The sequence below is a fragment of the Lolium rigidum genome, chromosome 4 (assembly GCF_022539505.1).
Source record: "Lolium rigidum isolate FL_2022 chromosome 4, APGP_CSIRO_Lrig_0.1, whole genome shotgun sequence".
NCBI classification, from domain to species: Eukaryota; Viridiplantae; Streptophyta; class Magnoliopsida; order Poales; family Poaceae; genus Lolium; species Lolium rigidum.
In genome coordinates this window covers 248,889,609-248,961,697 of record NC_061511.1, presented here as the reverse complement: position 1 = coordinate 248,961,697, position 72,089 = coordinate 248,889,609, and the positions used below count along the sequence as shown (strand labels likewise).

Here is a 72,089-nt window from a genome sequence, read left to right as displayed (position 1 = left end):
GCTTTCAACTTTTAACATGCATATCTCATGGATAATTGTCAACACAAAGTAATATGATGAATGCAAATAAGCAAGTATGTAAGAATCAATGCACAGTTGACACAAGTGTTTGCTTCTAAGATGGAAGGAAATAGGTAAACTGACTCAACATAAAGGTAAAAGAATGGCCCTTCGCAGAGGGAAGCAGGGATTGCTATATTTGTGCTAGAGCTTTGGTTTTGAAAACATAAAGAGAGCATAAAAGTAAAGTTTTGAGAGGTGTTTGTTGTTGTCAACGAATGGTAGTGGGCACTCTAACCCCCTTGCCGACAAACCTTCAAAGAGCGGCTCCCATTTTATTTTATTTTTGGGTGGCACTCCTTCCAACCTTTCTTTCACAAACCATGGCTAACCGAATCCTCGGGTGCCTGCCAACAATCTCATACCATGAAAGAGTGCCTTTTTATTTTAGTTTTATTATGATGACACTCCTCCCCACCTTTGCTTTCTCAAGCCATGGCTAACCGAATCATTCGGGTGCCGTCCAACAATCACATACCATGGAGGAGTGTCTATTTTTGTTAATTAATTTGGGACTGGGAATCCCATTGCCAACTCTTTTTGCAAAATTATTGGATAAGCGGATGAAGCCACTAGTCCATTGGTGAAAGTTGCCCAACAAGATTGAAAGATAAACACCACATACTTCCTCGTGAGCTATAAAACATTGACACAAATCAGAGGTGATAAATTTTGAATTGTTTAAAGGTAGCACTCAAGCAATTTACTTTGGAATGGCAGGAAATACCACATAGTAGGTAGATATGGTGGACACAAATGGCATAGTGGTTGGCTCAAGGATTTTGGATGCATGAGAAGTATTCCCTCTCGATACAAGGCTTGGGCTAGCAAGGTTATTTGAAGAAAACACAAGTATGGACCGGTGCAGCAAAACTTACATAAGAACATATTGCAAGCATTATAATACTCTACACTGTCTTCCTTGTTGCTCAAACACTTTTACCAGAAAATATCTAGACCTTAAGAGAGACCAATCATGCAAACCAATTTTAACAAGCTCTACAGTAGTTCTCCACTAATAGGTTTAAACTACATGAAAAAACTTAATCATGATCTACTTGAGAGCTCAAAACAATTGCCAAGTGTCAAATTATCCAAGACAATATGCAGCATTTTCTGTTTCCAACCAAATAACAATAAGTGCAACAGTTTTCAACTCCGCCATGAACATTAAAATAAAGCTAAGAACACCATTGTTCATATGAAAAAGCGGAGCGTGTCTCTCTCCCACACAAGGATTGCTAGGATTCGAATTTATTCAAACACAAACAAAAATAAAGACGCTCCAAGTAAAGCACATATGATGTGACCGAATAAAAATATAGTTTCAATAGAAGAAACCTGATAAGTTGATGAAGAAGGGGATGCCTTGGGCATCCCCAAGCTTAGACGCTTGAGTCTTCTTGAAATATGCAGGGATGAACCACGGGGGCATCCCCAAGCTTAAGCCTTTCACTCTTCTTGATCATATATCATCCTCCTCTCTTGACCTTTGAAAACTTCCTTCACACCAAACTTCTCATAAATTTCATTAGAGGGGTTAGTACTCAAAAAAAACTTTAATCCACCTTGGTCCTGTAGTGACACATTGCAAGAACTCAATAAAACATTAGCTACAGCTCTCCACGTCTAGAAAACTTCACTTAAAGTCCACAAGAGACAATGCAAAAAACAGAGACAGAATCTGCCAAAACAGAATAGCCAGTAAACACGAATTTTAAAATGGTACTTCCGTTTCTCAAATAAGAAAACTCAAAACTAATGAAAGTTGCGTACATATCTGAGGATCACGCACGTAAATTGGCAGATTTTTCTGAGTTTCCTACAGAGAAATATGCCCAGATTCGTGACAGATAGAAATCTGTTTCTGCGCTGAAATCCAAATCTAGTATCAACCTTCTATTAGAGACTTCACTTGGCACAACATTGCAATAAAATAAAGATAAGGAGAGGTTGCTACAGTAGTAACAATTTCCAAGACACAACAAAACAGTAGCAAAATAAACACATGGGTTATCTCCCAAGAAGTGCTTTCTTTATAGCCATTAAGATGGGCTCAACAATTTTAATGATGCTCACATGAGGGTGAGAGTTGAAGCAAAATAGAGAATCAAAAAGAAAGTTCAAAACACATTTAAGTTTGACCCACTTCCTATGCATAGGAATCTTGTACACAAATAAATTCATGAAGAACAAAGTGACAAGCATAAGAAGATAAAACAAGAGTAACTTCAAAAGTTTCAGCATATAGAGAGGTGTTTTTGTACCATGCAAATTTCTACAACCATATTTTTCTCTCTCATAATAATTTTCAGTAGCTTCATGGATAAACTCAACAATATAACTATCACATAAAGCATGCTTTTCATGATTCACAAACACATAATTTTTATCAAGCTCAGAAATAATAGGATTAAAACTTTCAAACCCACTTTTATCAATAATATAACAAGATGATTAATCAATCTCAAAAGATATGGGACTCATAGATAAAGTCAAGAACTCTCCAATCCCATTTTCATTAGTAGTACAATTAATATTATCAAGTAACATAGGACCATCATCTAGTGCTTTATCATAAACATTTGCTAAGCAGAACTCTTTAGTACCATGCATTTCGGTATCAGACACAAACAAAGCATTATCATAACATTTTTCGAAATAGCATGGATTATCATAGATAACAGTAGCATAATTATTCTCACAAGTTTTAATCATATGGAATATTTCAAGAGAATCCACAGGAACATAACATTCATCCTCTTTCGGTAAGCATGGAGGACAATCAAATAGTGTAAGAGATAAAGAGTTACTCTCATTAGAAGGTTGGCATGGGTAGCTAATCCATTCTTCCTCCTTTTGTTCATCACTCTCCTCTTCTTTTTCATCCAATGAGCTTTCAGAGTTCATCAATTTCTTCTTCCACAGGTTCCCGCAAATTGTGAGTGCATTCTTGTGCATTAATGAGTCTCTCTTTATAATCAATGATATAAGGATTATCACCGTAGCTTTCTATGCAAAATTTAAGGATAGAAGAGACATAATCTTTAAGGTCCTTACAAACAAGCACAAGTTTCATAATTTTTAGACATGAATGATTCTATCTCAGAGGCTCCCATAAATATGACAAATTGTTCTACCTCTTCGAACCCAAAATGAATATAGCTATTCCAGTTGTAGTTCATAATTAAAACTTCTTTACTAAAGCAACATTGAAATTTAAGATGTTTAGTATCCTGTTCAGAGCAACAGTTTATATCATGGCGTTTAAGCAAGATTTTAGCAATTGTATTTAATTTTTCTATCACAAAGACTCATAACTTTTCCCTTTCTCGATTCTCTATAATTATTATATATTTCAATAAGCTCCAAATAGGTTGTAGGTTCTCCCATAATAGCAATTTTTAATTTTTAGGTTTTTCAAATTTTTATGGATTTTCGGGTATATAGGGAAAATAAAACAAGACAAAAATAAACTAGACAAAAGTCAACTAAGCAAAATAAAACTAGACAGAAATAAACTAGCAAGACAAAATAAAATAAAAGCAGAGAGAGAGGTAGAGTGTACTCCCCAGGTGAACTTATGAGTAGAGCTATGTCTCCCGGCAACGGCGCCGTAAAATAGTCTTGATAACCCACAAGTATAGGGGATCGCAACGGTCTTCGAGGGAAGTAAAACCCAAATTTATTGATTCGACACAAGGGGAGGTAAAGAATACTTATAAGCCTTAACAACCGAGTTGTCAATTCAGTTGCACCTGGAAAAGCACTAGTAACAGGGGTGATGTGAAAGTAGCGATAATATGAGAGCAAGTACTAAAAGTAACACAGCAGCAGTAGCAGTAATATGAGAGCAATGGCACCAGAAAATAGTTGATACTACTTCCAATGACATAAGGAACAAGTATATGATGATGAGAGATGGACCGGGGTTCCCAGCTATCTACACTAGTGGTAACTCTCCAATAACAAGTGTTGGGTGAACAAATTACAGTTGGGAAATTGATAGGATTGAAATAGCATTAAGAAATAACATCAAGATTATTAATCATGTAGGCATGTTTTCCATATATAGTCATACGTGCTCGCAATGAGAAACTTGTACAACATCTTTTGTCCTACCAGCACGGTGGCAGCCGGGCCTCTAGGGAATCTCATCGGAAATTAAGGTACTCCTTTTAATAGAGTACCGGAACAAAGCATTAACACTCCGTGAAAACATGTGATCCTCATATCTAAGCCTTTCCCTCCGCTTGTCCCAATTTCGTCACTTTGGGGCCTTTGGTTCCGGACATAGACATGTGCATACAACTTGTAGATACAATCTAAGCAATAAGTATAGAGCTTAAATCTAAGATCATGCCACTCGGGCCCTAGTGACAAGCATTAAGCATAACAAGATTGCAAGCAACAATAACTTCACAAACTTTATAGATAGACTAATCATAATGTAACAATCCATCGGATCCCAACAAACACAACACCGATTACATCGGATGAATCTCAATCATGTAAGGCAGCTCATGAGATCATTGTATTGAAGTACATGGGGGAGAGAATACCAACTAGCTACGGCTAGAACCCGTAGTCCATGGGGGAACTACTCACGGAGCATGATGGAGGCGGTGGCGTCGATGGAGATGGCTTCCGGGGCACTTCCCCGTCCCGGCAGGGTGCCGAACAGAGAGTTCTGTCCCCCGAATTGGAGTTTCGCGATGGCGGCGGCGCCCCTGGAGTCTTTCTGGAGTTTCGTCAATTGGTATCGCGTTTTTAGGTCGAAAGGGCTTTTATAGGCGAAGAGACGGAGTCGGAGGGGGTACGGAGCCGCCACACAACAGGGCGGCACGCCCCCCCTTGGGCCGCGCCAGCCACATGTGTGGGCCCCCTGTGGCCCTCCTCTGGTCCCCCTTTGACTTTCTGGAAGGTTCCGGGAAAAATAGGATGCTAGGTCTTCGTTTCGTCGAATTCCGAGAATATTGCCCGAACAGCTTTTCTGGAACCAAAAACAACAGAAAACAGGAACTGGCACTGTGGCATCTTGTTAATAGGTTAGTTCCGGAAAACGCATAAAAACATTATAAAGTGTGAGCAAAACATGTAGGTATTGTCATAAAACAAGCATGGAACATCAGAAATTATGGATACGTTGGAGACGTATCAATCATCCTCATCATCGTCCATTTGGAGAAACGTCCCCCTCACCGGTGGCGCTTCTTGTTCTCTCAACTTCCATTTATCTACGATCTAGCAACTTGTAGAAATGGTTAAACAAGAATGGCTTGCCTTTGGAAGGCGACATTTGCTTGTACCTTTCCATTGCAACCCTTTCTTACATATCGAAAACAATGCACGAGTTTGGAAGATGCAACAAACATGACAAAATAGAAATTCAACAATGCAAAGAACAGAGCTCACATATGCATCAATGGTGGTGCCACTAAGAGGGGCATTCCTCACTTTCTCAATGAAGCGGACGGATCGGCTACATGAATTTTTGATGGCGTCCCAACTGTTAATGTTCATGCACTAGCCACTTGAACCAAAAATCCGAACTGATGGAAAGGGCTAGGCAATCTACTTATACACTTCAACACCCCCTCTCACGTGTGACGGGAAGACGAGAAGACAAGTCAACACGTGTAGAGAGGCAAAGAGGCAGCGGGAAGCCGGGCGCGGCAGGAGGCTGCGGGGAATTCAAAATAAATTGTGAAAGCCAGGACTCAAACTTGAGACCCTGAGCTGTGATACCATGTTAAGGTTCATACACTAGCCACTTGAACCAAAAGTCCGAACTGATGGAAAGGGCTAGGCAATCTACTTATACACTTCAACACCAACAACCTTGGAGTGATCTATATGTCCGTATCAGCGTGGAAGCAAGGGGAGGCATGAAGTGGAAGAACTTGTCCTCGATCTGTTCCCAATAGCGCTTCCCAGTTTGATTGATGATGATCACGACATCAAGCGACAAACACTCCATGCCTTGATCAACGTCACGTCTACAACCTTGGTGTAGTTTGATGTCCTAAACAACTTCCCCTTTGGCGGCACCACCCCATCGAACATCCCCTCCTCTATCTCCTCCACCTCGTCTTTGCCGCCCTCCCCCTTGTTATCCATGCCATTTTCGACGTTCTCGTAGTCTCCGAGCGGTGCTTCGTCAAGTTCCACGGACGCTTCATTGAGCATGGTCATGAGCGATGCCGGTTCATCGCTCGCATCTACATTGCAGTGTGCGACAATTTAATTCACTGCCCACTGAATATCATCGTAATTGGCCAAAAAAGGGAGAAATTCTATACCTCTCGGGACTATCAACGAACACTTGTTGGTCGGATCCGTTGTCTGAGGACAGAGCGCCCATCACGCCTGCAGTAAGTCTGCAGTAAGTGTCGCCAAGGACACCTTCTTCGTCGGCTTCTTTGTTGCCTTCTTGCCCGGCTTTCCCCTTCGGGCATGCATTGGGCACCGGCGCATCGGCACGGAAGTGACAACGCTAACGGGAATGACGTGCGTACTCTGCCGCTTGCGCGGACGCCCCCACTGCCTAAGTCGGCCACGAGGACGGCCACGAGCTAGGCGGCAGCGGTCGCGGATCGAGATGCTAGAGCTGCGTGCGGGGTCGATTTGATGGTACGACCTGGCCAGCGATTGCTGGCGGGTATGGAGCGTCCATGGCAGTGTTAGGGCGGCGCGACGAGGCCAGAGGGAGCGGGGTTGGGGAGATGTGCGGTAGTGAGGAAGTAGGGACTAACGGGGCTGAAATGTCCAGCGCCTACACGTGGGAGGGGAATATGGTCATATGGATCGTGTTTGGTTTGGCCCGAGAATTTGTGTTTCTCCGGGTTGCTATGCCGAGACGCAAGAACAAAAATTTCCAGGTCACGGGTATTTGCGATGTCTAATCTAGCCCTGTTTTTCGACTAAAACTGCATATAAGCGCTTATTTTGCGGATTTGGCAAAAATAAGGGTCTGCTAAAGTTGCTTTTAATAGAAAGAAGGAAAAAGTCTATTTTAAACCTTGAATTTATAGACGTTCGGCGAAATGCACCCTGACCTCGAAATCCCTGTCGTTTCAACCCTAAACTATACAATCCCGGTCTGAATTGAACCCTAGTCCTGTTTGGCGCAATGGGAAAAGAAATAATCCCGGCCGGGAATATCTGTTGTCTCACTGACTATATGGGCCCGCATGTCAGATTTCTGTTTCATCTCTCCCCTTAGTTAAAAAATGCTGGACAGGGACAGGGGGTCCGATATGCTCTGGTCAGAGGATGAGCTCGCACGCCGCCGCCCGCCTAGCTTCGCGCCCGTGCGGGAGGAGCAGCAACGATGGCGTCTGCCGGCGGGGGATGAGCAACGGTGGCGCTCAGCCTCGCGCCCATGTGGGAGGAGCAGCAGCGGTGGCTTCCGCCCGACGGTGGATGAGCAGCGGCGGCGCTCGGCCTTGAGCCCGCGCGGGAGCAACGACGGCGGTTGCGTCCGCCCGGTAGGGGATGAGCAGCGGCGGCGCTCGGCCTCGCGCCCATGCGGGAGGAGCAGCGGCAGTAGATTCCGCCCGTCGGGGGATGAGCAACGGCGGCCCTCGGCCTCGTGCCCGTGCGGGAGGAGCAGCGACGCCGTGAGCCCTCGCAGTCATGCGTGTTTATGCGATGGCAAAAAAAATTAGAACTGATGTAGAAGAGAGTTATGACAAGTGGGCCAATACTGTAAGTGAGAGTACTGATTCGGGATTTTTTTTTTGGACATGAATAACTGGTCCAGGGTTCTATTCAGACCGGGATTGTGTAGTTCAGGGTTCAAATGACAGGGATTTCGAGGTCGAGGTTCATTTCGCCGAACATCTATAAATTCAAGGTTTGAAATAGACTTTTTCCAAGAAAGAAAGTGAGGGAGAGAGTGAGCGGGCTGCGGACGTGCCGGGTCGGCCAGACTAAGTTGTGACTACTTATTTCGAGTATCACCAGGTTGCAACCTTGGATTAGTTCGTTCGGGATTGTACTTCATAAGAGATCACGCCGAGCATGCTCCTGCAACGATTGAAATGCTGGTTTATTGTCTGCTCAGTTTCTTGTACGGTTTTGTACTATACACCAACAGCTTCCTATACGGCCACGTGAGCCGCGAGAAAGCATATCGTAAAGAATGGATTCTTTTCACGAAAAGAGCGAATAAAATCATCACTGCCGAGCAAGGCTTCAAGAGACCTGTGAAGGTTCAGTCAGCTCAGCCACGCCCAATGACCTAACATCATGTCAGTTCCCCCACTGCGCTCCTCGTCTCAGCTCGAATTAATAAACACCTGCAAGATTCTCCTTCCGCGGTGACAACTCGACAGCAATAGTTTACTGATTAATTTATCTTTACGAAAAGTAGTTAGTACTAAGGCTGGTCATGCATATGATACTTGTGTATGATACTATCCCTGTAGTGGGTAGTATTATGAAGTAGTATCATAGTTTTGTTATATTTATTGCTATTTAGAATCTCAATGCAAATTGATGTACAAGGTTTGTTTGGCATTAACTTTTCTCGTGATATGCTTGTTATGATACAGATGTCACTCTATGATACTCTAAACTCATCTCTCCTCCTTAATTAGTTGCTACATCAGCATTTTTGTGGGACCAATGTGTATGATACTAGCTATGATACTAGCACTATGGCTAGCCTAATCGGGATCTAATCCGTCTGTAGGAATAAACACTTGTGCTTGGTCCGCCCCTGGTCGTGATCGTACCTCCCTGTGCATTCTGCAGTGGTGGTGAGCTGTAGGCTGTACCTCTGAACTCTAAAACCAAGGTCGTCGTACCTTGTGGTCATAATGATTTCAGGTCAGATTTTATGCAGGGCAAGGACCATGTAGCGATGCAGTACTGCTAATTGTAGTTCGATACTGAAGATATGTCACAATATCTTTGTTTGTATACAACTCCACAAAAGATGTGGCAAGTTTGTCTCGATTTAGCATCTGAATACATCCTAATCTGAACAAATTTCTTACATCCTCTTATGGATGGAGAGAGTGTATTTTTTAAATCAATGCATCAGTTCGACCATGTCTACCGTATTACCATGTTGGTTTCAGACAAAACCCAAGGAATTTACCATGGCTTTGAATCGCAGGAAATCACAAGGGACAGTATAAATTAAACGCTTGGGTGGAGTAATTACTACTCCCTCCGTCGCAATGTATAAAAAACAGATTTCACAAATAATATTGTTACTTATTAAAAGATTACACCACTATTTTTTATTTTAATAGAAATTCGATGGTATAAGTTTGTTGACATGTAATTTATGTTCTGTTCGTTAAAATGATGGTCACTTCAACATCCAAAAACCTGTGCACTCATTATATAGAAAGAGAGAGAGAGAGAGAGTATTTCATTCCCAAATCATGGTGTAGTACAGGTAAAATGTTCAAGCCAACAGACTACTTAACCAGTCACCAGATTGTGACCCACTAGCTTAGATGATATGTGTTGTCAGGGACAAATTACAGTCCTTTACTTCAAATTCACTTTGAAGGGAGCGGTGTTTTGGAACATGGGTCATATGCTCTCTATATTTTGAAATGCATCTTACATACATTTTAAATTTTAGAAAAAATTGAAACTAAAAGTTCGCACGTACATCACGTGTTACATGCTCACAAAGTCGTTTCATAAAAAATCGACTTATCATGTGACGTGTGTAAAAAAGACAAAATTCAGTGCTAAAAATAATGCTTTTCACAAGATAAACTTCCTCTTTTTTATATAGATCACACAAAATATTGGTTTTTCGTGAAACTTGACGAACACACGTATATTATGAAGATGTACATGTAGAATTTTTTATCCAAATTTTTCGACGTTTTGAAATATATATTTTTAGTAGAGGGAACATACGCACCCGGGAGCATACGCACCCGGGAGCCGAATTGAATATTACGCAAATGTCTCTTTGATGCAACTTCTTCTGGACAACAGAGTGTGCCCAACTAGTCAAAATGATAGTACCATCATTTTCGTGCTTCCCACGAACTTAATTGTTCAAGTCGATGATGTCTCTATCTTTAGAAATGTAAGACATCAGAAAGTTGCGGGCAAAAAGTGAGTGAAATGTACCACACGTGAATGAAAAATAATTAAGTACCAAAAATAAGAATGAATATAAAAGAGGCATGATTGGGGTTCAAAGCACGTGTCACCCGCTAGCAAATTTGATCAATAAACTGCATGGCAAAAAAGTAATTGTGGGAAGGGGGTTTGATCAAGGAGAAATTGCTTAATGAAAATTTATACACGTTTAATCTTATATTTTGGTACACCAAACTCGATAAATATATTACTCTATAACCTACTATCATTTTTCTAAAGCACATATAATTAACACTATAACAGAATAATACCTCTAGATAATATCGTACTCTAGATGATATTATACTCTAGAACCTACTATCATTTTTCTATAAACATACCAAATATTCTCTATGTTTCTTGATAATGTTGATATTCAAGGATACTACGGATAGGTACACATTAAATAACACCATAACACATTAAGGTTCATAAATTAATTTGTGTTTTACTATAATATGTTTGATTTGACTTGACTTAGGGTGAATCTCATTGTATGAACATTCAAATCGTATAAAAAGTATGTATCTTACTATATTGAAGCAGTTCTACATCATTCATTCTGCAACTTATACCAATGGTTAATAAATGGCGATAATTGACATATAGTATATCAAAGAATGCACATTAATAAAAAAAGGACATAAAATAAGCAGAGAAATCAATTATGGCAAAGTAAAACAATTTAGTATAAAATATTGCTTTTGTTCCAAAGCTCCTAAGGAACAAGAATCAGGATGGAGGCCATCGCGTTCTTCGGATATCTTGGGGAGGTAGTGAGAGATGACCAATAACCTCTTACATTATCAAATTTGTTCCACCCGATCGGTTGAAGGTGTAGGATCGTCTACCAATTGGCTACCATTCTCCAAAATATTTTCGAGGAGCGACATTGAAGAGAAGATGGGCTGCCGTGTCCTACGCCGAAGAGCAAAGAGGACATGTCCCACGGTTGGGCAGCCACAATGCACAAGGTAAGAACTCCAAATCTGATTATGGATGACAAGGCATGCAAAAAAAGTTTGTATTTTGGTGGTGCCTATGCATTTCCACACCGTGGGCTGAAACAGTACTAGTCAGGACATAGTTCATAATTTCATATACATTGCAGCTGAAACGGTAGTAGTCATTACAAGGGCGAAGCCTATTTACAACCGATTTCTCAGTTATGCAATGTCAACATCATCCATGCATTTTCTCTATCCGCACTTCCTTTACAAATCAATATTTGTACTCTACTAAGCTAGTCTCTATTTATGATTTTTTTTTCCTAAAATGAGTGCATCACCTCAACCTCTGCATTGAAACGATGCACACAGCCGTGTTTTTATTGCAAAGTATCAAATATATAGAATTTTGCATCTCAGGGATCACATAAGCACTACAAAAAAAATTACCCTTACCCGGCAGATTTTTTTGGACGGCACAAGAAAAATGTCCCACCAAAAGTTCTTTTCATGGCCAAAGGGTTTACCCGGCGGCTAGCAAAGCAGGCACATATTTAAGCGCCTTGGTAGAATCCATACCGACTCATAGTTATGTCTGTGTAGTCAAGAGCGGGGTGTTATACCACCGTGGTAAATCAAACAAGGAACAAGAATCTGTGTTGCTAGTTATACGCGACGTGTTATCATGGCAAGAAGAGATATCAAGCATATCATCATAAGATTTAGATAAGAAATTTTAATATATGCAAGGACTACAAGCATGTAAGTCATTTTTAGTGCTATAAGTATTCAAGTCCAAAGATAAAGCATTGCAATGGGATACAGATGAATGATCATCAATAGTAAGCTCACTATCAACATTACAATGTTAATCATCACTCACCATACCATTACCTTGTGCCTTGCCACCCGTTGGTGAAGTGGATGAGAGTTCATCACGGGCGGAAGTGGAAGGAACACAATCATCCTCAAATGTCTTAGACACATCATATAAATCTTAAAGATTTGTCCAAAATTCATGAGCGCTCCGAAAAAGAATGATTGAAAAAGTAACTACATGGCTCATAACATAGCAAGGCACTTCAGTAGGTTGATCATCAAGATAAGAGTTTTTCTTCTCCTCTAAAGATAGATTTTGTGGATCCTTAGAAGGAAAAAATGCACATCAAGAATTAGCTCCATATTTGGGTGCATGCCCCGAAAATAGTCTAGCATGTGAATTTTCCAAACATCATAATTTGTGCCATCAAATATAAAATGTGTCAGTGCGCACTAATCCCTTAGCCGACATATTTACTATCAAGGCGGTGAAGCCCTAAAATGAGAGACCAAGCTGTGATAACAATTAAAAGGCCAATGACGCCGCCTAGAGGGGGGACGGGGGGTTGAATAGGCGGTTTAAAAAACTTCTACGTTGGGGCTTGAGAAAGTGCTGAATAAAATAATGTTTTACTTGTCAAACATAAAGCCTATAAACTAGGGTTTGCCTATATACACCAACAACTTATGCCAAGAAAGACAAGCAACAAGGTGATAACAAGATATAGAACATAAAGCACAGATGCTAACACAAAGTAAAGTGCATAATTAATGGAGCTCAGGTTGAGGATTAACCGAGGCACGCAGAGACGACGATGTATCCTAAAATTCACACCCTTGCGGTGCTACTCTCCATTGGAGCGGTGTGGATGCACAAGGTACTCTAAATGCCACAATTGCCCAGCGTATTCTCCTCGAGCATTCCCACAAAAAGGAAAATTCTTGATCCACTAAGGAACCCTTCAGAGTGGTCACTGAAGCCGTACAAGCTAAGTCTGGGGTGAGCTCTACAACTTAATTGGAGGCTCCTAGTGAACTCCACGAAGGTCACAAGTGTGAGGCAAACTCCACAACAATTGGATGATCCCAAGTAATCTCCACCAAACCCAGAATGCCACACAAGGCCACACCGCCACAAACCACAACGGCCACAACACCACAAAGCCCACAACACCACAAACGTCAACAAGCCATCCAGGGTTCCAAGAACCCAAGAGGTACAAGCTTCGGGTATAAGTACCCATGAGAAATCACCCACGAACTCTCGCTTTACCCAATCTCTCCATACAATATTAAAAAGCATTGGAAACAAAGGGCTCCCTTGCACAAATACAGCAATCGATGCTTTCCTCATTGAAGGACCATTCTTTTACTTTTATGTTGAGTCAGTTTACCTATCTCCTTCCACCTTAAGAAGCAAACACTTGTGTGAACTGTGCATTGATTCCTACATACTTGCATATTGCACTTGTTATATTACTTTATGTTGACAATATCCATGAGATATACATGTTATAAGTTGAAAGCAACCGCTGAAACTTAATCTTCCTATGTGTTGCTTCAATACCTTTACTTCGATTTATTGCTTTATGAGTTAACTCTTATGCAAGACTTATTGATGCTTGTCTTGAAGTACTATTCATGAAAAGTCTTTGCTATATGATTCACTTGTTTACTCATGTCATTACTTTTTTTTGATCGCTGCATTCATTACATATGTTTACAAATAGTATGATCAAGATTATGATGGCATGTCACTTCAGAAATTATCTTTGTTATCATTTTACCTCGCTCGGGACGAGCAGAACTAAGCTTGGGGATGCCGATACGTCTCCAACGTATCGATAATTTCTTATGTTCCATGCTACTTTATTGATGATACCTACATGTTTATGCACATTATATGTCATATTTATGCATTTTCCGGAACTAACCTATTAACAAGATGCCGAAGAGCCAGTTCTTGTTTTCTGCTGTTTTTGGTTTCGAAATCCTAGTAAGGAAATATTCTCGAATTGGACGAAACTTTCGCCCAGGGTCTTATTTTTGCACGAAGCTTCCAGAAGACCGAAGAGATAACGAAGTGGGGCCACGAGGCAGCCAGGGGCTAGGGCGGCGCGGCCCAGGCCCTGGCCGCGCCGGCCTACCCCCTGGGCACCTCGTGTGGCCCCCCGCGTTGCCCTTCCGCCTACTTAAAGTCTCCGTCGCGAAAACCCCAGTACCGAGAGCCACGATACGGAAAACCTTCCGGAGACGCCGCCGCCGCGAATCCCATCTCGGGGGATTCAGGAGATCGCCTCCGGCACCCTCGCCGGAGAGGGGATTCATCTCCCGGAGGACTCTACACCGCCATGGTCGCCTCCGGAGTGATGAGTGAGTAGTTCACCCCTCGGACCATGGGTCCATAGCAGTAGCTAGATGGTCGTCTTCTCCTTGTTGTGCTTCATTGTTGGATCTTGTGAGCTGCCTAACATGATCAAGATCATCTATATGTAATTCTATATGTTGTGTTTGTCGGGATCCGATGGATAGAGAGTACTATGATTATGGTGATTATCAATCTATTGTTTATGTGTTGTTTATGATCTTGCATGCTCTCCGTTATTAGTAGAGGCTCGGCCAAGTTTGTACTCTTAACTCCAAGAGGGAGTATTTATGCTCGATAGTGGGTTCATGCCTCCATTGAATCCGGGACGAGTGACGAAAGTTCTAAGGTTGTGGATGTGCTGTTGCCACTAGGGATAAAACATTGATTCTATGTCTAAGGATGTAGTTGTCGATTACATTACGCACCATACTTAATGCAATTGTCTCGTTGCTTAGCAACTTAATACTGAATGGGGTTCGGATGATAACCTGAAGGTGGACTTTTTAGGCATATATGCAGTTGGATGGCGGTCTATGTACTTTGTCGTAATGCCCAATTAAATCTCACTATATTTATCATATCATGTATATGCATTGTTATGCCTTTCTCTATTTGTCAATTGCCCGACTGTAATTTGTTCACCCAACATGCTTTTATCTTATGGGAGAGACACCTCTAGTGAACTGTGGACCCCGGTCCTATTCTTTACATAGCATACAATCTATCGCAATTGTGTTTACTCGTTTTCTTTGCAAACATCTTCCACTCGATACGTTTAATCCTTTGTTACAGCAAGCCGGTGAGATTGACAACCTCACTCGTTTCGTTGGGGCAAAGTACTTTGGTTTTGTTGTGCAGATTCCACGTTGGCGCCGGAATCCTTGTTGTTGCGCCGCATCACATTTCGCCACCATCAACCTTCAACGTGCTTCTTGGCTCCTCCTGGTTCGATCAACCTTGGTTTCTTTTTGAGGGAAAACTTGCCACTGTGCGCATCATACCTTCCTCTTGGGGTTCCCAACGGACGTGTACATTTACGCGCATCAAGCTCGTTTTCCGGCGCCGTTGCCGGGAGATCAAGACACGCTGCAAGGGGAGTCTCCACTTCTCAATCTCTTTACTTTGTTTTTGTCTTGCTTTATTTTATTTACTACTTTGTTTGCTGCACCTAAACAAAACACAAAAAAATTAGTTGCTAGCTTTACTTTATTTACTGTCTTGCTCTCTATATCAAAAACACAAAAAAAAATTATTTACTTGTTTTTACTTTGTTTGCCTAGTTTACTTTTTGCTTATTGCATCATGTTTCCTTTTAATTTCATCACAAAAGATATACCGGTAGGACGTGGGTCCATAGCTGGGAGAAATAATATAGAAGAATTTTTCAATCATTTTAGTATTACTGAAAATTTTGAAGATAAACACTTGGTAGAACTTGCACCTACCTATGAAATTGCTGCTGCTGCTTTAGTTCGCATGTTGGAAACTAAATTTGTTAATCTCAATCCTATAATCCAACACATGTTTCTCACACTTGGTGATATGGAAGAAGGGGAAAAGAAAGATTTTGTTCTAGAAACTCTTCTTAGAGAATTTGGGGGATTAGCAAGAGAGGCTAGAAAGGTTTTTGCTAAATTTAATATGCTAGGTTCTCATACCAATTTTATTGGTCTCCTTGAAAAAATGGACATGGATAGAATAAGGTACACTAATAACATTAATGATGGTGGAGAAATCAAAGCACCAATACCATGTAAACTCCTAGCTATGAATGATGCACTAGAAAATAACTATGCTTGGCTTGTTCCTGAAAATTTGTTCGATGAGAGTAGCAAGCCCAATACTAATGAAAAGGGAGACGCTAAAACTTATGTATTCAATATACTATGCTTGGTTGAGAAAACTCCCAATACCCCTGGTTATGATGGTGATGCTCCATCTCTTGATAATACTTGATTTGCACTTTCTGCGCCTAGCTGAAAGGCGTTAAAGAAAAGCGCTTATGGGAGACAACCCATGTTTTTACCTACAGCAATTTTTTGTTTTGTTGAGTCTTGGAAGTTGTTTACTACTGTAGCAACCTCTCCTTATCATGTTTTTGTGCCAAGTAAAGTTTCTATGTCAAAGTTGATGTTATATTTGGGATCGCTGCGCAGAAACAGCATTGCTGTCTGTCACGAATCTGGGCACAGTTTTCTGTAGAAAATTCGAAAAAATCTGCCAATTTACGAGCGTGATCCTCAAATATGTACGCAACTTTCATTAGTTTTGAGTTTTTCCATTTGAGAAAGTCTGGTGCCAGATTTAAATTCGTCTTTACGGACTGTTCTGTTTTTGACAGATTCTGCCTTTTATTTCGCATTGCCTCTTTTGCTATGTTGGATTCATTTCTTTGATCCACTAATGTCCAGTAGCTTTATGCAATGTCCAGAAGTGTAAAGAATGATTGTGCCACCTCTGAACATGTGAATTATTAATTGTGCACTAACCCTCTAATGAGTTTGCTTGAAGTTTGGTGTGAAGGAAGTTTTCAAGGGTCAAGAGAGGAGTATGATATACTATGATCAAGAGGAGTGAAAGCTCTAAGCTTGGGGATGCCCCTGTGGTTCACCCCTGCATATTTTAAGAAGACTCAAGCGTCTAAGCTTGGGGATGCCCAAGGCATCCCCTTCTTCATCGACAAAATCATCGAGTTCCTCCCCGAAACTATATTTTTATTCGATCACATCTTGTGTTCTTTACTTGGAGCGTCGGTTTGTTTTTGTTTTTGTTTTTGTTTGAATAAAATGGATCCTAGCATTCACTTTGTGGGAGAGAGACACGCTCCGCTGTTGCATATGGACAAATATGTCCTTAGGCTTTACTCATAATGTTCAAGGCGAAGTTTCTCCTTCGTTAAATTGTTATATGGTTAGAATTGGAAAATGCTACATGTAGTATTCTAAAATGACTTGGATAATGTGATACTTGGCAATTGTTGTGCTCATGTTTAAGCTCTTGCATCATATGCTTTGCACCCATTAATGAAGAAATACATAGAGCTTGCTAAAATTTGATTTGCATATTTGGTCTCTCTAAGGTCTAGATAATATCTAGTATTGAGTTTTGAACAACAAGGAAGACGGTGTAGAGTCTTATAATGTTTACAATATGTCTTTTATGTGAGTTTTGCTGCACTTGTTCATCCTTGAGTTTGCTTCAAATAACCTTGCTAGCCTAAACCTTGTATCGAGAGGGAATACTTCTCATGCATCCAAAATCCTTGAGCCAACTACTATGCCATTTGTGTCCACCATACCTACCTACTGCATGGTATTTCTCCGCCATTCCAAAGTAAATTGCTTGAGTGCTACCTTTAAAATTCCATCATTCACCTTTGCAATATATAGCTCATGGGACAAAATAGCCTTAAAAACTATCGTAGTATTGAATATGTACTTATGCACTTTATATTTTATTAAGTTGCTTATTGTGCGATAACCATGCTTACGGGGAACGCCATCAACTATTGTTGAATATCATGTGAGTTGCTATGCATGTCCGTCTTGTCTGAAGGATCTATCATTTTAGTGGTTGGAGCATGCAAAATTGTTAGAGAAGAACATTGGGCCGCTAACTAAAGCCATGAATCATGGTTGAAGTTTCAGTTTTGGACATATATCCTCAATCTCATATGAGAATAATAATCATTGCTACATGCTTATGCATTAAAGAGGAGTCCATTATCTGTTGTCCATGTTGTCCCGGTATGGATGTCTAAGTTGAGAATAATCAAAAGCGAGAAATCCAAAATGCGAGCTTTCTCCTTAGACCTTTGTACAGGCGGCATGGAGGTACCCTTTGTGACACTTGGTTGAAACATGGCATGCAAAGACCCGGTAGTCCAAGCTAAGTAGGACGAGGTGCGGGCACTATTAGTATACTATGCACGAGGCTTGCAACTTGTAAGATATAATTTACATAACTCATATGCTTTATTACTACCGTTGACAAAATTGTTTCATGTTTTCAAAATAAAAGCTCTAGCACAAATACAGCAATCGATGCTTTCCTCATTGAAGGACCATTCTTTTACTTTTATGTTGAGTCAGTTTACCTATCTCCTTCCACCTTAAGAAGCAAACACTTGTGTGAACTGTGCATTGATTCCTACATACTTGCATATTGCACTTGTTATATTACTTTATGTTGACAATATCCATGAGATATACATGTTATAAGTTGAAAGCAACCGCTGAAACTTAATCTTCCTATGTGTTGCTTCAATACCTTTACTTCGATTTATTACTTTATGAGTTAACTCTTATGCAAGACTTATTGATGCTTGTCTTGAAGTACTATTCATGAAAAGTCTTTGCTATATGATTCACTTGTTTACTCATGTCATTACTTTTGTTTTGATCGCTGCATTCATTACATATGTTTACAAATAGTATGATCAAGATTATGATGGCATGTCACTTCGAAATTATCTTTGTTATCGTTTTACTCGCTCGGGACGAGCGTAACTAAGCTTAGGGATGCTGATACGTCTCCAACGTATCGATAATTTCTTATGTTCCATGCTACTTTATTGATGATACCTACATGTTTTATGCACATTATATGTCATATTTATGCATTTTCCGGAACTAACCTATTAACAAGATGCCGAAGAGCCGATTCTTGTTTTCTGCTGTTTTTGGTTTCGTAAATCCTAGTAAGGAAATATTCTCGGAATTGGACGAAACTTTCGCCCGGGGTCTTATTTTTGCACGAAGCTTCCGTAAGACCGAAGAGATAACGAAGTGGGGCCACGAGGCAGCCGGGGGCTAGGGCGGCGCGGCCCGGGCCCCGGCCGCGCCGGCCTACCCCCGGGCACCTCGTGTGGCCCCCGCGTTGCCCTTCCGCCTACTTAAAGTCTCCGTCGCGAAAACCCCGCACCGAGAGCCACGATACGGAAAACCTTCCGCAGACGCCGCCGCCGCGAATCCCATCTCGGGGGATTCAGGAGATCGCCTCCGGCACCCGCCGAGAGGGGATTCATCTCCCGGAGGACTCTACACCGCCATGGTCGCCTCCGGAGTGATGAGTGAGTAGTTCACCCCTGGACCATGGGTCCATAGCAGTTGCTAGATGGTCGTCTTCTCCTTGTTGTGCTTCATTGTTGGATCTTGTGAGCTGCCTAACATGATCAAGATCATCTATATGTAATTCTATATGTTGTGTTTGTCGGGATCCGATGGATAGAGAGTACTATGATTATGGTGATTATCAATCTATTGTTTATGTGTTGTTTATGATCTTGCATGCTCTCCGTTATTAGTAGAGGCTCCGGCCAAGTTTGTACTCTTAACTCCAAGAGGGAGTATTTATGCTCGATAGTGGGTTCATGCCTCCATTGAATCCGGGACGATGGACGTAAAGTTCTAAGGTTGTGGATGTCTTGTTGCCACTAGGGATAAAACATTGATTCTATGTCTAAGGATGTAGTTGTTTATTACATTACGCACCATACTTAATGCAATTGTCTGTTGCTTAGCAACTTAATACTGAAGGGGGTTCGGATGATAACCTGAAGGTGGACTTTTTAGGCATAGATGCAGTTGGATGGCGGTCTATGTACTTTGTCGTAATGCCCAATTAAATCTCACTATATTTATCATATCATGTATATGCATTGTTATGTCTTTCTCTATTTGTCAATTGCCCGACTGTAATTTGTTCATCCAACATGCTTTTATCTTATGGGAGAGACACCTCTAGTGAACTGTGGACCCCGGTCCTATTCTTTACATAGCATACAATCTACGCAATTGTGTTTACTCGTTTTCTTTGCAAACATCTTCCACTCGATACGTTTAATCCTTTGTTACAGACAAGCCGGTGAGATTGACAACCTCACTTGTTTCGTTGGGGCAAAGTACTTTGGTTTTGTTGTGCGGATTCCACGTTGGCGCCGGAATCCCCGTTGTTGCGCCGCATCACATTTCGCCACCATCAACCTTCAACGTGCTTCTTGGCTCCTCCTGGTTCGATCAACCTTGGTTTCTTTCTGAGGGAAAACTTGCCACTGTGCGCATCATACCTTCCTCTTGGGGTTCCCAACGGACGTGTACATTTACACGCATCAAGAAGCCGACCCAGGGTGGGGCGGAGCCGTCGCTGGAGGAATTTCTGAAGAGCCTCGACATCAAAGGCGAAGACATTGAAGGACTGTTTGTGGCAAAGAGCAAAGTGGAAGCGTTAAAGGAGGGGGCGAAGTGGATGGCAGTCATGCGAGTCCTTACGTCCAAACCTTTCAGTTCAACGTCGCTGAAGAAGACGATGAAATTTGCCTGGGCTCCGGCGCAGGAAGTGTTTTTCCGGGATTTGGAGGATGGGAGGTTTATTGTACAGGAAAACTGCCTGGGGGATTGGAAGAGGATTACTGAGCAAGGGCCATGGATCTCCCGGGATCATGGCATTCTGATTGAGAAATTTGATGGCAGCTGCCGTGCTTCGGCAGTGGCTTTGCACCGGATTCATGCGTGGGCTCAAATCCATGATGTTCCTGAACTCTATCGTAAGAAGGCTCTGATTACTGGTCTAGCTGCGAGTATAGGTGAAGTTATCATGGTTGATATGAACAGTATGGGCTCGGAAGGAGGTGATTATGTGAGAGCCCGTATTTGGCTGGATACAAGGAAGTGTCTGACGAGGTTTGTCTCGTTCAAACCGGAAGGAGGAGAGCCGGTGATCATGCGAGTCAAATTTGAGAAAATCCCACGGTTTTGTGCTGTATGTGGCCTCCTCGGCCATGAGCAGGAAGAATGTGGGACAAGGGAACATGCACCGTCTGCGGTGCGTTTTGGTAAATGGCTCTTGGCTGACACTCCATGGAATAGAAGTCAGCTGTACGGACCGACGGCTGCTCGCCCAGCGGAGAAGAATAGGTCAGAGCAGAATCCACTATCTGGTGGCTGGGGTGGAGGGCGTGGAGGACGATCTGGTGCAGGTCGGGGCACCGGTGATGGAGGGCGTGGCCGTGGCACAGTATCGGCTACTGTCGAGAACAGAAAGCGCACGTCAACGGATGCCAGTCTGACAGAGGTGAGCCCTGGGAAGGAGGGTGCTAAGGACGCGGTCTCGGGTCCTCTGCTGCTTGAGTGGAAAGCACCGGGTGTCATGTACGTGGTGCCTGATCTGGGTGCACAGAGGAAGCTGGATTTTGATTCGGAGGGTGCTGAGAAAAACTATGCACAACCCTCGGGTACTCCTCCGCCTCCACCTTCAGCAAGAGAGCAAAAAAGGCCAAAGAAACATACCACACCGAAAAAAGACAAGAGCGTGACTGCTAAGGTGGCCTCCACGTCGGAGGGCCACCAGTCGAAATGAGTGTTTTAAGTGCAAACTGCCGTGGTCTTGGCGGAGCTGCGGCAGTTAGAGATCTTCGCATTCTTGCGGAGCGTCATTCCCCATCGGTGCTTTGTGTGGTGGAGACCCAGTTGCAACAATCTCGGGTGGAGGGTTTATCTAGTTCTTTAGGTTTTAATAAAAGTTTTGCTGTTAGTAGCTCCGGCCGCAGTGGCGGCATTGGTTTGTTTGGAATAATGATTCAATAAAGATGGAATTGTTACCTTACTCCCAATACCATCTTGATGCTATTGTTACAGAGCAAGGGAAAGAGCCTTGGCGCCTCACTGTAGTTTACGGAGAGGCTCAGGTTCAGGAGCGCCACAAAACGTGGGATATGCTCAAGTTTATACGTTCGTCTTGCGACCCTCCGTGGCTGTGTATTGGAGACTTCAACGAGGTCCTCCTAAGCGAAGAACACGAGGGCGTGAACGAACGGAGTTGGAATCAGATGGCAGGGTTTCGAGAAGCCATTGATGTGTGTGGTCTGTGCGATTTGGGTTTTCGTGGAATGCCATGGACCTTTGAAAAGAAGGTGACGGGAGGGTCTTACTGTCGGGTGAGACTGGATCAGGCCCTTGCTTCGGCCTCATGGTGTGCTCGTTTCCCAGAAGCGGAGGTACATCACCTACCGAGGTATGCGACATCAGACCACTTACCAATTCTGCTAGAATGTTCCCCTCGTCGGGCCTCCTGACGCGGTGAGCGGCTATTCCGGTATGAAGTAATGTGGGAGACTCATGAGGGTTTCTCTGACATATTGTCTGACTCTTGGAATGCCGTGGAGAAGTGCCAAACAGCAGAAGCGTTACAGCAGAAGCTAACATCTGTCTCATCCAACCTCTCTTCTTGGGGCAAGGAGACTTTTGGGAGTGTGAGAAACCAGATTCAAGTTCTACAACAGGAGCTGGGTACTTTGCGAAGCCAGCATGACAGGGATGGGCCGTCGTATACTGAAATTAAGCTAGTAGAGCGACTAGCCGAAGTCCTCCACAGAGAGGAAGTGATGTGGAGGCAGAGATCGAGAATTCAGTGGCTTGCAGAGGGTCACAAGAATACAAGGTTGTTTCATTTGAGAGCAAGTCAACGGAAGAAGAAAAATCGGATTGTGGAGTTGGTTAAATCAGATGGTACCACCACAACAAATGAAGATGAAATGGGTAGAAGTGCAAAGGAGTTCTACCAGAATCTTTACTCGTCCGAGGGAGTCACTGGGATGGAGGAGGTTTTGAACTGTGTACCATTGAGGGTTGATAGAGAAATGAACAGCAAACTTGATGCTCCATTTTCGGCTAAGGAGATTAAGGAGATTAAGGCTAAGTGAACCACTTGTTGTTCGCGGATGATAGCCTGCTGTTCTTCAAAGCAAGTACTGATGGAGCTAGAGAGATTAAAGATGTCCTCGAGAAGTACTGTAAGGCCTCAGGACAAAGGATAAACATGGATAAGTCCTCAATCTTTTTTAATAAAGGTTGTCCAGGTGTGGTTAAGGAGGGAATCAAGGCTGTGCTGGATGTGCAGCGTGAAACCCTTAGCGAGAAGTATCTTGGGATGCCGTCTGATGTGGGACGATCCGAGAGTGGGGCTTTCAAATATTTGAAAGACAAAGTATGGAAAAAGGTGCTAGGCTGGATGGAGCAGCTACTGTCAGTAGGAGGGAAGGAAATCCTGATCAAATCAGTTGCACAGGCGGTTCCCACCTTCTCCATGTCATGCTTCAAACTACCAAGGGGTTTATGTGATCATATTAACGCTATGTTGCGGAGTTTCTGGTGGGGTAGCAAAGGGGGCAAGAGAAGTACCTGTTGGGTCTCTTGGGAGAAGATGACACAGCCGAAGTACGCAGGAGGCTTGGGCTTTCGGGATATTGAGATTTTTAATCTCGCCCTGTTGGCTCGACAGGCCTGGCGTCTGGTACAGGAACCGGCATCACTAAGTGCTAGAGTCCTCAAATCGGTATATTACCCGGAATCAGACATCCTCAATGCTGAGCTGGGGTCGCATGCATCACAGATCTGGAGGGCGATTTTGGAGGGAAGAGATGCTCTGAAGTTGGGCCTCATTCGAAGGATACGTGATGGCAAATCTACACTTTCTTGGCAGCACAATTGGCTTCCAAGAGATGAGAGACTCTCACCAGTAGCACCAAAGAAACAAGGAGCGCCACGACTAGTGAATGATTATATTGACAACACCTCGGCGACATGGGACAACAGTAAGGTTGATGAGTTTTTCCTGCCCATGGACGCAGACGTTATCAAGGGTATTCCGCTCTGTACCAGAGTCCAAGAGGATTTCTGGGCATGGCATTTCGAGAAGAACGGTGTATTCACCGTGCGCTCAGCTTATCGGACTCTTGTACATGTCAAAAAAACAAGAGAGGACTGGCTTGATGGGAGGCCTGCCTCCTCGAGCTCAGTGGAAGAAGGAAAGGCTTGGACTAAGCTCTGGAAGTGCGAGGTACCCTCTAAGATTCACATTTTCTTATGGAGGTTGGCTCAATGCTCTCTTCCAACGGGAGATGTCCGACACCACAGGAATATGTTGCCCTCTAGCGCATGTTCTATATGTGGCCAGGAGGATTCTTGGCGGCATTCACTGGTGGAGTGTACTATGTCTCGATGTGTTTGGGCCCTCTCGAACCCTACTATCGTCGAGCACATGTGTATCACGACAGAGCCTTCCGCCCGGCAATGGCTGTTTTCGATGATGCAGGCCATGGATCATGAAGACTTTACACGCCTGGCAGTTACAATGTGGGCAATATGGTACGCGAGGCGGAAGGTCATTCATGAGGAGATCTTTCAGAGCCCCATGACGACACATCTGTTCGTGGAAAATTTCTTACGTGACCTTGGTACAAACACAACCCGAAAGGTAAGACCCATGACAGCTCGGCAAGCTGCACCGGCAACCAGGTGGATCCCGCCACCGGCGGGTTCTTGCAAGGTAAACGTTGATGGCGCAGTAGCGAAATCGGTGAGGCGAGGAGCTGTAGGTGCGGTCTGCAGATCGCATGCAGGGGTGTACCTGGGAGCATCAGTTGTTTCCATTGATGGGGTGACTGACCCAGGGTGTCTCGAAGCAATGGCCTGCCGAGAAGCTTTGGCACTTGTTGCTGATCTAAATGTGGGTTCAGTAACAGTCGCTTCGGATTGCCTGGAGGTAGTGAAAGGTTTACATGGCAGGCATATGGGAACCTCAAGCCACATCCTACGCGAAGTACAGGACGCGGCAAGGATCAAAGGAGGTGTTATTTTCTGTCATGAAGGACGGTTTGGGACCTCATTACCTGTAGGGCGTCATGTTTGGCTTGGTAACAGGCCAGATGGCCTGGCTTTCCCTGTAAAAATCAGAGTTATTGATTAATACAGTGGTTTTGGTTGTGCTCAAAAAAAAAAAAAAAAATTCTAGCGACGGATGACTCCACCGAGAGCTAACTAAGTTCTGGATTATCCGAGAGCTAGCAAACACCTTACAGTAAAGTTAATTCAACATGTAGGAGCCGGAGGGAGTGTGCCGCATGCGTGCATATGCAATTGTTACCCCGGACGATGATGATGCACACCGATTAATTTGTCATCAATTGTGCCGAGGGAAATCGAAGGCGTACAGTATCTCAAGGCTGGGAGCAGTGCGTGTGTTAACAAGCTCGATAATGTTCTCCCCTGCATCCCCGAGCATCTTGTGCGCCATCTGCAGCCAGACAAAGGTGAGGAGCTCTCCTCCTCTGGCCAGCTGCGCCGCGTGCATCTCTGGCCGGGACTTCCCGGCGGTGTACATGATGAGCCTCACCCACATCTCTCTTATTTCCTCTAGCGCTTCCCTGTGCGTCCACGTCAACATGTGCTGAACCGCCTCGCCCAGGAAGGCCTCCTTAAAACTTCGCAGAACGGCTGCCTTGTCGCTGCAGTTTGCTCTTTCCTTAACAACCTTCCGCATTGCTTCTAGTGCCAGCTCCGGATTGCCGGCGGTGGCCTGCACCATGGAAGCCGGGTGTGCAACCACCAGGTAGAACATGTAGTTGGATAGTTTCCGGCAGACACTGGCCAAAGCAATCATATCCGTATCCATGGTGCCAACATGGCTCATGTATACCTCCGTGAAGATATGCAACCAGACTACAAAACCGCTGAAATCGGCGACGCCCTCCCTCATACGATTCTTCAGGAGCTGGCCAAGATGCGGCCACTGCTGCTGGCTTGTACTTATTGATCTATCCATGCCACCATATGATGCCGTCCACTTGGTAATACATTCTGTGATCTCCTTATCGACCGCCTCACACTTCGTATCTAACAGCTTGCTGATCCAAAGCACCTTGTCTTCGCCACCAGCTCCAAATGCTCGCGCCACCTTCCTGATAAGCCTCATCACACATCCTGACAGGCTACTCGGCTTCTCCCCGCATCCCATGTAGCTCAGGAAGCTGTATTGGCCCATGCTGTTCGACCACAACGGCCTTTCCTCTGGCCATCCAATAATGTTGCTGGATACAAGAGTCCACGACATGTTGGCGAGCCAACGGCATTTCCGTTGGTCCTTCAACCAGGCCCAAGTCCAAGGTGACGCCATCGCCATCACAAACACAGAACAAACTTCCAGCAACAAGACTCCGGCAAATAATATGTAGGTGATTAAGATGTCGACTCTGTTGTGCCGCCGCTTATCGCTCGTACAGAAGAGCACAAGTGCAACTGTAGCCGATACTTGAGAGATGCAGCGGAGCACAGTGACACTCCTTGTCCGCAGCACTGCAGCCTTGGTGTAGAGATCATGATACATGATGCCAAGTTCAACATTAACAAGCTTGACCAACTGTGCTTCATTCAGTACGTGTCCTGCAAGAAAGATTGCTTCGTAGCCTTGTATCTGGTATGGCTTATGCCCAGCGAATAGATGTCGGATGCTCGGTGATGAATCCAGGGCAAAACGAACAATGCTAGAGTAGCTAGCATCCTGATTTAGGTTAGGCTTCTTTCCTCCTTCCCCATTGAAGCCATTGATGATCCCGTACTTCAGAGCCAATGTCCTCTCCCCATACTTTATAATTCCAGCAACAAATAGAAATACACCTGGAACAAGAAGCTGCACATTGCGCCAACCAGGTGACTTCCAAAAGACATACAAGGCTAGGACTACTTGGATTATCAAATTCAGCAAATGCCTTAACCACAAGTTGTTGTCCTCGATCGCGAAAGCAGTGATGGTGTCCTGTCCACCAAGATGAATGAGGAGGAAAGGAGCCCAGAAGAAGGCCAACGGGTGGTTTTCTGTTAGTGTGCCAGACTCTTGGGTGTTGTGCTCCTCATTCTTTGAGAGAAAACCAAGGGCATAAACTGCTACCATGTCTGCCCCCAGGTAAGCTATCCAGATGGTGCCTCTAAGGAGCGTGTTGCTGCTACGCTGCCGAAGGTTGCCGCCAGTACCAAACAAGAATATCTGTAGCATAAAGCTAAGAAGCACAAGTTGCTGGATCTCCCACTCATTAAATAGTTGCAACAAGCTCTTCATTCTTTGGATTTCCTAATCACCGAACCGCTGGGGGTAAAAATAGTAAGTATACTTCAGTGTGGCTTTCACAAAATATGAAAATCTTCTTCACAATTAATTGAGAGCCATTTTGCATGGTTGTCGTAGTTCTTAATAAAAAATAAAAAAATCAATTCGCATGCAGAACTAACCTATATCCCAAAGATGCAAGAATGATGTAGTATAACTTAAACTATCATAAGTTGTGGTATATGTCAACATTCTAAACCTTTGCTTTACCGTGTACATGTTTACATGAATAAAACACAGAAAGACTGCTGATTTTTGTCAAAGTACACGAGTTGAATAAACAAATAATTGCCAATCAATATTTATCAGTAACTGCAAAGTTGTTATGAATCTATTTGCACAAAATTCCACATATGGATCTAATACCGATGACTCTAGCATCTGAGGCAATTCAAGGTCTAAAATTTAAAGCCACATGCTGATCTTCTATCAGATGTGCAAAGCTCTTGTTTCTGTGCCTTGGAAAATGGATTGCATAGATGTAATGCTTTCCATCTGAAATGTGATACATACTTAATTACTGAATAATGTGTAACCCAAATATGCATAGTCAGCCTTGGTCATTCCTAAACCCTGAATCCTCCACAGCCGGTAAGAAAAATATCATAGGACTTAAGAGTGCAACAACAGAAATGAGATAAACTAAGCCAAAGATGCATGAGCGTACCTTAGAAAAGATATGCGGATGCGTCTCCTACTTCAAGAAAATGCCACCATATTTTCTTTCTATCTTATTATGGTGTGTGAAAGGACCCAGTTAGCATAAATAAACTTATATATAAGCCAAGGAATAGCCCTAGGTCTCTCTGTACCTTTCTTGCATAGAAGCAGCCAGCAGAGGAGTAACAAAGCACAAGATGTAGAGTAATGTCCCTTTGTACGTTCCTTGCAATGGGAGCAAAGGATAAAGAATTAAAAGTACGCTAAAGGGTAAAGAACTAAAGTCTTTTCTTAGTACTAATGCCTGCTACTTTATTCTGGGCCATGAAGCTGATCAACATTTCCTTTTGGCTAATTTGTAATAACCAACTTGTTTCCAGCTGACATGTTTCTTGTAGTAGCTGAGGAGGAGTAAGATGGAAGCACCAGACTCGGAGATGTTTCCCTTTAATACCTTTCGTCCGAGAAGAGCAAATGGGGAATTGATACGCTGCACTCCTTGGATTGCAGGTTTTTGTAGGATATCCGAGATGATCAATTGTCGTTCTTCAGGTGGAGGATCATCCCCTGGTCTCTGCATCTACGGTGTTTCCATGGATCGATTGTATCTCTTTATTGATTGTTGTCCTCAGTTTACTTCCAGATTTGATTGTATTAGATGCTACACAAACACCATGTTATTTTGCTTCGTATATCGTACAATTTGAGCATTTGACTAGTAATTAAGACTGTTTAGGTGGTGGAAGGAAATAATTATATGTATGTGGTGATGTGCAGTAAAGCATCAATGATCAATGTGCATATATAGTTGTCTCCTGCTGGAAAACCCTAACCCCTCCCTTCCTTGGCGCTCCCCAGGGCGTCGCCGGGGGGCCAAGACCCATCCACCGCCGCCCCTCCCTCTGCGTCCTCTCTCTCCCTCCGTCGCTGGCCACGGTGGTGGCGGGCCCCATCGCCAAAGTGCCCGGGGGGGGGGAGGGGGGTGATGGAGGCGGCGACCGGCGGTGGCAGTTGGGGCAGCGGCTACCGGTTTCGATGCGCTCCGCGTCTTAGGGCAGCGACCCTGGACGTGCAGCGACAGCTCCTCCACGGCCTTCAGCGTTGGATGGTGGTGGCGCTGTTGGATCTTGTGTCCGCCGAGATCCATCGTCGGCTTCTGCTGGCGGCGCGAGGAAGGGGGCGGCGATTTGCGGGGCGAGGATGGTGTGGTTGCGGTTCTGCCGTCCACCGATTCCTCCTTCGTCGTCGTCGGTCAGCGGATGGTGGCGTGGGGGCCTGTTCGTCTGCTTCGGGTTTGAAGGTGGCGGTCCTAGGGTTCTTCTTCTGCGAAGATGAAGACCTACCGGATGCTGATCCATTTCATCCAACCAGAGTGTTGAGTTTCGGAAGACTCCACCGGCGAATGGAACAATGCATCTTTTGCCTGGAGTTTGCTGGATCGGGTGATATTCGGTCGCGCGCACTCATGCTTTTATTCCGACCGTTTGGTTCTGGAGGGAGCGACGCGAAGCTCTTTTTCTGTGTTGACATCAAGTGACTATGGATCCATGATGAAAGTCAGAAGAAGACAATATCATGAAGGCCGGATGGGAGGACTAGCTAATGGAGATTCAAGTCTCCGCGCTGTTGAGGGACTTGCTTGGTGTTTTGGGCTTCACAACAGCGGTATGAAAGTGGGGGCGACCGCATATGTGAAGTTCAGAGTCCTACCTTTTAGTGTGAAAACCCAAGGTCTCGCCTTAACTGGTTGTGCCTGGCAATAACCTTGTTGAAGGCATTGTTTTGAGAGCGGTGACTATCTTCAGGGTGAAAACCTAAGATATCTGGTCAGGCGACGACGGTGTTGGAGCACTGTTCCTTTTTTGGAGGCGTCGCTTTTGAAGAGTCTGTATTTCAGATGTTGTCTTGGTGGTGGATGTATTGCTGTTGTTAGGTCTGGAATACTGTAGCGGGACTTTTGTCTCTCAGTTTTTTTTTCTATTTTTAGATGTGTGCATCCATACTGCCATTAGGGTGTTGTGTTGTTGCAGAGGGTAGGTGTAATTGATATTTTTTGATATTAATATATTCCTTTTATCGAAAAAAAGTTATCTCCTGGCTTGCACGCCAGTATGCATCATACTTACGAGACCACGAGGACGAGCCAGAGTGCGGTCGGGCGGTTGATTCAGTAATTCCGCTGTTACCAAAAAAATCGGTTTTATACCCCCTCCATTTCTTTGTACTCTGCATATATATGCTACGTCTCAAGTCCAACTTCTTAAAGTTTGACTAACTTTGTAGGAAAAAATATCAACATTCACAATACCAACTCAATATCATTAGATGCATTATGGTATTAACTTTTATGTTGTAGATGTTAATATTTTTACTATAAATTTGGTTAAACATTACAAAGTTTGACTTAGGAAAACACTTATATGCGGAGTGAAAAGAATGGAGGGAGTACCAACTGGCAGGAGTATTATATTTTCATACTGTGACAAAAACGAAGAAACAATAGCAACAAAATATTCAATCTGGTTATGTTTTTTCTTTTGCGAAACACAGTACAACCAAAAACGCTCACACATACACGCACACACTCACCTGGTCACCCCTGTGAACGCACGCACACCATACCCCTATGAGCACCTTCAAGAGACTGCGTCGAAGAAACTGATCCGGCGGGTCTTAAGATTGACGAAGTCACGACGGAAACGCCGCCTCCCACTGAAAAATATTCCTCCTTTCTAAAACACCAAAGTATCAAATCTGAAATTTGAACTCTGTTATGTTTTTCTGGTGGGATTTGATATGCACAGCCTTAAACAGACGTACCAAAATATTAAAAAAGTGTGTACATGATCCCTGTAGGTGGCCTTGTCCATGTTAGCCCTGTTCATGACGGGGAATCTGGCCACGTCAGCTCAGCCCTCGATCAGCGTGGTGGCGCCGCCGTGGTTGTTCGACTCGATGCCTAGGCCGTGCTTGAGGAGCTCGCGGGTGGCCCCGCCATGCAGCTAGGCATAAGAGGTTTTTTTCTTGAGATAGCTAGGCATAAGAGGTTGCCACCTGCATGCGGGGTCTATTGGAATTTGGTCTTGCGCCTTAGCCCATAACTCAATACAAATTTTAAAATTCTCTTGCCTCATGTGGGTATGGAAGACGGTGGACTAAAATTTAGTCCCACGTTGCTAGGTTGAGGGAGATGTGGAGTGATTTATAATGAGGTTGTTATAGTCCTTTTAAGTGAGTGAGAAGAGAGAGCATCGCGTACTCCTCTCATCCGTCGCCCGCCTCGTCACGCACGTTACGACTCGTCGCTCCTCGGGTTGCGGGAATCTCGCCCAACCAAATTTATCTTTTCGCTATTCAGAAAATTAATTATGGTATTAATTACGAGTCATTAGCGAGCGCGTTATCGTAGCCGTTTCGTTTCGGATTTTCTGGATCGTGATGTGCCAACTCAGACATGGGCTGCCCCACGACCTTCCTGATCCACACTGTATAAACTGGGACACTAATCCTAGCATGTACGAGACACGTATGTGACCGCCTCTTTCTAGATCCTTGCGCCGCCGCCTTCGTCTTCCTCATCCCATCTGTCGACGTGTACCGACCGATGTGACAGTAGATCTTCGGAACCCTGTCTCTCTTAAGTCTGTACGGGTGAGGAGCAATCCGGTTTTTGGGAGCACTTACACGCGACTACTAGCAACACGATATTGTCCGACAACGAGTTCTCCCATGATGTCGTTGTTGATCAAATTGCACCTTATGTGTTTCTGTCTATCATGTTTCAACCTTTACTAGAATTTCTTGTTCTAGTTTCTACGATAGATGCATTCCATCGTCTTGTCTAGAGATCTTCATGTTTAGTTTGCTTGAGGTTTCTGTGGTCATGATTTATCAGTTATTTATTATTGTCTCTGATCCATATTATTTGATGTTAAAATTGATGTATCTACACCTAAAATATATCTACATACATCTATATTAGAATCAAGTATAAATAAAATTAAATGTAATTTACTTATATATTCAACACGATCCAGACATGGCGTAGGTGGTACATGATGCTGAACAGCTTGTGATGCCGCGCCGCGATGGCCTGCCACAGCCGTGTTGCCCTGCACGTCTGTGCTCGACACCAATCGCGAGCCATTGAAATTATTTTTCTCAGGCCGAAACGTATCATGATCGTGAGAAATGATCAAGACGACGACAAGTGATCTCTTACCTTTGGTGCTCACGTTGCAGACGTGCCTGAGTAGCACCAGCACGCACTCCTCGTACCCCTTTGAGGCTGCGATGTGCTGCCAGTGGCACAGATCAGCTGTTCAGTGCACCGTCTCGCGAGACAAATGGTTCGAATCGAACAGGGAATGCCCGTCTAACTCTCACCCAGCTAAGTACTTGGTCTCCCTCCTCCACATACCGGGCCGATCCAAGGCCTCTCTGCCAGAATAGCCGGGCCGGAGTAGGTTGCGGTGACGCACCGGAGTAGTTAGGTTAGGTTTTCTTTTAGGGTTCTTGTAGATTTCCGGCTCTATGCCGTGTTCTGGGCGTATGCCTCATAGTAGTGGTGGTGGCCCGGATCGACGCCATATCCAGGGCCTTGTAGGGCTGCTCCTACTCTTGCTAGAGCTCCTATGGTCGGAGAACAGCGGAAGGAGGAGCAGAGCCACCCCCCTCAATAAATCGGCGGTGGATCTCTGCTGGCGCTGTGGAGGCCAAGATGAGATCTTTCACCCGGCCGCGGCGGCGAGGAGGAGAAAGAAGAAATCTTGGTGTTTCTTGCTGGCGGCCCTTCTCTCGTCCGGCCTTGGAGGCGAGGGAGAGCGGGGAAGCGGAAGACCTCTCTCTACTCCGACAAGATCCAGGTTTGTCCAGCTCTGCTGTTGGATGGGGTCGATCTGCATCTTCTTCCTCTCTCTGTCTCGCCATGGAGGTGCTGGGAGGAGAGCAGAAGTTGGGTAAGTTGCTGCCTGAAGGGTGCTATCTCCTCGAGCTCAACCACAGAAGAGCCATCTGGGCTCCTGTGATCTTCTGCCGGTAGGGCAGTGAAATTACAACCTCCATGACGGAGGCCTTCTTCGAGTCAGCGGCTGGAGCTCGGCACCTCCTCTTCATCAAGTGGTGTGTCCCCGGTGATCTGAAGGTGACCAGCGGCTTCGACTCTTCGTCGGAAATGGAGCTGTCGAGCATACTGCTCCGGTTCCTCGGTGGCGACGCCTTGAGGACGCCGGCGATTGGTGGCGGCGGCACTCAGGGACCCGATTGCTTTTTCACTTTTTATCCCAGGGTTTTTTCCTGTAATTCTAGAGGGCCCTTCTTCAAATTATTGGTTTCTCAGGGCGAGAGATGTTAGGGGTCCTCTTTGTAAATTTTACCTGCCACGTATGGATGAATGAACTTCTGGAGCCCTCTAGGCCCTGTCCTTGTGCAAAAAAAAAAAATCGAATGGGGAATGGAAAATTTGTTACTCTGCTCTACTTACCAACGCGATTCTTCCATATGAGTCGCCGACGTCAGGGTCCATCCCAGCGATTTGATCAAGGAAAAGTTACATAATGACAATTGAAATACTTTATAATCCTCATTTTCATACACCTAACTTGATAGATATGTTACTATATAACTTGCTATCATTTTCCTAAAGCACATATAAATAACACTATAACACATTATTAACTCGAGATAATATTTTACTCTGGATTATATATTACTCTAGAACCTACTACCATTTTTATAGAAACATACTCAATAACCTCTATGTTTATTGAAATTATGAATATACAAGGATACATGGAGATCACAAGTAGATATCATCGTACCACACAAAGGATCATAAGTTAATATGCGCGTTACTATGACATGTGTGGTTTGACTAGATTTAAAGTGAATCCCATTGTGATGGAAATAATTTATTTGAACACCTAAACTATAATAACATTATTTTTACAAAAATAATTTTTATGCTAGAAAATAAAATATATTTATAATGAAAAGAACAAAGTTAAAATTGTATAACAAATGTGCACCTTGCTATATAGAAGCATAACTACATAATTTATTGTGCAACTTATGCCATTAGGTAATAGTTGACATAATGTATCAAAGAATGCATATCACTAAAAATGACATAACATTAGTGGTGAAAGGAGTTTCGAATGAAGTAAAAAAATTTAGTATAAAATATTGCTCGGATGACGCCGATGGACAGCTATCACTCTTGCTAAATTTTATTAAGGGCCCAAACGAATTGTCTGTGTCCGTTCCGCTCCCCTCTGACCTGCCTCCTCCCATGGCGGCTTATACATCCATCTCCCATTTTTCACCTTGCGTTCTCTCCAACCCACTTTAACCTGCTGGCTCAACAACACATATGGAGCGAACCACTGTGTCGGGTTTTCCAATAATTTTAATTTTTTTCATCTGAATAATGTCTACAACAATTTTTATTACATCAAGCAAAGAAATTAATTCATTAGTGATATCTTTAGACTAATAAAGCTACAATTCATCTTGCTATGAGTGGTTTATGTATTAGGCTATATGCTATAATTATATTCATGTTAATATATACCTTCAATCTTCGTAACTGGTGAGGTGCCTACTGTTGGAGATATGCCCGAGAGGCAATAATAAAGTAGTTATTGTTATATCTTAGTGTCCATGATAAATGTTTACATCACATGCTATAATTGTATTAAGTGGAAACATTGATACATGTGTGTTTTGTAAACAACCAGAGTCCCTAGTAAGCCTCTCGTTTAACTAGCTTGTTTATTAATAGATGATCATAGTTTCCTAATCATGAACATTGGATGTTATTAATAACAAGATCATATCAATAGGTGAATGTTGTGATGGGCGCACACCCATAGTAAGCATAGCATAAGATCAACTCATTAAGTTCGTTTTGCTACAAGCTTTCAATACATAGTAACCTAATCCTTCGACCATGAGATTGTGTAAATCACTTACACCGGATGGATGCTTTGATTACATCAAACGCCACTTCGTAAATGGGTGGTTATAAAGATGGGATTAAGTGTTCTGAAAGTATAAGTTAAAGCACATGGATCAAGAGTGGGATTTGTCCATCCTGATGATGGATAGATATACTCTTGGCCCTCTCTGTGGAATGTCATTCAATTAGCTTGCAAGCATGTGACTAGGTCACAAGGGATGATATATCATGGTATGAGTAAAGACTACTTATCGGTAATGAGGTTGAACTAGGTATAGAGATATCGGTGATCGAACCTCGAATAAGTAAAGTATCGCGTGACAAACAATTAACATGCTTGATAAGCTACCCAAACAAACAAAGGGAATCAGTATCGTATGTTAATGGTTCATTCGATTACGAAGTCATCGTTAATATGTGGGAACCATTATGGATCTCCAGGTCCCGCTATTGGTTATTGGTCGGAGAGGTGCCTCGATCTTGTCTGCATAGTTTACGAACCGTAGGGTGACACACTTAAGGTTCGATGTTGTTTAAGTAGATATGGAATATGAGATGGAGACCGAATGTTGTTCAGAGTCTCGGATGGGATCCAGGACATCACGAGGAGGTCCGAAATAGTCCGGAGAATAAGGTTCATATATGGGAAGTCATTTTCAGGGTTATCGGAAAAGTTTAGGATTTTTCAGTATTATACCATAGGATCTAGAAGGTTCCGGAGGGTACCATAGTGGGGCCCACCTATCCTGGATGACCAACATGGACCAGAGGGGGTCACATAGGCCCACATGGGCCAGGCACACCAGCCCTCCAAGGCTCATGAGGCTAGATCAAGTGGATAAGATCAAATCCCTTGAAATAGGGACTTAACACACATGCATAACACTGATGCTAAAATGTCCTAAGACAAATGATGTGAATTCTACTTATTTGTGGAACCTCCTGTTAGGTCATGTTAGAAAGGAACACATGAAAAAACTCCATGCAAATAGATTTTTGGAGTCATTCGATTTTTGAATCATTTAGCAATTGCAAAACTTTTCTAAAAAAGAATGGCTGAAACACCGTTTATAGGCCAAGAGTTAAACGGGCAACTAACTTAGTGGAAACATACATTATGGTGTATGTGGTTCATTGGGCATAGTTGTGTGCGGAAGATTCTCCTACTTCATGAAAACTTCCACCAATGAATTGAGTGTATATATATGGATATATTCATTTGATGAGGAAGAAGTTCAAAACATTTGAACAGATTCAAATAAATTTCAGCATGAAGTGGAAAACATCGTAATAGAAAAGTCAAATATCTATGATTGGATCATGGTGGAAATATTTGAATTACGAGTTTTAGCGAACATGTAAGAGAGTTACGAAATTGTTCCACAACTCACATTTCTTGGAACACCATAGTTATGATGGAGTATTCGAAAGACGTATCCAAACCTTGTTGGATTAATGATGAGATAAAATAAAATAATTCCATTATATTTTATGGATTATGCTTTAGAGACTACTGCTTTTACACTAAATAGAGCGTCATCATAATCCGTTGAAATGACACCATATGAGTTATGACATGGGTATAAACCCTAATAGTCCTTTCTTAAATTTTGGTATGCATAGCATAAAGTAAATGAGTTTACAACCAAAATTGGATGAATGTCTTTGTTGGTTGTCCCAGAGAACAAATTGAGAATTCTTTCCACTATGAAGTCAAAAACAAAAGTGTTTGTCGATGTTACTTGCTTATTTCCAAGAAATTATTTCTAGCGAAGTATTTGAGTGAGAGGACAATGAAACTTGATAAGGTTGATGAACCTAAGAATGATGATCAGAGTAGCACAGCATCGGAAATGGTTCCGGAAGCGGCCACGACGATCATGGCTCCCATGTCTACAAAGTGTTATAGTCGTGGAGATCAAAATACCTATTGAACCTTGTAGGTATGGTTTACTTTGTGATCAAATAAATGATTTTTGGACAAAGGATTGATTTTTGAACAATGATAAACCAACTACATACAAAGAAGTTATGGTGGGCCCTGACTCCGTTAAAATGGCTGAGAGCCATAAAATCCAATATAGTATCTATAATCAAGCTTGGAGTTTGGTAAACCTTCTGAAGGAATAAGTATTTTTTAATAGTAAATAGATCTATAAAATTAATAGACTTGGATATAATATCCTTAAAGAAAGCTCGACTTGTCGAAAGAAAGTTTACGAGAAAGTTCAAAGAGTTGACTGCGATAAGATTAGCTCTTCTGTAGCGATGGTTACAGTCTATGCGGATTAGTCTAGTAATCGCTACATATTTCTATTATGAGATATGTTAGTAGGATGGCAAAAATATATTCCTTACCAGAAGTGTGTATTAAGAATATATACAAGATACAACCAAGAGTTTTGCTAGTCCGTTGAATGCTAGATAGGTATATAAACTTCAACTGGATGAAGTGAGTATCACGGAGTTGGAATCTTCACCGGATGAAATAATCAAAAAGTTTTGATTTGATCAAAAACGATGAAGATGCTTGCATTTGCAAGAAATAAGTGGAAGCGCTGAGACATAGTTATAATATTATTTGTGGATGACATATCATTGATCATAAATGCTTTAATTATGTACTTGATGTGATTAAAAAGTTTCATTGAGAATTAACTTCAATGAAAGAATATGGACTAAGAACATATTTAGCGTCAAGATCTATGAAGATAGATTGAAGCGCATAATAAGTTTAAGTCAAAGTACATAGAATAAATATTGAAGTAGTTCAATATGAAAACGTCAAGAAGGTCTTCTTTTCCATGTAGAGGTTTGAAAAAGACTTGAGTTTATTTTACACTCAATGAGTAAAAACACATGGGATTTTAGATCACGAATAATATATGCACAATCAGATGTCCCATGCTCTAAAGTTCATATGATGGTCATTGGACAACAGTAAGAATATCCCTGAGAGCTTTAGAAGAACCAATGATATATATATAGTTTTGTATGGGGTAATGACAAACAAATCGCTATAAGGTGTTGCACCGATATTAGTTTCGTCACATATAAAAATGAATTTCAAATGTCAATTATGCTAAGTTTTCATTAAATGGTAGCACAATGCTAGATTTAGATGAATTCTAAATATTGTGACGGATACTACAAATGAAGGCAAAGTATATCATTGTTTTGACAATGACCGAGGGTGTTTGAGTTGAGGAGTTCTTTGAGAACTTGGTGTAGTTCCATTATATTTTGTGTGACAGTATTGGTAACATATTTCAGACCGCGGAATTAAGGTTCCACCAGAAGACTAAACGTATACGATTAATGCCGACTTATTTTGAAAGATGAGTGATGCGTGGAGATGCAAATTAATTGCAAAATACATACGTTTTTTAGTGTGTCAGATTCGTTGACTAAAACCTCTCCCGTGAGCAAACATGATAAGCACCAGAAGGCCATGGTGTTAGACCTTTACAAATGTAAACTAGATTATTGACTCTAGTGCAAGTGGGAAACTGTTGGAGATATGTCCAAGAGGCAATAATAAAGTAGTTATTGTTATATCTTAGTGTTCATGATAAATGTTTACATCACATGCTAAAATTGTATTAAGTGGAAACATTGATACATGTGTGTTTTGTAAACAACCATAGTCCCTAGTAATTAGCTTGTTTATTAGTAGATGATCATAGTTTCCTGATCATGAATATTGTATGTTATTAATAACAAGATCATATCATTAGGTGAATGTTGTGATGGGCGCACACCCATAGTAAGCATAGCATAAGATCAAGTCATTAAGTTCGTTTTGCTACAAGCTTTTAATATATAGTAACCTAATCCTTCGACCATGAGATTGTGTAAATCACTTATACCGGATGGATGCTTTGATTACATCAAACGCAACTTCGTAAATGGGTGGTTATAAAGATGAGATGAAGTGTTCTGAAAGTATAAGTTGAAGCGCATGGATCAAGAGTGGGATTAGTTCATCCTGATAACTGATAGATATACTCTGGGCTCTCTCGGTGGAATGTCATTCAATTAGCTTGCAAGCATGTGACTATGTCACAAGGGATGACATATCACGGTACGAGTAAAGAGTACTTATCGGTAACGAGGTTGAACTAGGTATAGAGATACTGATGATCGAACCTCGGATAAGTAAAGTATCGCGCGACAAAGGTAATCGGTATCGTATGTTAATGGTTCATTCGATCACGAAGTCATCGTTAATATGTGGGAACCATTATGGATCTCCAGGTCCCGCTATTGGTTATTGGTTGGAGAGGTGTCTCGATCATGTTTGCATAGTTCACGAACCGTAGGGTGACACACTTAAGGTTCGATGTTGTTTAAGTAGATATGGAATATGAGATGGAGACCGAATGTTGGTCAGAGTCTCGGATGGGATCCAGGAGATAACGAGGAGGTCCGGAATAGTCCGGAGAATAAGATTCATATATGGGAAGTTATTTTCAGAGTTACCGGAAAAGTTCAGGATTTTTCGGTATTGTACCGGAGGTTCTAGAAGGCTCCGGGTGGTACCATAGTGGGGCCCACCTATCCCGGACGACCAACATGCACCGGAGGGAGTCACATAGACCCACATGGGCCAGGCACACCAGCCCCCCAAAGCCCATGAGGCTGGATCAAGTGGATAAGATTAAATCCCTTGAACAACGAGACAACTGTGGTGACTTCGTCAACCTCAAGATTTGTCGGACCAGTCTCTCGGAGGTGCTCATAGGGGTATGATGTGCATGCGTGTGTTTATATGGAAGAGTGTACGCGGTGTTTGTGAGTGTCTGCATTGTACTAGGTTTCTCAACGACACCACCATGTCACCCGAAAACAGTACTGGACATGGCTACGTTGCATTTGCATGTGTTCATAACTTCATAATATAGTATTATCTCAATTTCAAGATATAAGCTTTTTAGAAAGCTAAATTAGCTTTCTAAGAAGTATTATATTTCGGAACGGATATAGTATGTAGCAGCTGAAATATTGCGACTCACAATTCATGTTTACAACAACGGTCGAGGCCTATTTACAGCCGATTTTCCATTCAAAAATGTCTACATCATTCGTGCGTTTGCACTACGAGTCACTATCTGTACTCTACTGGCTAGTCTCCATGTATAAATGGAAAACATTCACACGTCACTCGATCGTGTGGCACTTCTCATGTTCCGTGAGTTGTTGCCACAGTTCGATATGACTGGATTATTCAGACTTTCAGAGCAAGAGAATAGGTATTCCATCAGCCAGCACAAGAACCGGCAGACAAGGTCCTACAAAGCAGCCGCGGAAACGGAATCCATAGACGCCAGCATCTTCATATGCTCTTCGGTGACAATGAACAGCTTGTCGTTGTCCCGGATCACGTCCACCGAGTCGATCTCTGATCCTTCGTGGTTCAGGACCAGCGCCTTCTCCCCATCGACTTTCAGTTTCCCTCCTGAGAGAAAACAGACAGTCGTTTCAGCTACGAATTCATTTGGCCAATGCGCGTGGGGAACGATGCAGTATGCTGATGTATGTTTCAATTTCTTGGTGTCTAATGAGTACGTACCAATGATGGTTTTGAACTCTTCCATCGTGGCGGGCAGATTGATGAGCTTGCCGGCCTCGGAGGTGTGGTTCCTGACGAACGGATGGCCCCTGTATATGCTCACCCGAGGACAGTGCGCGCTGTCCGATCTCTTGCTCGGGAGCTTCCTCTGACCAAAGTCCCCTGACGAGCCGACCACCGTGACGCTGTCCGCCGACGAGTCGTATATGGTTATCGGGTGGCCGACCTCCCGCCTCTTCGCGAGCTCGCGCAGCTCAGCCACTGATGCTGTGGGGGTGGCGGCGCCATCGCCGTCGTGGCAGGCCTTGTCCACGCTGGCGCCGTTCATGACAAGGAACCTGGCCACGTCGGCTCGGCCCTCGGTCAGCGCGACGCGCAGGGCGGTGGCGCCGTTGCGGTCCTCGCAGTCGACGCCCAGGCCGTGCTTGAGGAGCTCGCGGAGTGTGTCGATGTCGCCCCGCCGCGCGGCTAGGCAGAGGAGGTCGCCGCCGGCGTGCGGGGTCGAGACGCGCGCAAGTTGGTAGAGGATGCTGAACACCTTGTGGTGCCGCGCCGCGATGGCCTGCCACATCGCCGTGTTGCCCTGCGAGTCTGCCCTCACCGCCAATAGAGAACAGTTAGCCAATTTATTTTAGGGTGATCGCTGAAAATGATCAGTGATAAAGTGATCCGCTACCTTTGATGTTCACGTTGCAGCCGTGCCTGAGTAGTACCAGCACGCACTCCTCATACCCCTTTGATGCCGCGATGTGCTGCCAGTGGCACGGATCAGCTGCTCAGTGCACTGTCTCGCAGTTCGAACTGGAGATGAAAAATGTGTTGTTCTGCTTACCAACGCAGTTCTTCCTTTGGAGTCACCGACGTCAGGGTCCATCCCAACCCTGAGGAGGTCCTCAAGGAAGCTGCTGTTCCCAGTGGCGGCGACCGTGAGGAGATTGCACGGAATGTTGACGCCGCTGCTGTCCTCACCGGCGTTCTCACCCAGCAAGTCCTTCATGTCATGCACTTCAATCTGATGCTGAACAGTAAAACACAGCAGACAAGGATCGATTTATTTCAGTTATCATCCACAGAACTGAATTACATGTGTCACGCTGACAGACACAAGAAGATATGCATTACCCTGAGGAAGTTCTTGATGATGATGACGCTGTCGTCAGGCTTGCTCTGCATGGCCTCCTTGAGCGTGGCCTGCTTCAGCCTCAACAGCTGGCTCAGCGTCCTGGTCCGGAACGTGAAGCACTGGGCACGGTCGCTCAGCGCGCTCACCTCACCGAAGATGTCCCTGGTGCCCAGCGTGCCCACCACTTGCTCCCGTTCGCCATCGAAGTGGATGATCTCCACCTCCCCGGACACGATGATGTATACGTCGTCCGCCGCCTCATTTTGCACGATCACGTCTTCCTTGGGCGGAATGTACTCCGGCTTCGTCCTGGTGACCAGGAGCAGGAGCGTCTCTCTTGAGACGTCTTTGAAGAGGTACACCTCCTTGACGACGGGGAGGAAGAGGTGCTCGCAGATGCTCTTACAGATGGACTTGGGCAGCTGGTCGACGAGCTGCTGCTGGTTCAGGCTCTCCGCCCTGAACTTGAGGCACATGTACGCCAGGATCTGCTGCTGCAGCCGCGGCGGCAGGCGGTTCCTGCTCACGAAGTTGGATGCCGCCCGAATGCTGTTCCTCTGCCAACCAACGGAAAATGGATGCATGAGATTCAGGCAAAAGTAGTGCTTCTGTTGCGTGGTGAGTTACAGTACATGGAACTTACAAACTCCATGGTGCGGCGGGTTCCCTCGACGACGAGGTTGGTCATGTTGCCGATGAGGTAGGCGGTGAGGCCGAGGTTGAAGAGCATGTAGAAGATGTTGAAGATCATCTCGACATTGTTCTGGGCGTGCAGGTCGCCGTAGCCGACGGTGGTCATGGTGGTGATGGACCAGTAGATGGAGGAGATGTAGCGCATCCACAGGCTCTCCTGCCGGAAGTTGGGGGTCACCGCGCCGATCCACGTCTTGTCCCGGTTTGGATACCGGTCTGCGATCATGTAATACAGGCAACCCGCGTAGTGCACCAGGAACAGAGTCACCTGAACCACCACAGCCATCTCTTTCAGAATTTCTCCAAAGTTCTTCGGACAAATACGCTGCAGGTGTCTCCGATGTTCCACAGACCAATACATTTCCAACGCTATCTTACCGCAATGAGCCGTGCACAGCGAATCCAGAAGTAGCTGAATCGGATGTCCTTCTCTAGCCTGAAGATTGGTCGAATAGTTTAGGCTCTGATTGTTCTGCATTTAACTGTTGGTTTATGGAGTGCTTCAAAAGATAGTGTCTCCTCGCTTAATTACCTTGTGAAGAACTGTTTGACCTTCCTGAGACGCCACAGCCGGAAGACACCGAGCACGGTGTACACCCAGCCTTCCCTGACCTTCCCGGTGGCAAGGTAGGCCAGGCCTTGGAAGGGGATCGTCGACGCCACATCCAGGATGAAAAATGTCTTCAGGTACCTACATTTACAAGGTTATTACGGCAATACATAGAGACCAATAAATCAAATGTAACATAAAAGTAAAAAAACTTTGGACAGATTTTGCGCGCGAACGTGCCGATTCTAGCATGCTGGCGCGGCGGGATGTGAGCCGGTCGATATAGGCAGTGGAGGAACCTGGACTGGAACTGTTTGTGTGTAGAGATTAATGGATAAAATGCATCTGTCTTCTGTTGATCTATTCCTAGAACATGAAATCAATAATGTTTTTTGTTAAATCAATGAATCACTTCAATTCTGGACAGTGACATATATAAATTCAAGTGAACTTTGAAAACAGTGATTTTGAAAACAATAAACTTTTGAAAAACACTCATGTGTATCACTGGAAGTTTACTGCTCCCACACCGGCGCCCCCATAGTGTAGCCCCAATAAAAATTAAATTTAAAATGACATTTAAAAACCGAAATTCATATGAAATTTATACAAAAGTAACTCAAATTTAAAACTAAATAAAACTTAAAATTCATCCTAATTTAATGGCCGCCGGTTGGGGCGCGCGACGGGCCTGCCTTGTCATCGTTCTTCGCCTTTGCCGTCTGCGTCCGTGCCGGCTTCTCGTCCCTTGCTTTGCGCATATGGCAGTGGAGCATGAAGGCCGGCGGCGCTGTCCCCGCGCTTCCAGCCTTTGCCGAGAAGCCTCGATCTCGGTGCGCCAAGCCTCATAATTGCGATGAGCGTTGAGCTCGTAGAGCTTCTGTCGCTCCGCCTCCATGAGGAGGCGTCTTGCCTCCTCCGTGGCTGCTCGCAGGCGCGAGATCTCGAGGGCGTGCTCTAGGTTCGCGTTGTTGACGAACTCCCGCTACTCCTTCAACCCCTGGAAGCGTTGTGCGTTCAATGACGCGAGGATCGCGCCTGCTCCGGGTCGGCGGGGGCATGCGGCTGCTCGCCCCACTGCGACGTAGGCCTCGTGCCATGCCGTGAACCGTGGGTCCTCTTCGTCGTCGGAGTTGTACTCCGCATCGGGCTGCGGCTGCGGCTCCGGCAACGGTGGTGGTGGAGGCAGCGCGCGGCCGTTGAGGCCAAGCATGGAGTACGTCGTCTGCAGATGGCGCGGCATTTTGAGGTGGAGAGGAGAGAATGGAGCGGTGGCGGTGGTGGAGATGAGAGGATAGCACCGCGGTGGTGGACGACGTATGTAGTATATATCGGTGGCAACTACTCGCATTTACGGCGGCGTAGGCGACTCGACATCGCGTGGCCAGTCGCTGCCCTCATGGTTGCCTCGGTTTCCACGTGGGAGACCATTAAACGGCGATGACCAACCTTCCCACGTCGTGGCCGATGTGAACCGTCGCGTCCTCTCGCTGACAAGGCGCCCCCACCTGCGAAAATCGTCGTGCCGCGAGGCGCAGGTGCGCCCGATTCGCGCCCTACGCGAAAGGGCCGGCACGGGGATGCCGGCGATTCTATTGGGTTCGAAAACTAGCAGGCGCAGTTTGGGGCGCACCGATGCGAGCCCAAAAACCACGCCGGCCCCTAAAACGCTATCGGGACCGCCGGTGGAGATGCTCTAAGGTATGCGCATGCAAAAGCAATACCATTCCCATACATGTATAGTTAATCCGTATAAATTTCTACCCATACCCGTACATATGGGTAAAAACTTTACCGACATCTATACCTGGCGGGTACCCGTACCTATTGTACCTATTGGGTACATGATGGGTATGTTAAATTGTACACAAGTTACTCGCAATTTTAAATTTATCTATAATAAATTTAATTAGAAAATGAATTATCTCAACTGAATAACAAGTAGTTGAGTACATAACAATTAACAAAAAAAAATTACATTCTCATAGTCTAACTCATGAGTCAACAAAAGTAGATGTGTCACGTAATTTTTTTACAATAAACGTGCCTGTGGGTACAAGGCTATATCCGTGCTCTACTCATGATTTAACGCGTAGTATATGGGTACTACCTATGGGCATAAAAATGTACCCATACCCTGTCCATGTAGGTACGATACCCATAGATAAAATTGTCATCCTTAGACGAAAATAGTGTTTATTAAAAAAAGTATACAAATTTTTTAATTAATTTTCATGAATATTACGCGATTTCCAAAAAAAAGATTGATTCGACACAAGGCCGCCGATTAGACTGTCGCCCGAACTAGCACCTGGTTTTTCGTTAGAGGACAGACAACCGATCTGCAGAGTGGCCACCGAGGGGACCAGATATTCGGCCACGCGACGGCTGATCAACCTATGAACCGTTGACTACCTGCATGATTACTGCATACATAGTTAGCCTAATAATTGATTATTGTTTTCCCGCTAAATCCTTTCGCCTTCGTTTTGGCAATTCTCTCCCGCCTCCGTTTTTCGTCAATTCTCGCCGTCTCTCTCTATTAAACCGGATATCACTTAGTTGGGATGTACCAGTTCTTCCTCTTCCTCCCACCGACGAAATTCCACCTTAAGTGTGCCTTGCTCTGACCCAGAATTTAGGCTGAAGAAGGCAAAGAATGGAAGCTTGCCACCGCGGGTGTGAGTGTAGCGGTATTGGTGCATTCATCTTACGAAGGTGAAGGAGGTGGAAGATTTTAAGTTGGTCACGAAGTTTTTCATGTGTGCCAACTATGACATTTCTCCACACCCTCGCGCAAGTTTGTCGTCGATGAGCCCTCTGGTATGTTATGAAAGCATGTTGAGTTTTTCTTTCGATGTTTTCTAAACTTGCTTATTTATGTTGTTGTCTCCTCCCCTCTGCAAATGGTACCATTGGATTGACAGGAAACAGCCGGTGTGGACGCTGTAGGAGATTGAGGATAGGCATCGGCGTGCAGGGGAGCAGTTTTTCGTGGAGGAGCGTGCCGAAAAGGCCGCTTCACAGGAGAAAGAGGAGCGAGAGAAAGCTAAATGGTTTGTTGAAATCGGGGCAAAACCATGGTTTCCTATGGAAGAACTAAAGCGAAAGAAGAGAGAAAGAACATAGGAAGAAGAAAGGAGAATGTCCGACACAATTTATTCCGTGTCTGCGGCTTATCGGCAGACGCATCGTCGACCAAGCCTGTCAGCAGGGAAGTGGGCGACTCCTAGCTACATGTGAACGACATCGCTGTCAGATGATAGTGGGACCCAGGACGCCTAGTTTGCCACTTGTCAACCGATCGGCGGTTGCTTCGTCGATCGAGTCACGGATATGAAACTTTTAAAGAACACGTATTATTCCTATAAAGTAAAAAAAACTTATTATTTAATATAGTCGCCAGAAAAGGTGCCGCGCCCCGGGCCATTGGAAATCAAAAACAAAAAGATTCAAAGGGACCGGATTAGTAATTGGCAAAATCATCAAAACATTCAAAGGCACAACAAATAAATCAGAATTATTTGATTATCGGAGTAAGATTCTGAAATCTGTGACGTGACAATGCAACTAAAATTCTTAGATGTATCCTTGTGGACCCTGCCGCGATCTGTAAAGATAGTGCCATATCTTGAATCTAATCTAATCCATCAAAAAGAAACAAAAGTTATACTATTCGGTCACACGATGTGGTCCCCGCCATGTCCCGGAACCTCACACACATCGCGGTACATGGTACTAGTGCAAACGTGCAGTTCTGTTTCGCACATTTGCCCTTTATAATTCATAAATCAACCATAGTTATTCATAAATCACAAATGTGTAAGATAAAGTGTAACGGCGTAGCCCTGGTTGCAGAATTGTTAATAACGTCATAATAGTGCGGTTGGTCAGGGTTCTGTACTGGTTTTAGAAGTCCCACCTCTACTTTCTTTTTGTCCCACTTGGATTTTCTTAATCTAGCTTGTGTCGCCACGATAAGGTATTTCATGAAGTCTCCTGAGTATATCATAATTTTTTTGGTGCAAGCGTCAAGACTTAAGACTGGATACGGGAAACAAATATATATATCATGCATGACCTGGCATGAACATATATATCAGGCAGTTCACGATAAGAAATATGTTCTTTTGAATGGAAGGCAAAATATATGTCTTAATTCATTGTATAAGAAGAAGATACAGTATGAAGGTTCAAAGTTACAAATTATGCATGCACCAAAGCCTACTCCCGGCAAAATATGACCTAATTTAGAATAATCACCATCATGGTGCTCTTGCATCTAAAGGTCCTCGTCTTCTATTCATTCCAAATCGCGAACGAAACCTTCACCAAAGGTAAATTGAGAGATTGAAGTTTGGGAGTCCAATCCAATCTTTTATCATATTAAAATTTCAGACAAAGTTGCTACATTTGAAAAGTAGGCGAGTTGTCGTCTCATCATCATGCCGCAAAGAGGGCAAAGCCAACTGCTTGGCCAACCCCTTCTCTCCAACCTATCCGCTGTCCAAACCCAGTTGTGGATGATTAACCAAGCGAAAAACTTGCATTTGAGGAAACCCGATTCTTCCAAACTAAAGAGTCCATCTCCGAATGCGTTGTCCCAACGAATTGCGCCTTGTAGACCTAACAGAAAGAATATACTGCGGAATCGATGAGCTTCCAAATGATAGAGTCCGAGACATTGTCAAGAAGATGGACTTGCGAGGTAATCTCCCAAAGATTCGTAAATTTTTGAATATGTTGCACGGAGAGGCCGACGGATGAATTTTTGAATATGACAAGACCTCCAAGAGAAGTTTGTCAACAAACCACGACCCAATTAAAACTTTCCTTGTCTACCGGAGGCATGCCCGAATAAACTCTGAAGTAATTTTTGATTGCTTGAATGGGGTCAACCGGAACATCAATGGCGGGTTGAAGTGTTTTCCGCTCCAAGGGACAAGATTGCCGCCTTATCAACAAAACATTGAAAGTGGATTCCTTTGACCCTCCTCACCGAAAATGACATGCCAAGGTAATTCATTGGAAACTCGTTTTGATAGTCGGAAGGTCGAGAGGACATCATCAAGGTCTATCGCCCCTCATCGGATGGGAGCCACTTAGCTCTTCTGAAAATTTGTATAGGGGACCCGATGCATTCCCGAAGTAATCTAGTATTAGGCAACGGTCGAGATTTCTTCGCGGATAGGACACGCATATTTTGTCATTTGGTTTGTTGCCACCCTGATGCTAACACGAGAAGAAACGTAGAGCCGAGAAAGAGGGTAACACTTGTGTATACTCCTAGAGAGCAATGCTCCTATGTCTGGAAGCTTTTTGAACCGTGAAGCTCAGTCACTAGCTTAGCATATACTGTCACCACAAGGAATTTAAAGTTAATAAGAAAAGTCATAAAGGTTGGATGTTGTGAGAATGATCAAGTGTGGATACATGACAAGATAGCACCCATGGCTTTGTGTGACAACATTCTCTTATGTTTATCCCTTATATGTTCACTTTTGGAAAGGGCATAGCTTTATCAAGATGAAAACATATATCTTGTCGACAGATCTGGCCCATTTTTAGGAGAAAAAGGAGAGAAGAGAAGTGGGGAAATGCTTGTACCAAAAGCAGGCAATGGAGCATGGGTAACACGCACGGCAAAGCTAACGGTGTTTTGCAACTCTAAGAGGGGATCAGAGAAAGAGGGGAACGCTTGTGGGTACTCCGAAGGACAATTATCCTGTGTTTGGAAGTTTTCTGACCCGTGAAGCCCAGTCCCCTGACATATTATCACCACAAAGAATCTAACTTTCTAAGAAAAGTCATAAAGGTTGGATGTTTTGAAATGGGTAAGTTGTGGATACATGACAAGATACCACCCATGACTTTGCGTGGCAACAATTATGCTTATATTTGGTATGTTTACTTTTGTGAAGGGCATGGTTTTATTTACTATACGAAACCATATATCTTGTCATATCCTGCCCATTTTTAGAACAAACAAAAGGAGAGGAGAGAAGAGAAGTGGGGAAATGCTTGTATTGCAAAATCAGGCAATGGAGCATAGCTGCATGGGTAACACGCACGGCACAACTAACGTTGTTTTGCAACTGAATTGCAGCGTATGTATCTATAGCGATATGATAAGGATGTATGTCGTCATGCAACTCAAAAAAGGAAGAAGAAAAACTATATTGTACGTACGCAGGTAGGCAAAGGTGTATGCAACGTACCTGCGGGTTATCCTCTTCCTGTCGCGGACGAGGAGCTGCGTGCTGGAGTCGATGTAGGCGACGAAGAAGGTGAGGACGATGTCGATGGCGAAGAAAATATCGACGACCATGTCGGCCACCTCCAGGCCGCCCTTGGGGGAGGCGTTCATGAAGGCGACCTCGAACGGGTACACCCACGCCGAGTACGCCACCAGGATCACCATGAACGTCTCCCAGCACCTAAGCCACATATATGCATTATCAATCTATCATACCATACCACGCCGATCAAGTGAAAAGGTCATGTCATACGTAGCACTGAAGAGATCCTAGCCATGCTGGCCGGTGTCACTCACTCACCTGTATCTGGAGTCGAGAGGCGAGACGACCCACTTGTCGGGGCCGGTAGGGGACTGGCTGTAGCCGAGGGGCGGCAGCAAGAGCTTGGACAGGTTCCGGAGGTTGAATGAGCGGTTGAAAGAGCGGGACGTGCCATAACCGGAGCCGGAGCCGGAGCCGCTTGTGGCTCCGCCACTGCTCGTGCTCGTGCTCTGGAAGCTGGAGATCTTCATTGCTCCCGCGTCGAAAAAGAGCTACCACTGAATTCCTTCTTGGCAACCCCAGCTAAATCAAAGAACTAGGGAGAACCAGCCGAGATGGGCACGTACGTACTACGTGCTAGCTAAGAGAAACCGGCCAAGACGTGCATATGGTGCGGTCGGCCGGGGAGGGAGATCGAAGCAAGAGAAACGAGAAAGGCAAGGATCAAATCAAGGCATCGAAATAATGGAGGCGAGCATCCATCGATCCATCAATAATGGAGGATAAGCTAGGAGGGGGTCCTGTCCGGAGACGAAAGTGACCAGGCACGGGCCGCCGGCCTCTGGATTCGGCCAGAGCTAGCGCGTGCACGCGGGCATTCACCCCTGGTCGATGCAGATGGTAGTAGTAGTTTGAGACGAGCCGATGACTGGTGGTTGCTGTTGTGCTTGTGGCCAAGAGAAATCACCGTACCTGAGCTATTTGTATGTGTATGGAATGTTCATTGATGTTGATCGATGCCCTGGGTCCATGCAAATGCCTACTTGTCTGTCTGCCTCGGGCGCCAAGCATATATGTGCTCAACTGCTGACTCCTCGGGTCCTTTTGGATTTGGAGCTTTCTAGCGTGGAATTGATTGGCGACACTGCACGCTGCAGTGACTGCGGTCTCGATCGATCGCGGATCGATTCTGGGCGCAAAGTGTAGCTTGGCTTCTCCATGTTTATCACGACAGATGACACTGTTGGGAATTTCAGATGGATTTTTTTTCTAGTTTTGGGGTTGACACACACTACTATCATGCGCGCATATTTCTTGCTAACGTGCGCTACTGTATCGATCGATCGACGCCGTAAGAAGCTTCCAGCTTTCGGTGTATTAAGTTCAATATTAGCTGACCGACATGTGTAGCTCCAGAACAGAAAAGGTTTGCTCATCCAGCGACAAATTTCCCTTTCAGAGGATCGAGGATGCGACCGGGGTAGGTGATTTCGTGATATCGTGAGAAGCTTGGGTCTCTGAGAGAGAAGAAGATAAAAGAGCATGATTGTGCAGTGTCGTGATCACTGCAGATTATGACGGGGTGGACTTGACTCTGAAACTGAAGAATCAGACAGGTGAGCCAACATCAGTGTAGCCAACACGATGCTGCAAACAATTACTGGAAGCTCACACTGCTGGCCTAAGTCGAAGTGACAGGTTGTGGGCACCCTTAAATAGGCAAAACATATTCACATCACATCGTGATCTTGAGTCTCTTATTTTGCCTAAACTTGTTGGCTCTCCTCTGCCGACGTAGTACGTACTGATCGTGGCTGGGGCTTTACCTGAATCCAACTGCAATTTTCTTGGCCGAAAGCAGTTGATTAAATTGGTGGCTTAAGAACGGCAAATTGGTGGCCTAATTCGTGAAGTTAGAGTGATAGAATGTATGCAATATGTTGCAAAAAACGGATAACACCAACTTTAGGACATGCAAAGCCACCCCTCCCTTTATATCTAAGGGTGCATGAAACGACTAAGGCGATCGCATCACCACTGTAGTAGTTGCGGCTCCCGAAGGGCGCCAATGATTATCGGGAGTCTTGGTGGTGTGGTGTTGGAAGTCACTGCACACCACACGTGTGTGATATTGAGCACTATGATCTTGCTCCAAGATGGTTTGAATGGGAAAGGGAGGGTGGGGTTGTGCCACTGGTAGCTATGTTGCTGGACAACCGAGTGGATTCCCTAGGGGTATAATATTCAATACATGTTTTTTTTTCTATTGCAATAGGTGCATCCTGAGGAAATAGCACATAGCACCACATGTTGGTGGCATTTTTGCACAGAACCACAACATGTGTTTGTTTTTGCAAGGAACACCACATTTTGTTGTAATCACTTGCACAAAACACATAATCCATTATTAAAAGTTTTAATGGACAATTAATCTCCATTATCGTCTGAACCGGTATGTTCAGGCCGGTTCGTCTAGCTACGAAGCGAAGGCAGCTACCCTTCACCATGGTCCCCGGTGATCGGCAACATCAGCACATGAGGTGTTGTGCTACCGGTGGGGATGAGACCGACAACGGGACCGTGGGAATCCATGGTCGGCGTCCTGGTGCTCTACTGTCGTGCCACCATCATGTGCAGCGGTTGCTTGTCCGCGGTGGTGGAGTAGATGCTCACCCCTCCCACAAACTCGACGAACGAGAGACCATGTCCGGTCAGGCGCCGATGTAGTGGGCCAAACCATGCCGTGTTGTCAACATGCTTCTTCCTATCTAGGTCATAGTAGGCTATGAGAGGACGTATCTAACAGTCGAAGCACGACATGTTCGCCTCACTGATCGACTGCAGTACCGCCGAGGCGGCAAGGCGCGGAGTGACAAGGGATTAACTTGTCAATGCCTACAGATTGTAGACTTGGGTTTCGTAAGAAATAAAGGGCAAGTAGATCTCGAAGGTTTCAGCCTACAAAGGACTCGATTAAAGGTTACGGTGGTTCTGTTGACCAAGATTCAATCCTCTGTTTCCCCCTCGGCTCCCCTTTATATAGGAGGTGGAGCCGATGCTTTTCGTGTCGTATAAGTTACAAACTACCCGAGACGTATTGGGCCTTTCCTATTTTGATACAATATTCCTATTACAACTCTACTTTTTCTTATCCGAAGATCTCTGGGATTTTGGGCCTCCAAAAATTCGGATCTGTGGGCCTCATATCCTCTTCATATAACCCAGGATACTTTATTTGGCAAGACTGCTAGGCATACCTATGTCAGTAGCCCCCGAGGATTTTGCTTGAATCATAGAGTCGAGTAAAATCTCCATCGTAAAACTGAATCACATGTTTCGTAAAACTTTCGAATCATAACAAATATTTTGCTCAGCATCTATTGTGTACATGGATGATGGTAAATGGGGCTGGTTCATCTGACGGATCAGGTACTAGTTAACTGCTCTTGTGGCAAACCCGCATAAACCCACTTCAAGCTCGAGTCCCTAGACTCGAACTCGGAGATCTTGGCATAACTCGACACGCGCCGCTCAAGTAGACCAACTTGTACTTTCTTTTGTTTTTCTTTTTTGTAGATACTGCCGCCTTTTGCTGCTCCCGATCATTTAGGTAGGCTCCCTATGAGCCGTATTTTGTAAAGACTCGTTTATGTAATGTGCTATGAATATGAATAAAAATCTGGTGACATACCAATTCGGTTGAATAAGGAGAGAAAATGCCACATTACGCTTTGTGACAGCGGGCTAGACTGACTAACTGGCTATTAAAACTTTTAATGATTGGCTATGTGTTTTGTGCAAATGATCAAGCAAAATATGGTGTTCTATGCAAAAGCAAACGCATGTTGTGGTTCCTTGCAAAAAAGTCACCAACATGTGGTGTTAGATGCTATTTCCTCGTGCATCCTCGATGTGCTAATAATGAAAAATTGTTAACCCCTTGTTTTGTTACCATCTATAACTTCGTCCTATTGGTGCCTAAGTCAAGTGTGTCTCTTTCGATAGATCACAGATAATTTGTTCCAATACCAAGTCGCTATAACCTACTCATGTGTTGTATACTATCATCCCGCAATGAGCACAATACTAGGAGGCAACAATCGCTAAGGTGTACAAGCACATGGAAATGCACCCAGCTGCAATATCAACATGTGTGGCTAATCATTGATTCTTCATTGACGAGGTTACATGAGGAGGTGCTGGAGCCGGGCATGATGAACCAACTTCCAGAGGTTAACACAACGAGAGATTGGTCAAGGAATAAACTTGGAGAAAGAGTGATGATGTTTGAAAGAACGTTGATGGGTGGAATGTTGCACAATAGGTTGGACATATTTGCTAGCCGGATCTCTTGACCAACAGCAAGTGGTCACCATATTTATTTTGTTTGAATTCAACATACAACAAGATGAAACATTCAAAGTTAATAGAATTACTAAATTACCTTACCCTAACTCGTAGAACGAATGCATATCAAATATTTATATATATTTTTAAAAACTTTGAAGCATATTTAAACGCATTTTTTTACCAAACTAACTTTACTAAAATATTGGATGATTTTATTGTCCTTGCATAATATACTCTCATCAAAATCCACGTAACCACAGACCAAAAAGAGAAATAAAATGATAGAAAAAAATTAAGGTAAAGCGAAAATAAAATAGCATCATTAAAATTATTTGCTTCATTATTTACATTCTTGCTTTTCATCACCTTTTCTGTCTTTAGTACTCCCGGTCTCCATATAGGCTTAACTTTTCTTGCTTTTCAATATTTTTGTATCCTTAAATTTGATTTACTAAACGTCACTTCTTTAATTAGGATATTATTAAATTATTATCCTATATTACATTACTAGATTGAGATATACATTCCAAAACATACTTCTGTCTTTCATAAAAAACAATAGAATCAATATTAATATATTTATACTAATTTTTTTTACTTCTTTATAACTCGTTGTATCATCATATGTGTTGATTTTTCATGCAACCTTTAACATGCCATAACTTTTATATAGTCCTGAGTTAGTATTATTTTCCTTTATATGTTAACATGTTAACATGGTTTCTATATATTAGGAACTAATCTACTTTGTCGTACAACTTCAAAATATTTAATTGTGAACTCACTTTTTTGTGAACTCGGTTTGGTGAATTCATAAATCCACAATTTGTTGTGAAATATATGTTGGCTTTTACAAATTTCATTTGTGAAGTTTCCAAAATATTATCGTTCATGTTTTGCTCGCATAGTAATTTTCATGCCAACGAAGGTACTTAATTTTGATACATGTTTTGTGTTCATATGATTGTATTTAAATATCACCAGAGAGGTTGTAGGAATAAAATAGAGACTTTGATGGATATTTTCTAGCTTAATTAGGTTTAATAAAATAGAGAATTCTAGAATTTTTTACATGTGGTTGATTGTATACTCTCCTCCTACTCTCACTTACTTTTGATGTCTTGTGCTTCGGTGGATCTTAAGAACTCCATCCCCGTGGGGCCTTGGGGTCCTCCTTTTATAGTTTTTTTTACTGATAGATGTCTCCCTTCTTCCAGTCATCTTCATGTTGGTGTACAAGTAGAACTACACCGGTGGCATAAACACAAAAATTTGGCAATGCTCGACAATGAGTTGGAAAAAATCCAATAATGGTGGCATCAATAGTGCTCCGGGTATTTTGGAGAACAAGTCATTCTGCAATAGCAGTGCCACCTCGTCCGTTGCTACCTTCTTACCTCCAACGGAGGCGACTTTCTATGAAAAGTTGAGACCTTTGAAGGATAAAGTTGATGGGTTGGAGAAGCGGCTTACTTGAATATTTGAGGAGCAAGAATACACCTCATAGAAACACCTTGAACGAAAATGACTTTAACTATTCCTTTGACAAAGTGTTGTTGTCTCAAAGCTGGAAGAAGTCTTCCCTAGAGGAAATCATAGAGATGATCATATTTTCTGGTATCCATGATTTATTTTAATGCATATCCATATCAGCAATTTGTATCGATTAACAATTACATGAGTTTCTTGTGAAAAACTCTTTAATTGTATGGTTTTCTAAAGTTGTCCCTAGTCGGAGTTCATGTGAGGACACACACGTGAATATTAGACTAGCACATCGATTGGTTGATGATATGCTTCCCAAGTCTTGGACATGGAGATGGAATATCAATGATGTGGACACATGTTATGAATATTAGGTTGGACTAACAACATGAGACATATCTATAATTCTCAAACTTCTCTCTATACGCTTTTTCATTAGACATGAGGTTGTCGCATGTACTTGAGATGTGAATCGATCTATTTGAATTTTATTAAACGCTACACCATAATATGGTAGTTATTAAGGTAGCTTTTGGGGTTTGTCCTAAAACATGCCGCGAGGAATGGTCAACCAAGATGGTATTTTCCCCTCGCTAGCTATAGGTGAGAGATATCTTTGGGCCCATTGAGTGACCGGATCCAGAAATGTATTGCCATGGTACACAAGGTTATGATTTAACCTAGAATGGATTCAGAATCACAGGATCAAAAAAAGAGTAATTAGCTTGGAACTTGACCGAATATCGTGGGACAAAGGGAATAGCATGTACGCAACATTGTGATGATTCATCTTAATGATCTTTATACAAGTTTAGGAGTTGTCACATCCTTCTAGAGGGTGCAATTTTCTTGGCCGAAAGTAATGTACCCAGTTGATTAAATTGGTGGCTTAAGAACGGCAAATTGGTGGCCTAATTCGTGAAGTTAGAGTGATAGAATGTATGCAATATGTTGGAAAAAACGGATAACGCCAACTTCAGGACATGCAAAGCCACCCCTCACTTATATCTAAGGGTGCATGAAACGACTAAGGCGATCGCATCACCACCGTAGTAGTTGCGGCTCCCGAAGGGCCCCAATGATCATCGAGAGTCTTGGTGGTGTGGTGTTGGAAGTCACTGCACACCACACGTGTGTGATATTGAGCACTATGATCTTGCTCCAAGATGGTGTCAATGGGAAAGGGAGGGTGGGGTTGTGCCACTGGTAGCTATGTTGCTGGACAACTGAGAGGATTCTCTAGGGGTATAATATTCAATACATGTTTTTTTTTCTATTGCAATAGGTGCATCCTTGATGTGCTAATAATGAAAAATTGTTGACCCCTTGTTTTGTTACCATCTATAACTTCGTCCTATTGGTGCCTTTTTTTTTTCAAAAAAGGGTGCTTTATTACTTCAGAGTTTGATGTAATACACCCGGCCTCTGCATAACTAGGATGCACACAGCCGTTCGCGGATACAACCAGAAAAAAGATTCAACTAAAAGTATATCTCTGAAACAAAGGCGAGCAAATCATGTTGGTGGAGCCACTATCCTTAGACTATGCAGCCACCCATGTTGGGTAATAAACTCCTTGGCCGAATTCTCCAATCGTGTAGACACCTCCATAAAGAGGTCGCGGTCCTCCAAACGCTAAAGTGGCGATCATAAACAAAGCGTAGCCGTAGATCGGTAAATCACCTGCATAAGAGAAGCATTCTTGTCATTAAAAACCTTGTCATTTCTACATAGCCAGAGCGACCATAACACGGCTAACGCTCCCACCCTGATAAGACTCATGTACCTAACCTCTACCCCAGTTAGCCAGTTGCCGAAAATATTCGTAACGCTGCGGGGAGGGTATAAGCTAGATCCTATCCGAATGATTGACCATATAGCTTTGGCAAACCGGCACTGGAAAAAAAGATGTTTAATTGTCTCGTCTTCTTGACAGAAAACACATCTCCTACATCCAAGCCAGCTTCTTTTTGCAAGGTTATCTTTGGTGAGGATAACACCGCGATGTAGGTACCAAGCAAAGACCTTCGTCTTTAGTGGTATCCTCAGTTTCCAAATCTTCTTATTATTATACACCGGTTGAATGGGTTGAATTAAAGCTTCATACATGGATCTCACTGTGAATTTACCATTCTTGGTAAGTTCCCAACGGAATAAATCTTTCCCTTGGACCAATTGGATTGAAGCTAATCTCTGCAGCAATTCGTTTCAGTTGGTTAATCGGGGACCGACTACATTACGTTTGAATGTCATTGATGGTGGAGAGGTTTCCATTACCCATTGAAGGGTTACATCTTTATGACGTGCGATCCAATATAAAGCTGGGTACTGTTCCCAGAGCATAGTTATCCCCAACCACTTATCCTCCCAGAAACGCATTTCCGACCCATCCCGAATGGAGAAAGACCCGTGTGGAAAGAAGTGCTTCTTAGTAGCCATAATGCCAGCCCAAAAATGTGAATCTCCGGGTTTCCAAGAAACCTGAGACAACGCTTTCGAGCCTACATACTTCCTCCTCAACAAGTTTTGCCATACTCCATCTTCAGTTAAGAACCTAGCCAGCCACTTGCCTAGTAGGGCCTGATTCTTAAGCTCTAGATCGTGGACGCCTAGACCACCTTGATCTTTGGGACGGCATACAACACTCCACTTTGTCAACCGATATTTTTTCTTCTCACTATCTCCTTGCCAGAAAAATCTTGATCGAAGATAATCCAATCTATGAAGAATTCCTTTTGGCAACTGGAAGAATGATATCGTATATAGTACCATATTTGTTAGTACCGAATTTATGAGTACCAATCTTCCACCAAGAGATAGTAATTTTCCTTTGCAACTACTCAGTCTTTTCTGCAACCTTTCCTCGACCAATTTCCATTCAGCTAGAGTAAGTCCCCGATAATGAATCGGAATACCTAGATAGCTAATTGGAAAAGAGCCTAAACCGCAACCGAATAATTCGGTGTATTGGTCGGCCTCGTCTTGGGCATCATCGAAACAAAACATGATGAAGAAATCCCTGCTACTACACCACTACCTCCGTCATTGCAAGATGAAGACGATGCTGCTGTGAAGCTCAAGCCCAATAAAGTCAGGATTGGACCAATGACACGAGCTCGTGCGAAGATACTTAAGCAATAGGTGAACTTGTTCCTATGTGATACTTTGATCGATGAGAACTTTATACTGCCTAAGTCCTATTACTTATCTATGATCAGGTATGAAGAGGAAGCAAGCATCGCACGAGGAGGAGAGGAGCAGCTGGACAAGAAGCTGGACGTGAAGCTGGACATGGAGCTGGACATGAAGACATCCCATGGACGCGCGAGGGAGGAGCGGGAGGAATGCGCGAGAGGAAGAGATGCAGCTCAGGCCGGCGCCAGGCCCGGTCAGACCGGCCATGCCGCCGGGCCACCCGGTCCCAGCCCCGGTCCGACCGGCTTCCACGCCGGACCAGCCCGGTCCAAACCGGATTCTATGATTGTGCCAACCGGGCACTATCCAGTAAGACCGGAACCATAGCCCGGTCACCACCCGGCGCCACACCCGGTTGAAACCGGATGGCCCGGTCCCAGGCCCGGTCGACCGGCCCCCAGACCGGCCGACTCCGAGTCTGTCTCGACCAGATCCGATCTGGGTCGGTTTTCTATGTACTTTTTCGACCCCTGGTCGTCCTGAACTCCTATATAAGTGCCCAAGATGCCAACAAATTAGGTTTAGACCACGTTTAAGATAAACCCTAGTTCATAGTTGATTGCTTTGCAACGCTATTGAATCTCTACACCATATTGCATCGATTTGGTGTTGAACGCCTGAAAGTCTTGTGCGATCTGCTGTTCCATTGGGAATTAGACGGTTGCAACTTACCGCTTCGTGGTCGGCGGCTACATGCGCAAGTGTATGGAGTTGCGAATGTCTTGCAGGGTTGAGAGCTGTTGCATTGGCGACAGGGATCGATCGAGAGACTCAACAACGTCATACAAGTTATCATCCACTTCATCATCGTGTATCTCCGATGTGTTCATCCCGTGATCATCATCACCACCGTTGCTTACTGAGAAGATCGGGCCACCCCTTATCATCTTGGTATCAGATTCTCGGGTTTTCTCGGTAAGCCATCCACAATCCACCCCATAGTTGAGTTGTGAGTGTTTCCTATCCAGAAAAAAGCCATAAAAAGTTAGGGTTAGGGTATGCCATAGCCTTAGATTGCACTAATTTCGAGTTTTAGTTGCTTTTCATAGTTGTTCTTGCGTATCTTTTTCTTCCATCTAGTATTGTTAGGGTTTGAGTCTCCGCTATCATATAGTTTTAGTTTTTGTTTCTCCGAGTCCACATAGCGTACAGTGTGCTTGTCCCAACCATAGACACATCCTTTCGATATAAAGTGACTAGGAACTTCCCCAGAAGAGACTAGTTTTACCGCTCGACAGGCTGCTCGTTAGGTTTTCGGTGCTTGACAATTTCTGTTGGTCGTGTTACAAGGAGAAGAGTCATAAAAAAGTGAATTAAAAAAAGTGAATCAAAAAAAGAGAAAAGACTGAAGAGAAAAAGTGTGAACTGCTAGTAACCGCGGAAAAAAAGTGTATCAGAAAAAAGAGAGAAAAGAGTGAAGAGAAAAGTGTGAACTGCTAGTAAGATTCAAGTGAAGGCCTAAGTTTACTTTTCTGCACCTGTAGTTGAGCAATCTTGTGCCTGTTTCGTTGAGCTTTGCTAGTGTTTCTCGAGTGCATTGCAACCTTTCATCCATACAGTTGCATTGCCATATTTATCGCCTTGTGTGAGTATCATTGGTTGTCTACGGTCATCGCTAGAGCTTGTTATTGGTGCAAATAGGTAGCCTACCTACAGCCTCACATATATCATGCTTTGTCGTGCGATTGTTCTTATACCCTTGATATTCGCTTCGCTACATCCGTGCACTAGTTGTCCCTACAAGTGGTAAGCAACACTAATTTATTTTGGAACAGTAAGATTTCCTTTTCTTATCAGTTTTGAGTGAGTTGCGAGAGTACCACCATATATTTTTGATTTAGTGCACTAACCTACTAACCATGTCTGCTAGTGATGCAAATATTGTTAACCAGGAAAACAAGAATTCCGCTGATATAATGACATGGAGGGAGTATGAAGTTCTTCGTAATGAGATGCGACGTGAATTCCGCACTGAGGATGATGAGCTTAGGGGGTCTGTTCAGGAGATCTCCCAGAAGCTGGATGCTACTAATGAGACCGTCACTACTATGACATATTGAATGACGGATATCCAGCAAAGTCTTCAAGCTTTGCAACTAGTTGTTGATAATCTCACTCAACAACAGCAACAAGAAGATGAAGACCCTGAGATTCAGGATGAAGTTCGCAGTGTTGGTCGTGGTGTGGGACGTGGTAACCGTGGTCGTGGCTTTGTTGAACTCGGAGCTCGCCGTGTCCCTCCACAACAACAAGACGATGGTTTGGGTAAGCCCAAGTTCTCCATACCCAAGTTTGAAGGAGGTGCTGATGTTGAAGAATACCTCACTTGGGAGCTGAAGATTGAGAAGTTATGGCGCTTACATGACTATACTGAAGACAAGAAGGTTAAACTCGCTTCCTCAGAATTTGATGGTTATGGATTGCGTTGGTGAAATAGAGTTACACGTGCTCGTCAAGAAGACAACGAGCTGCCAGTTCTTACATGGCGCGAGATGAAGGCCATTATGCAAGCTCGTTTCGTCCCCACTAATTATTTGTGTACTATATATGATAAGTTGACCCTATTGAGATAAGGTGTGCAGACTGTTGATGTTTATTTCATGGAGATGGAGATGCTTATGCAGTGTGGCCGTGTCCGTGAGTCCCTTGAGATGACAATGCAGCGTTTCCTACATGGTTTGAAGTATGATATCAAAGGCATTGTTCGTTATCACATTTACACCACTCTGAATGAGTTGCTACATCATGCAAGAGAAGCTGAAGCACAGTTGGCTGAAGCAGCGCAAATCAAAAGTCATGCTACGGGAGCTGGGCGCTACACGCTGATGTCTACTCAGGCTTCTTTTCCTGTAGACAGTGTTGGGCCTCCAAGAGCAGAGGTTTGTAGAACAGCATCAAGTTTTCCCTTAAGTGGATCACCCAAGGTTTATCGAACTCAGGGAGGAAGAGGTCAAAGATATCCCTCTCAAGCAACCACCGCAATCACGATACAAGAAGTCTCTTGTGTCCCCAACACACCTAATACACTTGTCGGATGTATAGGTGCACTAGTTCGACGAAGAGATAGTGAAATACAAGTAGTATGGATGAATATGAGTGGTAATAGTAATCTGAATAAAATATGGCAGCGAGTAAACATGCGACGTAACGAGTAAGTAAGCGGTGTTTGCGGTATTGGAAACAAGGCCTAGGGATCATACTTTCACTAGTGGACACTCTCAACATTGATCGCATAATAAATAATAACTTCTCTCATTTGTGCTACATACACTCTTTTGTTGGATGACAAACACCATTCATTGTGTAGGGCTACAAGAGCTCCCTCAAGCCGGAGTTAACAAGCGCCACAACATTCAACATTCATATTTAAGTAACCTTAGAGCATAATAGATCTTTGCAAAATAGCCCGAGTACTAACATAGCATACACACTGTCACCATTACACTATGAAGGGGGGATAGATCACATCAATACTATCATAGCGATAATTAACTCCATAACCTACAGGAGATTATGATCATAATCTACGACAAGAACCACACGGTGCACACACTGGCACCATTACACCATGCAGGAGGAATAGACTACTTCAATAACATCACATGAGTAGCACATAAACTAGTAGCGATACAAAGCTCATCATATGGATCTCAATCATGCAAGCAATTCATGAGATCATTGTATTGGAGTACAGAGAGAGAGATTAACCACATAGCTACCGGTACAGCCCTTAGCCCCGGGGGAGAACTACTCCCTCCTCATCATAGGAGACAGCGATGGCGATGAAGATGGCGGTGGTGTCGATGGAGATGGCTCCGGGGGCAATTCCCACGTCCCGGCAGGGTGCCGGAACAGAGACTTCTGTCCCCCGAATTGGAGTTTCGCGATGGCGGCAGTGCCCCTGGATGTTTTCTGGAGTTTCGTCAATCTGTATCGAAGTTTTAGGTCACGAGGGCTTATATGGGCGAAGAGGCGGAGTCGGAAGGGCGCCAGGGCTCCCTCCCCATAGGCCGGCGTGGCCAGGGTGGAGCCCGCGCGACCCTATGGTCTGGGGCCCCTGGGCCTCCTCTCCGGCTCCCCTTCGGTGTTCTGGTCCGTCTCGGTGAATTAAGATATTTGGCTTTCGTTTCGTCGAATTCCGAAAATATTGCCCGAACAGCCTTCCTGGAACCAAAAACAGCAGAAAACAGGAACTGGCACTTCGGCATCTCGTTAATAGGTTAGTTCCGGAAAATGCATCAAAACGATATAAAGTGTGAACAAAACATGTAGGTATTGTCATAAAACTAGCATGGAACATCAGAAATTATAGATACGTTTGGGACGTATCAAGCATCCCCAAGCTTAGTTCCTACTCGCCCTCGAGTAGGTAAACGATAACAACAAATAATTTCTGAAGTAACATGCTACCAACACAATCTTGATCAACATTATTGTAAAGCATATGAGATGAATGCAGCGATTCGAAGCAATGATGAAGACAATGAGTAAACAACTGAATCATATAGCAAAGACTTTTCATGAGTAGTACTTTCAAGACAAGCATCAATAAGACTTGCATAAGAGTTAACTCATAAAGCAATAAATTCTTAGTAAAAAGCTTTGAAACAACACAAAGGAAGATATAAGTTTCAGCGGTTGCTTTCAACTTCAACATGTATATCTCATGGATAATTGTCAACACAAAGTAATATAACAAGTGCAATAGGTAAACATGTAAGAATCAATGCACACAGTTTACACAAGTGTTTGCTTCTAAGATAGAAAGAAGTAGGTAAACTGACTCAACAATAAAGTAAAAGAATGGCCCTTCGCAGAGGGAAGCATTGATTAAATCATGTGCTAGAGCTTTTCAAGTTTTGAAATCATATAGTGTCGTCGTGGTGAACGGACAGATGCCATAGGATGGCTTATCTTGGGGCCGAATGGACGCTAGAGGATTCGGGGGAGGGTTTGTGACTAGATGGACGAACTTCCGGATGCTTTCCTCAGGAACTTGGCCAAGGCCAGAGGTAGAAGAAGAAAGACACAAGGACGAACTCGCTCTAGATCACCATGTTCATTGATCTCCACAGGTTACAGGTTTTTCTCTCTTCTGTGGATCGCGCGTATGAAAGAGGTTGCCCCCTCTCCTTATATAGGGGAGAGGGTGGCTTACAGAACAAGAAACCCTAATGGGATCTTTGACTAGACAAACTACTTTACAAAGATACTTTATAAAGCTACTTTAATCACGAGATGACGCCGGGGTCTTCTTTAAACATGGAGGTCGACGTCCTCCGGCTTCTTTGACCGTCATCCTCTTCTTTGTCTCCTAGCCTTCGTTTAAAGCTACTTTGCTTAGCTCATCCTTGTCCTTTAGCTCTCGACGGAATCTTTGACCGGTCGGCCGACATGCTCTTCCTTCCGGTGCGCCGGTATCTTTCCTCCCTGGTTCCGGTATACCCCTCTTGGGGATACCGGCTTAGCTTACTTAGCCAAGCTCTATCTTTTATTCCGGTATGAATATTAAACCGGTATCTTGAAGGGTGAGACCATCCGGTATGGCATACCTTTGGCATACCGGGGTCATCCCCCAACATTAGTCCCCGAAGCTGGTATAGTACGCTCGGATTCTATCCTACGAGACCATGCCGAGTTTCCGTATCTTTGGATACCGGTTTAACTTTCTCAGCTCTTTGGCTTAAATCCGGCATCTTTGCTCGGATTTAGATTTTCTACGCTCGCAAGGCATTCTCCGGCATCTTTCTCTCGGTATCTTAGTCATTAAGTCTCTCCTCGACGAGGTCGAGAATATATCGGGTTCCGTGCTCCGTCGGAGACATGCGCACTTTGTGATGCTGTCGCGGCGGTGTCAGTTGTCACTTCGTATTGACCCTCGCGCGCCCATTTAATGCACCGCTGCAGATCCCACTCACCGCTTCGCATCCCGTGTGCGCCTTCGTGTGGCCTTCTCTTTTTCGCGTGTATCTCTATGCCACGTGGCGACCAGCGACGCGAACCGTCGCGGGCCGCGAGGCAAACCGCGTAGGCACAGCGGTTTCCGGCCCATCTTCTCTCTCCTTTATAAGCACAACTGCCCCTTCTTCTTTCTCTTCTTCGCATTCCCCTACCTTCGCGCATAGTGCTCCTCGCCTCTGCGCTCTCGCCGCTCTTCGTCCACCGCTGCTTGCCTGAGTTTCGCCGCCCGGCGAACTTACGCCGCGCCTCCGCCGGACCTCGTCGTGCGGAGAGCTTCTGCAGCGTCTTCTTCAAGCGCGCTGCATTCTTGCTTCTTCTTGACCTTCACCGCCTCGCCGTCGGCAGAGCTCGTCGGCGACCGCAGGTCCGTTCCTTCGCCGGAGAAAGCCTTCCTCAACGACTGCGACGCTCAAGGTCAGTTCCAATCTTGCTTTGTTCGCCATTTGCTCACTTTTCAGATCTGGGGTCTATGGTGTTCTTATTTCTTCCTTTTTCTTTGATTTTTCTCTTACTCGTAGATCTTCACGCGGGGTCCAAGCGTGGGATTTCTGTTTCTTTCGCCTTCCCATCCAATGTCTGACGAGGAATCCTCCTCCGCATCTTCTTCTTCTTCTTCCGTTAGACATAGCAAACAATCTTCCGGCGAATCTACAGCTTCGGGTTCGATGAAGACCGATTCCGGCAATCAGCAGGAATCCGGTAGCCAGCAAGGTTCCGGTAGCCAGCAAGGTTCCGGTAGCCAGCAAGGTGCCGGTTGCCACCAAGATGCCGGTAGCTCTAGCCAAGCATCCGGCAGCCACCTTGAAGCGAATAGCTCTGGTGAAGCCTCGAGTAGCTCCAGCCAATCATCTGGCGAGGAGCCTTCCCCAATCACCCGCGGAGCTTGGATGGGCTCCAACGTTACTAAGTACGAGATCGATTGGTTGTACCGGTCCCGCAGGATTCCGGAAGGAGTCACTTGCCGGATTCCTGACGACGAAATAGTTCCGGAGCCCCAGGACGGTGAACGCGTTGTTTTTCTTGCTCATTTTGAGCGTGGCTTTGGCCTTCCTCCCTCTTCTTTTTTCCTGGATCTTCTAGACTTCTACAAGCTCCAACCTCACCATCTTCCCGGCAACTCCATCTTTTACCTTTCTTGCTACACCACCTTCATGGAGGCCTATATCGGCATTCGTCCCACTCGTGAGACGTTTGCCCGCTTCTTTGCTCTTCGGATTAACTCCGTTCGTGGCGTAGAACATTCCCGCACCCAAACCCCCGTGCAATGCGGGTCTTGCATAATCAGCTCCCGTCAAGGGAGCCCCTTTTTTAAGTTCTCCGGCCTGGAGTCTTGCCGGTTATGGCAAGGGACGTTCTTCTATGTGAAGAACAACGGCGCCGCAGATCTCATTTGTCTGCCTCCTTTTGATCCGGCGCCGCCCGCAAAGACCAACTGGGGCTACAATCCGAAGGAGTCTCACAACGAGACCAACCGGATTATACGCTTCATGAGACAGAAGATGAAGGACACCGGCATTTGCTCCGACGATATCGTCCGCACTTTTATCTCGCGTCGGGTGCTTCCTCCGAAGCGCCGTGACGCATCGGATGAGCGAGATGTATGGCCCCGGCGATCCTACCAAGATCACGAGGCCTGCCCCTTAGCAAGAAGGACGCCGTCCTCAAGGCTAAGCAGATTTGCCAAACTCGCTATGCGCATTTAACTGGAAATGGGGCCTCCTTCCCTTCAGCACTACTAACCCTCCAACCCAAGAAGTAAGGGATTATACGATTGGGGTTGTTTATTGCCGGTGACTTTTTGCTTTTGCTTATCTTCTTTTTCATGTTTCAGGCCAAGGACCGCTTCCCCCTTATTGAAGCCGAGCGGCGAGGAGTTTGCCGGAAGCGCGCCCTCGACTCCTTCGACCCAGATCCCTACATTTTCTGGAAGGATCTGAAGATGGGCAAGACCCCGGCATCGCGCCTGGGCCGGTCTCCGCCAAAGCCAACCGGGTCCGCTGACGACCTGGTTATGCTTGAGGTACTTTCTCTTCCGGTTTCTTTTACTCTTCCGTTATCGTTTTCCTTTGAGCTACTTCTTAGCCTCGTTCAACTCACAGATCCATGAGCACGTGCCGCCCCTTCGCGCCGAGGCCGGCACTGAGTTTGTGGACAAGCTCCTGGCCCAGGGCCAGAAGAACAAGCGGTCGCCATCCGACGATGGCTCCAGCCCGAGCCCCTCCCTCCAAGCGCTTCCGGACCGAGAGCTTGGGGAGAAGAAAGTCGGCGTGCGCCGCTACGCGCGCAAGCGGATGCCAACCGCTTCCGGGTAAGTTTTTCATTCTCCGACTCATCTCTTTTTTCGCTAAGTTCTTTTTCCGGTTGCTTTCTTCCAACCATCTCTCTTTCTTTTCTTCAGCCCTGCGCTCAAGCTCGGCTCAAAGCCCTCGGGCTCCGAAGGTTCCGCAAGGACCTCAACCCCTCCTCACTCGAGCCCGGCACCACCCGGTGCCGGTGAACATCTCCGCCTCCCTCTCGGGGGCACAACAAGTTCGGGCGTGCGGCCCCTACATCTTCTCGATCACCGCACGGAGGAGGATCCTTCCTTCTTCCTTGAGAACCAAGACACCGGCACCAGCAACATCGGTGCCGGAGAAGAAAAGCTTACCGGGCAGGCGGAGCCTCCAGCCTCCTCTCGTCCTTGAGAAACAGACAAGTCCCGCGCCGGAATCCTCCGCGCCGGAAGCTCCAACCCGGGTGGTGCGCCTACCGCTCCCCCTTCTCCGCGAACCATCCTTATGCCGCCGCCAAGTGCTCCCGGCGCCCAGCCTTCCGGGGCTGCTTTTGCCGCGCCGCCGCCCAAGACCTCCAAGCCTACCAAGGGAAAGGCGACGGCTCCCGGCACCTCTTACGCGGCCGGCAGCCCCCGGTGCTGCACGTCTCCAAGGCCGCCCAGGATCACCGTCACCAAGGCCACCGGTCTTCTGGGCCGCATAACTAACTTCAAGCGCCAAGGCCAGGATCTGGGGCACCTCATGCCCTACGCCCAGAAGTGGAACGCCGCGGACATCACTCCGGCGACCCGCGGCCTGGGCAAGGACAGGCAGCCTGCACCTGATCCCATTGGGAACCGCTCTTCCGAGGAGCACTTCACACGGCTCCGCTCGCGCCGTGAAGGAGCTGGACAGCGCGTGGTATGATGCCACGAACAATCTTATGGTACGTTTTATCAATTTTTCTCGATTGTTACCGGTTTCCTTCTCTTCCGGAGTCTTTTATCTTTTACTTTCGTGCCGGTTTCTCTCTTGTCTATCTTCCCAGTCCCCGAGTTTTGTGGTGAGAGCGTAGCTTTTAGGACAAAACTTGAACTTGAAAACTTAGCGCGAAGCCGAGCTACCGCGGTCCCGAGCTTCGGGTTAAGAACTCGTTCTTAGCGCGAAACATACCTTAGAACGCACGAAACCGGCATTGCCAGTCCCGAGCTCGGTTAGAGCTCTGTTCTTGGAAACTTACCAGAGGAAACACTTGTGGCCTGACACTTTGTCGCCGGGATTTGGGTTAAGCACTTGTTCTTAGCGCGGAGCTTTAGCGCAAAACTGACCTTACGAACTTGCGCGAAACCGCACCTGGTCCCCGAGCTTTCTGCGGGTTAAGAACTGCGCTCAGCTTCTTAGCGTACGAAAAACTTAAACTTCAAGAACGCGCGAAACCGGCATTACCAGTCCCCGAGCTTCGGGTTAAGAACTCTGTTCTTAGCGCGAAGCTTTACCTTAGAACGCGGGAAACCGGCATTACCAGTCCCCGAGTTTTGGGTTAAGAACTCTGTTCTTAGCGCGAAACTTTACTGATCTTTTTTGCTTTGGAATAGTTTCACTGCCGACGCTCGGAAGATCCTCTTTGAGGAGCTCTTGTGGGAGCATCGGGAGCTTGTGGAGGCACACGACAAGTGCCAAGGTATACTTTTGTTCTGCCGGCATCTTTCTTACCGGAACCTTTTTTCTTCTCGACACTTGTAACTTCTTCTTGACAAGTGCTCCCGGAAGCTTCCATTGATGCCCTCAAGGAGCAGCTCGCCAATGCCCAACGTACGACTTTGGTTTTTCCTTTTGCTATCTTGCTTTTACTTTGAACCCTACCAACGCCACCTTGCTTACACCTTCTTTTCCGGGTTGCAGGGGAGAAGGAGCAGCTGATCAAGCAGCATCAGGAAGAGCTGAGCGCCCAGAAGACCAGCTACCAGGAGCTCAAGTCCCAGCTTATCCAGCTGGGTCTTGACCATGCCAAAGCTCTCGAGGCCGCCGAAGCTGACGCGGCGGCTAAGATGAACGAGGCCCTGGAGAATGCTAGCAACGCCACCGTGGTGCTGCAAGCTGAGCTGGAGGAGCTGGCCAAGGCCCGGAAGACTGCCGAGGAGAAAGTCGCGCGGTTGGAGGAGGAGCGCAAGGAATGCAATCAGCTGATCCTCCAAACCGACAACCTTGCCTATCGTGAGTTCTCTGACTAATGCATATAAGCCATTTTTTCTCCGGCGTCATTTTCCTTTTGCTATCTTTTCTTCCGGTCTCTTTTTCTTCCGGATTCTTTTCTTTCCGGATTCTTTTCCTTAGCCCTTTTTCTTCTTTGCACAGGCCTCTTCCCGGACTCCCAGACTTATGCTATCAAGAAGGTCAACGCGCGCCGCCCCAGCCAGAGCCAAGCGAGTCTCGCCGTGCCATGGACGCCCAACGACCATCTGGTTGCGCTTAACGCGCGGGTGTCTCATATGCGCGCCATTGACCGCAACTTGTCTGATATTCCTGATGTAGCTTCCCAGCTCTACAGGACTCTCTGGCCTCGGCGAGGTGGTGCCGGACACTTTCTCCTTGATCAGCGATCGCCTCAAGGGCGCCGGCAGGAGGATCCGCGAATGGCAGTGCTCTGCTGCCCGCGCTGGAGCAGACTCTGTCCTTCGCGTCGCCTGCTCCTGGTACCCGGAGCTCGACCTGGATGCCCTCACCGGCAGTGCGCGAAGGCGCGGAAACCGATCTGGACCCGATCCTTACCGCCAAACGGCAGGATCGCGCGTACCGCATCGCGGAGTACGCCGAAATGCGCACCTTCATCCCTCCACCCCACGGCGTTCAAGATTATCTTGATGAGGAGGAAGATGAAGCCGAGGAGGAGCCTCTTGACGATGCTGACGCTGGCGACGCTCCCCCTGAAGCTCCCGCCGCCTCGATTCTCGACTTGGAGATTTACCTCGTCATGCCCTCGGCCCTCGTGTGGCTTAAAACAATCTTTTGTTAAATTCTGCCCGGTATGCCGGGGCTTATGATGTAAAACCTTAAGTCTCGCATGTGTTTGACGTACAACTTTTGTGCCGGTAAGTTATACCGGTATCTAATTATCTTAGGTTTGCCTTAGTGTTTCTGCTTTTGGTTCGCTTTTATCCTCGCACTTGCAAAGATTTCCAAATTGTTTCGCATCCAACTCGATGCACACTTGGTTCTTTTGCCTTGACTCTCGCTCGCCTTCTCCGGGCGTTCTTTGGCATATGAGCACAAGGTTCTTTCACCAAACAAGCATTTTCTTGAACTTAGAAATAATTCGAAATTTTGCAAAAAACCGGTATGACCGGGGTTAGTTAAATTTTTCCTGATTGTTCTTTTCCGGTTTTCCTCTCCACAGTTCATGTGCTTATCCCCTACCGGTTTATCTTGCTTGCCATGAAGCCAAGTTATGGACAGCAGCAGAGTCGAAGACTCCGTAGGGTTTAGCACACTACTAATCCGGAAAGAAAAAACGTTCAATAAGCAACCGGTAACGGAAAAAATAGACATGTTCCATGCAATTTAAACAAGACAAGTCCCCGAGATTCATTCGAGGTTCCGACATCTTTTATTCATAGCATGTAAGGTACAAAAAGGAACTTCTTACAGCACAACTTCAAGAGTAGAAAGGACGCAACAAGGCTACGTTCCATGGGCGTTTGGTCTCGTCTCCGGACTTGTCCGCCTTTCCCTTCTTCCATTCCTCGTGCATCGATTAGGTAATAGGCATCATTGTGGAGAGCCTTGCTCACAATGAAAGGTCCTTCCCACTGGAGGGGACAGTTTATGCCGGCCTTCGCTGCGCCGCACCGGGCGTAGCACCGTGTCCCCTTCTTGGAACACTCTTGGATTGACCTTCCGGCTATGATAGCGTCGGAGGTTTCTGCTGGTAAATGGCTGTTCTTGCCAAAGCTAGCTCTCTTGCTTCTTCTAGCAAGTCTACATCATTTTCTCCGGCCTCTTTTACCTCTTCTTCGGTATAGAGCTGCACCCTTGGTGAGTCATGGAGAATGTCGGTTGGTATGACCGCTTCTCGCTCCATAAACCATGAAGAATGGTGTGTATCCGGTAGACCGGTTCGGAGTTGTTCTTAGACTCCACAGCACTGACGGTAGCTCATCGATCCAACATCCCGGCGATTTTTCCATTGCATCAATGAGTCTTGGTTTGATACCGGAAAGTACCAAAGCATTCGTTCTTTCTACTTGACCATTGCCTTGGGGGTGCGCCACTGAGCACAAATCTAGCCGGATGTTTTTGCTTTCACAGAATCGCTTGAATTCTCCTTGGGCAAAGTTCGTGCCATTGTCAGTTATGATACTGTGTGGGTATCCATAACGCAGGATTACATCTTTCAGGAATTTCACTGCTGTGTGGCCATCACATTTTGCGATAGGCTTCACTTCCAGCCACTTGGTGAACTTATCCACCATTACCAAAATGTGGGTCATGTTTCCCCTTGCGGTTTTGAACGGTCCAACCATGTCCAGGCACCAAACGGCAAAAGGCCAAGTTAGCGGTATGGTTTTTAAGCCAGATGCTGGGGTATGGTTTTGCTTAGCATACCTCTGGCAGCCATTGCATTTCCTTACCAAATCCTCAAGCATTGTCCAAGGCCGTGGGCCAAGAGAACCCATGCCGGAACACCTTTGCCACCAACGCCCTTGAAGAAGCGTGGTGCCCGCATTCTCCTCGATGAATTTCCTCAAGCATTTCTCTTCCTTCTTCCGGCTCCACACACCTTTGGAGGACACCGGTAACACTTCTCTTGTATACCTCGCCATTGATGATGGTGTAAGCTTTGGACCTTCTCTGTATCCTTCTTGATTCATTTTCGTCAACCGGCAAGGTGCCGTTGATCAGGAATTCCTTAATAGGTTCAACCCAAGACGGTGTCTCTCCTACCACAAAGACCGGCATGTCTATGTTCATGCTGTCCACAAGCATTGCCTTTTCCGGCAAGGGCGTCGCAGTCCCCGAGTTTACCGTGCAGCCCCCGAGCTTGCCGGAGTAGCCCCGGGTTTTCTTCGTCAACCTCCATTGGCACCACATGTGATTCCGGTACAAAAATTGATTCCGACTCCGGACTTGGCTTGATTGATGGAACTCGCAAGTGCGCCGCAGCTATCCCGGGAGGAATTTCTTGCCCGGATGAGCCTAGCTTGGATAAAGTATCCGCGGCCTCGTTTTCCGCGACGTGGCACATGGTGGAACTCACATCCTTCGAAGAAGCCGGCAATCTTTTGCACCCGGAACCGGTATGAGGCCATGTTGGCATCTTTTGCGTCCCAATCTCCGAACACCGTTGCACCACGAGATCTGAATCACCATAGCAAATGATCCCGAGTGCCCCTATTTCTTTTGCAACCTTGAGCCCATGTATCGAGCCTCGTATTCAGCCGACATTGTTTGATGCCCTGAAGTGCACTTGTAAAACATACCGGAGGTGATCTCCCTTTGGTGAGGTGAGTACCACACCGGCACCTAGGCCCTCCTTGAGCTTGGATCCGTCAAAATGCATCTTCCAAGATTTCTATCTTGTGTTCTCGCGGCTTGTACTGCACCTCCGCCCAATCGACTCAAGAAATCAGCTAAAGCTTGCGACTTAATGGCATCTCTTCTTTCATACACCGGCACGTATGGTGATAACTGAATTGCCCATTTTGCAATCCCGCCGCCGGCATCCTTGTTGCCCATGATATCGGAGATGGGTGCCTCGCTCACCACCTTCATGGGGTGCTCCTCAAAGTAATGCTTGAG

At 45.0% G+C, this 72,089-nt stretch overlaps 1 protein-coding gene across 1 annotated transcript; it reads right to left on the bottom strand.

Moving 5' to 3' along the window:
- Positions 1 to 39,863: 39,863 nt before the first annotated feature.
- Positions 39,864 to 49,967, bottom strand: LOC124707465 (potassium channel AKT2-like). The gene is made up of 10 exons (XM_047239122.1): positions 49,369 to 49,967; positions 49,030 to 49,248; positions 42,794 to 42,952; positions 42,640 to 42,697; positions 42,212 to 42,529; positions 41,568 to 42,125; positions 41,278 to 41,463; positions 41,122 to 41,197; positions 40,446 to 41,036; positions 39,864 to 40,331 (listed from the first exon to the last, which is right to left on the bottom strand). The coding sequence occupies exons 1-10, from the start codon at positions 49,578 to 49,580 to the stop codon at positions 40,165 to 40,167; spliced, it is 2,544 nt and encodes an 847-aa protein (XP_047095078.1). The 5' UTR covers positions 49,581 to 49,967; the 3' UTR covers positions 39,864 to 40,164.
- Between the last annotated feature and the right edge of the window lie 22,122 nt (positions 49,968 to 72,089).

Coding starts and splice junctions, on each gene's coding strand:
- LOC124707465 (XM_047239122.1), bottom strand. CDS start 49,580: ATGAAGATCTCCAGCTTCCAGAGCACGAGCACGAGCAGTGGCGGAGCC. Junction 49,249..49,368: donor CCTCTCGACTCCAGATACAG/GTGAGTGAGTGA, acceptor TATGTGGCTTAG/GTGCTGGGAGACGTTCATGG. Junction 42,126..42,211: donor CCCGCCGCACCATGGAGTTT/GTAAGTTCCATG, acceptor GTTGGTTGGCAG/AGGAACAGCATTCGGGCGGC.